The sequence below is a fragment of the Nelumbo lutea genome, chromosome 3 (genome assembly GCF_056320005.1).
Source record: "Nelumbo lutea isolate HS-2025 chromosome 3, American lotus-T2T, whole genome shotgun sequence".
In the NCBI taxonomy this organism is placed as follows: domain Eukaryota; kingdom Viridiplantae; phylum Streptophyta; class Magnoliopsida; order Proteales; family Nelumbonaceae; genus Nelumbo; species Nelumbo lutea.
Genome location: NC_142686.1, coordinates 100750814 through 100822902, shown reverse-complemented (window position 1 = coordinate 100822902; position 72089 = coordinate 100750814). Strand labels below are relative to the sequence as shown.

Here is a 72089-nt window from a genome sequence, read left to right as displayed (position 1 = left end):
TCCAAGGTCCAGAGTAATATTGGAATTTGGTTCGATTCAGGGTTTCAAGCAAACCCACACTGCATGTGCCTCAGGCTTACCCTGGCAGCTGAGACAAGCCACCCCAACCCACTTGGTAGCACATCAGTGTCAGCCTTGGCAGGACAAATCTCTCCAGATCTATCCAACGGCTGTGAAGATTATAAACTAACATGAGTCTCATTAGGGTCTAGTTTAAGGGTATTACACAGAAACACACCAATATAACATGAATCAAATATGTACTTTATTCATTTACAATAAATGTCATAATGTGCATCAAGCTTATTGGAGCTAAAGGCATACACTGCCTAACAAAAACTAGTGGCCAAAGCGATTCCGGTTGTGAATTGGTATTTGAAACATTTATTAAAAATTTCACAAAATATAAAAATGCATCAAAATAGAAAACAAAAATATAAAAAGAAAATAAATTTCCACAATGATAGAAACCGTTCGGTTCATGTTAGCTTTGAGCGAGCGGCCTTCAACTTCTTCTCTCTGAACGTGCTTTCTCCAATCTGAGCATAAGATGGATTCTCACGTGAGGCTTGCAATCGTTGTGTAGGTAATGGGACGAATTGGGGGGTTTTGATGAATTCCTAAATTTTTCTTGTGTTTGTGATTTGGAAACAAGGATTTGTTTTGGAAGGTTATTATTATATCTATGCTCTCTTTAATTGTTAAAAAAAAACAGAGTCAGAGAGGGAGATGGAGAGATTGTTGCTGGAGAGAGAGAGAAAGAACACCTCAGGCTAGAACCGTTGCCGGAGATGAAGGAGAGATTGTTGCTGAAATCATTTGAAAACACTCTCTGTAATATTACCAGAGAGAGACCTCTGTAGTATGCCATCGATTAAAGAAGAGATCACCTATCATTGGTTAAAGAAGAGGTCATCTAAAAACGCTCTCTGGTATACTACCAAAGAGAGAGAGAGAGAGAATGCACAATCATTACCCGAGATAAACCCACCGATATGTTGTTGAAGAGAGAGGGAAAAAGATTAAGTGGACAATTGAACATGTCATTGGGTATTTGAACTATATCCGTTTCGGTCCACTAATTTACTAGACAATCAAATTTTGGACCAGTCCAGTCTGGTGTAAAACTTCGGACCGTCCAAATCGGTCCAACTGGTTACGGTCCAAATGGGGTCTAATCCGAACTCAGTCCATTGACAACCCTACCTACCTTTGTGCCTGATCAATCATATTTGACTCATCCTAGTTTGGAAACAAGGTGTTTGGTATGATACATTTTCCCATGATAGCTTGTGATATTACTAACTGATTCCATACTTCTCTTTGTGCAATACTTTGTTAAAATATACATTTAATATATTATTCCCCAATTGTTTTTTCACCTTTTTTTAAACTGCTAGCAGCTCTATGCAAGGAAGGTAAAGTGTTAAGAAATCGTGGTCCATGGAGTCGTTGGAGGATAATTAAAGGTTAATATCATTATTATCACTAAGATATCAATAGAAGGTACATTTGAGCTTCACCTTGTTTCTGCTAAATTGGTAAAGATCCTTCTTTCTAAAGGCTTTAGGTGGAAGCGGATGATCCAGTAGCTGAATTGGTCACTCGGTATCCCTCAAAATATGGAGGCACGAGATCAAATCCGCATAATTACAGGCTCTTTGTGGTATGGTCGATGGATTTATTTCCTTTTGAGATGCAGTTGATGGGTTACAATAGGAAAAACTATGGTACATCTAATATTTATCAGATTTTCTTATGTCATAAAAAAAAAACAAAAACAAAAAACAAACTCATCATTCTTATTCTTGTTTAAATAGTAAGGTTTATGATGATGTTGTGATATAGAGGCTTTTGTTCATTTGACTTATACAAGTAGTGCCATTGGAGGAGGCAACAGAAAGTGAGATATCAGGTTTATGATTCTAGGTAAGCTGAAGTAAAATTGTTCTAACTCTCCCCTAACCATTTTCAGTTAAGTCTTTCAAAGTTAAGTGGCCTGGGTAGGTTGTTTTCCTCACTTCATCTGATGAATTATAGAAACTAAAGGCCCCCTTGTATGCTCTATAAATGTTTCTCATAGTTTATTGGACTGTTTAAGTAGATCTTGAGATCCCCTAGTGGCCATGGGAGAGCTTAAAATGCTAAATGCTGACTACTGAGCTTTGTTTATGTTCTTGTCGGAAAATGGTAGATGCAAACTACCCAGCTTTGTTTATAGTGCCCAATTTCAGAGCTTAAAATGAGGATCGAATCATGAAGTTTTTTTTTTCAAGTATTCATGCTTGAGTGATGAAGTATATTGGCTATAGGAATGAAAACTTAGATATATATATATATATAATCTTTGAAAGTTTTTTTGCTCAACAATATTACTACTTGCTAAATTATGGAATGTCAATGCCCCTTCTCGTGCAATCAAAACCCATGTGAAATATAACTTCTTGCTAAAATCCAGGGAAGAAATGATTAATTCAGGTTAGCAAGCAGACCAACACCTAATTACTACAAAGATAAAAGACAAGTTCCACACTCAAGGTTTTTCTTTTTTCCACATTGTGAGTCTCACCTTTTGTCACAAAGAGGGTTTCTTAATAAGTGAGAACACTATCCAAACCATATATCAAAATGAGATAGCCTTTTACATGAGTGCCTTAGAAGAAAACTCGATTAATAGCCTCTCAACTCATAATGAGATTCAAACAAAGAAAGCAAAGCCTCAAGAAGGAATTCTAGTTTCATGACTAAATTCATATTTAGTTTGAGCTATCCATTGGCAAACAATTTTGACATCCACATAAGCATGGTACTGGCAACCATTATACTAAAAAATCACCATAGCACATTGTACGCATTATTTCCAACAGCAACTTGAGGCACACACAAAAAAAAAAAAAGAGAGAGGTGAGCATACTTTTTCCTTAGAAAACTCCAACCAACACCCAAAAAACCATCATCATTCCAGCAATTTAAAAGGGCAAACATAAGAATGGTATGACTGGTTTTGAATAGAGATTTCAGAAATAACAAATTTTAAGGACAAATTTCTTAAACTACCCTTATGTTTTATCTAATTGACTAATTCTACACTTACTGTTTACATATTGTCTTAGAGTACCCTTAAGTTTTCTAACAATTGACTAGCTCTACCCCTAGCATTAGTGTTTGTTAATATTCTGTCACAATTCGTGTGCATGTGACATCACGTGACCTATAATTTTTTAAAACCCAATATTACCCTTTTCTTTATACATTTCACAATTCAAAAGACATGTTTCCAGTGATTGCAATTGGGTTGAGTTTGGCACAACATTGTCATCGGCAATGGAGAAGGTGGTGGTGGTGTTGTCATCGTAAGTTACACCACTACTTTCTAGGGGGCCAAGAGGGTGCATCCAAAGGTATTCCTTCACTATGGCTTGAAGTTAAGGTAGATCAATTAACGAAACCCATAGGGAGGTGGTTTTACTACTCACCTTCTTCTTGATAGAGTGACGCAAAGCGGCAGCACTCCCTTTCTTCCGATTTCTCTCTTTTCCCTCTCCCTCTCCCTCTCTATTCCCCCCCCCCTCTCTTCTTTTTCTTCTTCTTCTTCTTCCCCCATCGGTCTCACCTCCCATGTTTTAGTTTGAGACTACATCATTGCCATTGCAACTTTTAGCAGTGGTGGTGGTCTATCACGGTCCATCTGATATCAGGGGAAGTGACAATGCTCAAATCCTTCTTTCGATGATTCCCTCTCCATCTGATATCAAAAACCAAGTCATTACTCATCAAAGTTGTCGCTCTTGGATATGATCGTGTGTGTCATCACCACCATCTCTCCTTTCATTTATGTTGACACTCCATGGCGATCTGGATTACACTGTTGACCTTGTTGGTATCAGCAAATATGGAAACAAACTCCATCGAGCATTGCATCTCATCAACAGCCCATAGTCGTAGGTATCGGTTAGCTTCTTCCTGATCTCCATCAAAAATCATTTGTTCTCTGCCCTCCTTACTAAAGGAATATGATCGTTAAATCAAACTAAATCACCTCATTTGCTTAGGTCATCTAAACAAAAATAAATATATATTTATACACCCAACCCATCTCTTTACTTCGTGTTGTACTCTTCCAAATAGAACTCTCTCTCTCTCAAACAATTAATCGACTATACCTTCATCTCATCGTCACCGCAACAAAAGAGAGAAAGAGAACTTTAGCGAAAATATTTGCAGCTTTTGTTTGTTTGTTTGTTTTTTCTTTTTGATTTTTGTCTTTTTAAGGACTAACTGTAAAAGTTTGTTTATCTTACCTTTTTCTTTCCTTTTCAATTATCAATTTTCTAGCAATGGAATCGCCGGAAAGCGTATCCATAGGATTTGAAGCCACTGGGAAGATAATTCTCCACTAGGATTCAATCATAGCGGAGGGCAGGGAACAAATGATGTTCGGTGGAGATTAGGAAGAAGCTAGCCAATACCTACGGGGCTGTTGATGAGATCCAATGATCTGGAGTCCGTCTCCATATTTGTTGATCCTAACAAGGTCAACGGTGCAATCTAGCGCCATGGCCCACCTTGAAGACTAGTTTCTTAACATATTCATTAGTTGGGTTTTATTTTAAAATTTTGAAGAATAGTATAGGTAAATTTGACTTTTCATTTATTCCATTAACGATAATGTCAATTATCAGAAATAGTAGGGGTACTTTAAGGCAATATGTAAACAGTAAGGATAGAGTTAGTCAATTAGCTAAACCGTAAGGGTAGTTTAAGAAATTTACCAAGATAAAGAAGAAGATGTTGTATTAAATAGACAACAAACTAATGAATTAAGAGAAGAAAATTAAAAAATAAATTAAAAACCTGTTTATAACCAAAATTCACTAAACCTAATTTCTATCGAAAGTATAAACCTATAGCAATCTCTATGAGCGACAGAGACAGGTTAAACCTTTGGTCCAACATATATATATATATATATATATATATATATATATATATATATATATATATATATATATGAAGAAGAAATTAAAAACATCTAATATGAACAAGCACATTATCGCCAAGACATCCAGATACCAATCCAAATATGCAACCAAGAAATGAAGGTATATCAGATTACCTCTTTAAAAACGAAGGCAAACAATGGATTTGAAGAAGATCTCTCTTCTAATGAGGTAGATGACTTGAAAACAGAAAAAAAAAATGAAAATGAGAAACAAAATATCAAAATGGGAACAGATTCGTGGAGATCAACAAAGCTAATCAATCCCTTTTATTGATTTCCAAAGAAACAAAGTGAAAAAAATCTTCAAAGTAAAATAGAAAATGATAGTTCACAACTTAAATAAGTGCCTGGACTTCTAAAACCCTTAATAGATCTCATGGCGTGGTTGGCTTTATTATGTTGACCCCATGTTTGGACCATTAACCTAAACCTAACGCCTTAACTCCCTGAATTATTGCTGAAGAATTTCTCATGCAAAATCAATTATGTTGGACAATTGCTATCATTGTTTACATGAAAAACAATGAAACAAATTTAACAAACTTATCGTCGAGAATGGAGCCACGATAGTGAAGTTATAGGCTCATATTTGAGTATGTTTGTGATGAAAAAGGTTGATATCGAAATAAGAATAAGAATAAGATCTATTTTGACGAGGGAAGCAACATGGAAATGAAAAAAATCAAAATCGAAGGCAGACCTCTATCGAACTTTCAAACTCTAAAAGAGGGCTCAAAACCAGTCTCTTCTCCCTAGAACTCTCAAAGAGGGCTCAAAACCAGTCTCTTCTCTCTCGAACTCTCAAAGAGGGCTCAAAAGAACAGTTTCTTCTCTCTCGAACTATCAAAGAGGGCTTAGAGAAAATAGTCTATATGGATGCAATAAGTATATATGTTTACTTTGACCGATAAATAATGCAAATTTCACCGTATTTTTTGGAAACAAAATTTCCACTAATTTTTTATGCAAAGTTTGGTCTGTAAACATTTTTGCATCGAAATTCAGTGGATTTTTTAACCCTAGTCAAATAAAAGCAAATCTGAACTGGAGTGCAAATTTGCAATGGTTCATATTTGCACTCCAACCAAACACAACCTAAGGGAAAATGAAATTCATTCTCATGTTTAGAAAGTGAGCCATCTTCTCAAAAATGAATGTTTTTGAAATGGACTACTACTTATTACCCTTGTCAGTTCTAAGTTTGTACAATACATCTTTCAAATACCTTGTAATACGTTCTCATAACAAAGCGAGTTGTTGTGAAAAAATAACAAGAAAATATACTGTGAAATTAGGTTACAATTTGGTTCTAGCCTTTAACCATCTACTTCAAGAGGAATTATAAAATGGCACATGATATATGGAATATCAAATTGCCCTTAAGATTCCAAGTGCTCATGTGGAAGGCCTAGTGCAGTTCCTACAAAAGACAACTCAGTATTTCTATCACCAGATGGAACTATTTGTGCAATACGCCAACAAGAAAAAGAATGTTGGAGATATCTATTTTTTGAATGCCCCTTATTCAAGAGCAGCGTGGCTATTAGTTCAAATGGGCATTAATCAGATACTATAGGAGGTAGACATATCTCTACATCAATTTTTTGACACTTACGTATGAATAGAAACTAGGACAATTGGCTAAAGAAGAGAAACAATTCTCCATTTTTGATTATTTATATTGTTTAGACTAATATAAGACTAATGGAATACAATCATTCATGACAAAAAATCATGTCTCTTAATCAACTAATCAATAAAGTAACTTCTCTTTATTACTTTGGACATACGACTTTGCTAGGGAAGAGTGCAAATACAAATACGTAAAGTGCATTATGGTCCATGCACAAACAAAGTTGGTTTAGTTTTGCATTCATAAATTTACTCTCTTACCAATCTACTTTTAGTTTGTAATGGTTGCAAAAACGATGCCAAAATTTAAATATACCTTTTTAACATTGATAAACTTTGAGTGCAAAGTTTATTTTTTACCAAACATACACTCTCATTTTAGATGTAAACATGCATTGAAATTTGTGAAGATGTCACTTTTGGTACATAAATGCATTCTTACCAAAATTCAGCAAGATTGAACCAAAGTGCATATATGCACTAAATCATCATTTGCATTCTTCCTAAACGAAACCTATGGTACAACCTGTAAACCATCCTCCCATTCAATAGACCCTCGCTCTCTTCATAATATCATCAAAGTATATTGTCAACACTCGATTTTTGCTCAGTTCGCCACCTCTACCCCCAATTCAACGTAAACACCCGATTAGACTCATTCGACCTCTCCGAAACACCCAAAAACCTTTAGATCCATCGTTAAACCTGTCTAATACCAAATTGATGCCCCGATCAACCCCTCATTTACACCTCAACCATTAGATCAGACACAACCATCAGACCTACAAGCTCCCAAAACACTTATACATGATATTTGAACTCAAGATTCCTCCATTCACCCGTCCATTAAACAAAGATTCCATTTTGATCCTTCTCACACCCACAACCCATATCCATTTGGAATTGAAATTCCCTTGATCCAAACACATCTAAACCAATCAAACATTTCCAATATCATATAAAACTTCAACAAAAAATGCCTTATTTTACCCTTCAATCCAAAAAGATTCCATTTCAGTCAATCCTACTAGCCCACACATGCAAACATATTCTTTGTGGTCAAACCCATCTCAACCCTCCAATTGTTAGACAGTGTATGCCCTTAGCTCCAATCAGCATGATGTACATTATGAAATTTATTGTAAATGAATAAAGTACATATTTGATTCATGTTATTGTCGTATGTTTCTTGTCATACCCTTAAACTAGACACATATGAGACTCGTGTTAGTTTAGAATATTCACAGCTGTTGATGGATCTGGAGATATTTATCCTGCCAAGGCTGACACTGATGTACCGCCAAGTTGGTTAGGGTGGATTGTCTCAGCTACCAAGGTGAGACATGAGGTACATGCAGTATGAGTTTTCTTGAAACCCTGAACCGGACCAAAATTCCAGTGTTGCCGTGGACCATGGAGATAGATGGGCAAAACTGAAATGTTACACCTGACCCCTAGACTCGATTATAATAATGCACTAGGTGTCGGATTTGGCTGTCTTTGATGTGCCATTTAGTGAGATCTTAGAGGGGGTCAAAACTTGGGTATGTTGGGACAGTCCAAGAGTTCATCTAAGTGGGTGATCAGGGTGACAGGATCAGCCCCTTTGTCGGACAAAGTGAACGATTAGGAAAATGCACTTTCTCTTATGGGAACTGATGTAGCGTGATCCGGCCACTCCAACCTGGCACTCATGTGGCTCCTGAGAGGTACCTAAAATGAGGAGTAAGAAGAAGAATTCCTGGGGGATTTGCCCGGCGGGAACGCTCCGATGATCAAGTCAGTATTCTGTGTAAGAAGCGAAGGGAAGACGAAGGCTAAGAATGCAGATTGCGCAAGTGGTTCAAAGACACCTTGTTCCTTGAGAATAAGCCTCTTTTAACAGAATTCCATTGCATCAGGCCCTTTGACTTCTGATAGGACAGACATAACCGCCACTGTCAGTCTACCATAGCTATTACAGGCAAGGTAGAGGTGGCACACGCGGGGCCGTCGTCGCAGGGTACGTGCCTGTCAGGTGTAAGGCACCTTCTAAAGGTGGCAGGCGTGACGCTGTTCCCAGGTTCGTCGGGTACGGTGGTCGGGCAGGAGATCTTTCGACGATACACCAAACTACCCTTTCGTGAGTTACCCTGTGTTGGGCTATCCCATAGGCGGCGAGCTGCCTGTGGCAAGCTATGCTGAATTGTCTGGCCTGAAGTGTTTTCACCCCAGAGTGTCTAGAGGTGGATCAGTGAGTTCCCGTCGGGGAGTGGCCCGAAGTCCATCGGGAGGAGCTCGGGTATCGAGAAAGGTCAGGGTACCCCGACCCCAGGGCACCCCGAAGTGCCTTAACCCCAAGGAGGAGATGCAGGCAAGACGGCTTCTAGCGAGTAGTTTACCTGCCCAGTTGCCAAGCTCAACTCGGTGAGACCCTCTCCCCAAGTTGCGGTTAAGTCAGCTGCGCTGTCACGCTGAGTCACTGTTTGAGCAAGGTCACGCTCACGTGTACCCGTGCTGCGAGGTCGGGCCAAATCTCCTTCCATCAATTGCCCCCCACTCCATGCACTGGCGGCAATGACCCAACGCAGGGAGGTCATGACGCGTTGGGTGGATTTGACGTCGGTATTTTATGCCGCTTTGCCGTGCGCTCCATATAGCTGGACCGGCCTAGCCCCCGGTTCGATCGAAAAAAGACTCAAGTCGTGTCCAGATCACGCACGGACTTCACGTGACCTGGAATTCGAGGAAGTAAAAAACGCGCTAAACCATTTTTGCCTCGATGAACCCGCAGTTGTGGCTATAAATAGGGGGACCCTTGTCCATTTTCTTCGCCACAAAGCTTTGAACCTCCTTCAACTTCTGGGGTGGTCTCATATCTAAGATGGCCTTAATGCCACACCGATTAACGATGTATCCTAAGAACTTGCCTGAGGTCACACCGAATACACACTTGTTTGGGTTCAGTCTCATATTAAACTTACGCAAAATTTCAAAAACACAATGCAAGTCTTGTATTAATTCATGTGAAAATTGAGTTTTGGCGACCATGTTGTCTACATAGCATTCTACTTTTCTGCTGATTAATGGTGCAAACAACTTATTTACAAGTCTTTGAAAGGTTGCCTCTGCGTTTTTCAACTCGAAGGGCACAACCTTGTAAAAGTTCAGACTGAACTCCGTGATGAAGGCTGTCTTTTTTTCATCCACCGGGTCCATCTTGATTTGGTTATAGCTCGAATAGTCATTCAGGAAACTTAGCAATTCGTGCCCTGAGGTCACGTCCACCAAGCGGTCAATTCTGGGAGCGGGAAGCAGTCTTTTGGGCAGGCCCAGTTTAGGTCGATGTAGTCGACGCACATGCGCCACTTGCCATTGGCCTTCTTCACCAGGGCAGGGTTGGCTACCCAGGTAGGGTAGTGGACTTCTCTTACGAAGTCAGCTGCGAGGAGCTTCTCGACCTCCTCATCGACCGCTTTCCACCACTCCAGGGCTAGGTTGCGTTTCTTCTATCGAACGGGCCTAACTACAGGATCAACATTCAGCTTGTGAGTTATGAGGTCGGGGTCTATACTGGCATCTCTGCCGCGGACCATGCAAAAATATCCAAATTTTGAAGTAAAAAACCTACCAGTTCGGATCGTAGAGGTTCCTGGACGGACGCACCAATCTGAAGCATCCGAGCTGGGTCTACTGCCGAGGTTGGAACTGCAATTGTTTCTTCCGTGGGCGTGGCTCATTCCTCGCCTTGCTCCGTAGGCCGCTCCAATTTGAGGTTGTCAGCCACCATGGTCTTTCCCTTCAGGGCGGCAACATAGCACTTGCAGGACTCGAACTAGTCGCCCCATGCTACCCCCACACCGAAGTCTGTTGGAACTTCATAGCCAAATGATAGGTGGAGACCACCACCCGTAGAACATGGGTGATCGGCCGACCTACTATGGCATTGTATGGGGAGGAGGTCGCGACCACTAGAAAGTTGTGGTTGAATCTGACCACGCAAGGCCATGTGCCGACTTACCCAGGTACTGTTATTTTCCCAAGGGACTGGACTTCTTCTCTGTTGAATCCCACCAAAGGAGTGTCCGTAGGTTTCAAGTCATTTTTGTACAATAGAAGCTGGTTGAACGCAACTTTGAAGAGGATATGTGTCGAGCTACCCAAGTCAAGGAGTACGTGCCTGACCTCGAAATTGTTGATCCTCAGCTTTATCACAAGTGCGTCATCGTGGGGGTAGTGGACCCCTCGCGCATCATCTTCTATGAAGAAAATTGGCTCTTCTGTCCTCGGCCGCTTTGGGGGATTCTACTCCTCCCAGGCGGCCTCATGAACTGATGTCTAAGCTGCTGCTGAAGTGTAACCCACAACGATCGAACCTCCCACTATCATGTGGATGGTCCCCCGAACTGGCCTCTCCTCCAGAGGCTGCCTCTGTGGTTGTTTGGCCGGCCTGCTACTGGACTCGGGAGCATCCTTACCGTGCTCCCCTTGCCGACCAGTTTTATTACTATTGTTATTTTTTTTGTACAAAGTTTCTCAAATATCCGTGACGGATGAGCTCCTCTATCTCGTCGCGAAGGTTTTTACAACTCTCGATACTGTGACCATGATCTTTGTGAAAACTGCAATACATATTCTAATTTCTCTCATTGGGATTCCCCCTCATACGGGGTGGCCACTTCACGTACGGGGCATCCTTAATCACCATTAGGATTCTGGCTCGCTTCACATTCAGTGGGGTGTAATCAGCTCGGTCCGCTACAGGAGCTCGGAACAATTGACCCGGCTTTGCCCCTCGAGCTATATCCTTTTTCTTTCGGCTGTCCTCTTGACTGGATGGCTCTCCTTCCCTCTTTCTTTTTTCGGGCGTGCCCTCGCCCTTTTGGTTGATCTCCTCTTCGGTGTCTATGAACCTGTCCGCGAGCTTCAGAAACTCGGTTATGGTCGCTGGTTGGTTGACGACCATGTGCCATTTGAATTCTTTGTGCATCACGCCTTTCTTAGCTACTGTGAGGCACACGGCGGGGTGTAGGCGTGGTGTCTACATACAAGCATCATTGAACCACTTGATATAGCCCCAAATGGACTCTCCCTCTCTCTGCACTATGCTAAGGAGGCTTTCTTTAGTTCGTGGGCACCGTTTGCTAGTGACGAAGTGGGACGTGAAAGCCTGCGCGAACTGCACCCAACTTCTTATCGATCCAGGTGCCAAGTTTCGGTACCATGTACGGGATACTCCTCTAAAAGTAATGGAGAAGGCCACACACATGCACGACTCACTGGCTCTCACCAGGTGCATCTGTGACTGGAAGGCATCTACGTGATCATTTTGGGTCAAATGACTCATTATACTTGTCAAGAGGGGGGAGTTTGAAGTCTTTAGGCATTGGGACTGCTAGGAGTTCAGAAGATAGGGGGGATGGAACTGAGAGGAGGGGAGCTTTGACTTTGGCCGAGCTTACCTCTTCTTTGCCCCCGATCTCGGGCAAATCGCGGGTGACAGATCGACGAGCTCAGCGGTGGCGTCTCTGCTTCTTGGTGGGCTCGGCGTTTGTGCTGCTCACCTCTGCGCTATCCGGAATGGTTTGTGCCGAAAGTAGCTCGGGCCGTTGGTGATGGCTGCGGACAGAGGGATCCTGCTTGGAGTCTATAGCCAGGATCTCGAACCGGTTCTCAATGAGCGGGGCTTCAAACTTTGACTGCTGAGGTGATGTAGACCTGGCGAGCCGGGGTCCTCTTGACCTGACTGCCCGTGGCGAGGTCGGAGCAGCCGGTCTTTCTTGTCTGTCGCGGGAGGAGGCCTGACTCCTTGGAGTGTTCTATGGGGCCTCTCCTTGGCGAGGTGGGTGCTCCTCCTGACGGCGAGACCTAACTCACTGCGAGACTAGGTGCCGAGGGGGAAGCTACGATTGCTGAGGCTGAGGCTGAGGTTGAGGTAACTGTGGAAACTGCTGCTGATACTGATATTGGGAGACATGATGCAACACATGTTGTTGATAGAGTTGAAATTGTTGCATTTGAGCCTGAATGGCCTGCATGCATTGCATCAAGTCCTCCAGTTGGTTCAGGCTGGCCGCTGGGGGCATGAACGAAGGTTCGGTGAAGGTCACTCTAATTGTAGTAGGGAGCGGCGCGACGACAGGTGCCACTGCAAGAGGCACATTCAAGCTGGGGATTCCGTCCGCTGAAAGGGGGACGGTGAACTGTCCAATGCAGACAATAGGAAGCTAGGGTTGTTCCCCGAAGTTATCCATCTCCATGCTTCGTCCGATGTTGCTAGAGGAAGCCATGAGTGTTGAGTTTCTAGAGAGCAAAGAGACATGAAAGTTTGGAGAAAGGCTTTTTGAAGTGTTTCCCACATACGACGCCAAATGATGTTGTGCGATCCGACCACTCCTACCTGGCACTCACGTGGCTCCTAAGAGGTACTTGAAACGAGGAGGAAGAAGAAGAATTCCTGGGGGATTTGCCTGGCGGGAACGCTCCGACGATCAAGTTAGTATTCTGTGTAAGAAGCGAAGGGAAGACGAAGGCTAAGAGTGCAGATTGCGCAAGTAGTTCAAAAAGACCTTGTTCCTTGAGAATAAACCCCTTATAACAGAATTCTGTTGCATTAGGCCCTCTGACTTCTGACAGGGTAGGCATAACCACCACTGTAAGTCTGCCACAGCCGTTACAAGCAAGGCTGAGGTGGCACGCGCAGGGCCATCGTCGCAGGGTACGTGCCTGTCAGGTGTAAGGCACCTTCTAAAGATGGTAGGCGCGACGCTGTTCCCAGGCTTGTCGGGTACAGTGGTCGGGCAGGAGATCTTTCGGCGGTACGCCAAAGTACCCTTTCGCGAGTTACCCTGTGCCCGGCTATCCCATTGGCGGCGAGCTGCTTGTGGAAAGCTATGCTGAGCTGTCTGGCCTGAAGTGTTTTCACCCCAGGGTGTCTAGAGGTGTGTCGGTGAGTTCCTGTCGGGGAGTGGCCCGAAGTCCATCAAGAGGAGCTCGGGTGTCGAGAAAGGTCAGGGTACCCCAACCTCGGGGCACCCCGAAGTGCCTTAACCCCAGGGAGGAGATGCAGGCAAGACGGCTTCTGGCGAGTAGTTTACTTGCCCAGTTGCCAAGCTCAACTCGGTGAGACCCTCTCCCCGAGTTGCGGTTAAGTCAGCTGCGCTGTCACGCCGAGTCAATGTTTGAGCACGGTCATGCCCATGTGTACCCATGCTGTGAGGTCGGGCCAAATCTCCCTCCATCAGGAACCTAAACTGCCGGTAGTGGATTTCAAATGTGTTTAAAATTTGGTTTTGCAAAATATATTTATATAGAAATATACTTATATTATGTTTTCACAAATTGTTTGCAAATGGTTTTAATTCCTGGGATCCATGTGAGTAGAGAGTGCAACACTGTACCTTGCAGTCGATGGAGAGGTCCTCTCCTGTAGAGAGTGAAACACTGAATCCATGTGGCTAATATGTAGATCAATGTTAGGGTCCCACACCATACAAAGAGAACCAAGCTAGCCAGCATTAAAAGGAAGTGAGCCTAATAGCTTAATGGGCCTAAAGCCTATTTCGAACTGGGTTATTTGGGTTAATTAAATAGGGGCGGATCTGGGTTTAGATCAGCAAATAAGAATAAGAGGATAAATGTTATCCACTTAAAGAGTCCAAATCTAAATAAAGATTTGGATAAGGGAACTCCTAATTTGATTAAGAATAAGTTGATCTTGAACTGCAGATAAAATAAGAGATTATTCTTATCACTTGAATAGTTCATATCCAAATAACGATTTGGATCAAGAGACTCTTAATTAGATTAGGAGATTGTTTTCTAAGGCTATAAATAGAGAGTAGGGCGGATTTGAAAAAGACACACGGACATTACCAAAGACAAATCAGTTTGACTGATTCTGCTTTCAATTCGTTTTCTCCTTGCTCTTGTCGCCCGACCCTGTTTGATCTCCAACTCATGGAAATGATCAAGATTTGATCTTGATATTGTTTCTTGCCAAAAGAAAATTTTCAGAAGCTGTGCTCACTACCCCATTTGATTTTTGCTGAAGAATCACAAGTTTTTGGTGAAGAACTACCTGTTGATCCTACTTCATCCTAAGTTGTGTCATCTTTAGTGGAGGGAAGATTTGATACATTTTTTGGGCATGAACATATGCGTTGGGATGAGCTTTTCGTGTGGATTCCGTATAAGGTATATCCCTCTCTAACTTCATCCTAAGTTGTGTCATCTTTAGTGGAGGGAAGATTTGATACATTTTTTGGGCATGAACATATGCGTTGGGATGAGCTTTTCGTGTGGATTCCGTATAAGGTATATCCCTCTCTAATCTTGGTTTTCAGATTTGGTCTGGTTTAGTTATAAAAACGAAATTTGAAAATGCAGTTTTTTAAATTGGGAATAGGATTCTCGGATGGGAGTAAAGAAATTTTTGAAATTTCGCCCAACCTTCCTACAGGGTTTGGTTATCCATATGATAGATTTCCCATCACTTCACCATTTTTTACCCAAAATCTTATCCATCCATCTAGAACCCCATATCAGATTTTTCCCAAATTACAAAATTGCCCCTCGAATTCCTCCAAATTATGAAATTACTCCCTTCCAATTCGAATGAGGGTCTTCTCTTCTTTCCCTTTCGAACGAAGAAGTAGCGGCACTAGAGCGGCGACAAACCTCCCTCTCTCACTCTCTTAGACTTCTCCTTGTTTTTCTTCTTCATCTTTTTCTTCCAATCCCCCCGAAATCCTCGTTGTCTTTGATCCAGCAAACAAAAGTGATGCAACTTTCCTTTTATTCCCCACTCGATTCTAGCAGAAGCCCAACCTCTACCGGTCCTATTTACTTCCCTCGTTTTCTTTCTTTTCGCTCTACTACCATTCCTATTCCATCCTAATCATCAGTCTTGCTCCTTCCATCTGTGAACTCTGTTGCTCGAACTTGGTAAGATACCGTAGCGCCGATCTGAAAATCCGAGTAAATTGGTTGCTGGACCTTGGGGTTGAAGGTCGTCTTCACACCAGTTGCTATCCCGATCGTAATCCAAGAAAATCCTCACCATTCGAGTGTTAACAATCCATGATCGAAACGGATTAAAAGTCCCTTATAGCATCGTTTCTCAGGCCGAAATCTCGATTCAGGTATGTCTCTGCCCCTCTATGATTTCACTTTTCCCATTTTTTTTTATCTTATGTTATTGTATTCTTCTCGCCTCCTACTGAACAACATTCGATTATCTGCCATCAGAGATGGCAATGAAGTTCTCTATGATTTCACTTTTCCCATTTTTTTTATCTTATGTTATTGTATTCTTCTGGCCTCCTACTGAACAACATTCGATTATCTGCCATCAGAGATGGCAATGAAGTTCCACTGAGCCGATCTCTGTTAAATCCTTGCCGACAATGATGAGAAGAGTTTTTGCATATGTTCGTCCCATTTGTTAACATCATTTGTTTTGCTTGATTAAAGCGTTGTTTCCATTCTCTTCCTGTTCATTTCTATCGCATGTACCCAGTTTGAGATCAACCGAGGACCAGATTTTTCTGTTCAGTTGTTTGATTAATTTTAGGCGTAATATTCCTCTCTAACTGTTTGTCCATTATCGTTTATCAAATCTGCTATGAGAATTTTGCCATGTTTTCTTGCTAGTTGCTAATCTTTAGTTTGGCGTGTTTTTTTATTGTGTTCACTTAGCTTAAATAATGGTCCAAATTGGAAATACATTCTTGTTCAATCTCTAGGATTGCAATGGCTGGGTTGTGGTATGTCAATCAGAAAGTGAAAAGACGGTTGGTGTGAGATTTTCATTCACTATAATTCATCTCAATAAATAGGATATGTACAGTTATGCGGGAAATTCAAATAAACAAAAAAGAAAAAAGAAAAATTAGTAAGATGTGAAGGGATCGATGTAATCCCTCATCTACAATTTAAAACCACGAGTAGTGTACCGTTTGTAGAGGTTGAAACAAGAGTAAAAAAAATATGATTACATAAAAAATGGAGGAAATAATAAGAATCCCTAATAATGAGTTTGATCCCTAAAAGCTTGGTGGTTAGCTCGGGAGATCGGAACATAAGAATAAGCTACCAAAAAAATTTAAAAGAAAAAGAGACAAAGAAATGAAAACAAAAATCTAAGATAAAAAAAGAAAATTATAAAAAAATAATAAATGCATACTATAAACAAATAAATAAACACAGTTCTGTAAAGAAATAAAAATTAAAAAAAAATAAAATAAATAGAAGTTAAAAAAATAAAAATGAAAATGTAAAAAAATAAAATAAAAACAATAAAAAAATGTTGATAAAGTATGTTCTCTTTTGTGATGGTTGTTCTTATGATTTGCTATCTCTATCAATTTGTTTATATAGTTGCTTATTTTGTGTCTATGCTTGTTTGGAACCTCATATGGGCCCCACCTATTAGACCCGAGAGAGAAGTGCCTAATCCCTTCCCTTTCTCATCCAAGTCTTACCTGAACTGGTTTAGTCGGTGCCTTGGCTAATGGAGTCATTATTGAATCAAAATGATTTTGATACTATTCTTGGAGGTCCCATCACCTCCATTTCCTAATTGATGGGTGGTGACTCCATTTTCGGCCCAAGTGGCAAGTGAGCCGTTTTCCCGACACTTACATATATGTAGATAGTTCATTTGATCCTAGATCTAACAAGGCAACTACGGATATCTATACATATACTAAAACAAAACATGCCACATCGACAACCTTCTCCTTGTGTCCCTTACCCCAATTGAGCCTTCTCATTCATCCTCAAAATACTATTCTTAACACTCTCAACTTGCCACCTCAGCACCCCTCCTCTCTAATTTTCTTTCTCATTTGCATTTACATTCTGAATCACTAAAATAATCTAATATCCTAAAATTTCTCTTAAATTATCTATTCCACCTAAAACATACCATAATCTATCTCACATGCCAAATAAACCATCCAATTTTAATAATTCTTTCCCTCCTCAATTTCTCTCTATCTATTTCTCTCCACCTTGCAAATACAAGGATTTAATTTTTTATCAATGTATTAAAATGTTAATGTTTGTTTTTTTTTTTTGAAAACAATTTAAGCTAAAACTTAAAAATTGAAATAATACGAGTAAAAAAACTAAATTTATAGTAAGAGAAAAAAGATAATATAATATGACAACTAATAAAAGTAAAGCAAAAAGCTTAATAATTAATTAAAAATCTTATTATAATTATAAATAATATTTAAAACTTTCCGTTATAAAATCTCTATCTCTCTTTGTGGGATGCTTTGAGCCCCACACATCACTATTCATATTGATGTTGAAATTTTGCAAACACTATAACATGAAGATGGGTCAAGAAAATATAAATTTTTAGTTATACCAAATTAAATAGATTCCGATTGTCTGGTTTGGTTTGCCAAATTTGTTATATACTTTTTTTAGAAAATTCATTAATTTTACTTTTATTTGACATGGTTTTGTTAAAATAGTAATGTAAAAAATATTAAAAATTCACTTATCGACAAAAACTTTCGTGTAGTTGATTAACAAACAAAATATGAAGACAAATTATAAATAGTTTATAGTAAAGAATGCAACCAGATGAAACTCTTTGATTTTGCTTGATGACATGACCAACCTCTAATAATAGTCGAATTCAATGAAGAATGCAACCAGATGAAACTCCTCTCTAAGAAGGCCTTTTTTGTAGTGACTTAATATTTTTGGGAGATCTTGAATCCAATTGTGAAGTATAGAACTAAGAAGTTGTTTTTTTCTTTTTTCTTTTTGTAAAATTCCAAATTAGTACCCTATACTTTGGGCCTAGTGCCACTTTGGTCCCAAAAGTTTAAAATGCAACAATTTAGTACCTGAACTTTCAAAACGTGTCAATCTAGTACCTGCCATTAACCAATCCATTAACAAGCCGTTAAATGGCATTTGAAAAGGCAAAAATGCCCTTTGACTATCATATAATTTTCTTTATCAACCACCCATATGTTGATAAAAAATGAACATTCATAAATCATTGGCTCTTTTATTCAAGAAAGTTTGGGTTAGGCCTCAATGGACATTCTAGTGACCCAAACTTTCTTGAACAGAAGAGCTAAGGATTAGGACTTTTCATTTTTTTGTCAATGTTTGGATGGTTGATAAAGAGAAATAGATAACACTTGAAGGGTCTTTTTGTATTTTCAAATGGCACTTAACAGCTGGTTAATGGCAGATACTTGATTGACATGTTTTAAAAGTTTGGGTACTAAATTGTCACGTTTTAAAGTTTGGGGACCAAAGTGGCACTAAACCCAAAGTACATGGTACTAATTTGAAATTTCCCCCTTTTTTTTTCTCCCTCTTGTATTTGAAGTTTGCGTTTGCTAAAGTTTGTGATTGTTTATAATTCTCAAGTGTTTGTGTGAGTGAATGAGATGTTCTAAAATGTACGTGTAAAAAAAAGCCTCTTTATCCCTAAGCATGGCTGTTTATAGCTTATGATTAGGGCTTTCCACCTCAGCCAGCCTTGCCAAAGTGGGGTGTTCGGTTAACTCCTAAACATGCTCATTATGAAGGAGTTAGTGGTTTTGCTAAAGGGATTATCCTATTGCAATAGGATATAAACCTGATTGGACTTAGTACACTTGGATCCTTGGGTCATGGGTCATGTTTATGTTGATTTGGGCCTTGGGCCCCAAGCCCATATTAATTTAGAAAGCTACTATATAAGTTAGGTCCCCAAACAATTTACATGTTTACATCACTACTTTTTTTTTCCCATAAATTACGTGAAAAGTTCACTACTAATTTTCTAAAACTTTTTTTTTTTCATACTAAAATGGATCGACTTGATTTGATTGTTTCGATATAGGTACGCAATTTTGAAAATAAAAAGAGCAAATAAGAGAAAGTTTCACATAATATATTTAGAAAAGTATCAGAAAAAATATTAACAAATTAATTGATTAACAAAAAATTGATAAAATTTGGGGAATTTCTGGAAATAAATTAGAAGATAACAAAAAAAATTAGAAACTTGTTTTTTAATTAAACAATAAATAAGAGAAAATTTCACTAAATATAACAGAAAATTCTAACATGTTAAAAGTAATATTTATTGAGAAAATATAAAAAGTTAGGAAGTAACAAAAAATACATTAGTAACTTACTTTACATGGCTAACTTATTAATTAAAACAAATAAAATAACTTACTCTAAAATGAGTAAAATTAATTTTATATGTTAACAAAATTAAATAATTAATAGAAATTAACATAATTAAAAACAATATACAATTGATGCAAATTAATAAAAACATAATTTAATTAAAATCAATAAAAATATTATTTTTTAATTTAACTTAATAAAAAGGTAACTCCCCCTCTTTCTAATCCCTTGTAGATTTTTGTTTTTTGATTTATTAAATATTACATAACCTAATAATAATGCTAGGATGTACAGAGTTTAACTTAGCCCGAGTAGAAATGTAATAAACTCATCTCTAAATGTCACGCATCACATTTAAAAGTAATAAAATTAATAAAATAGTAAAAATCAATCGACACTTTGATTTAATCAAATCCAATGATTCAGTATATAAATTCGATCCAATATCCACTATGCAATGCATATATTAGAATTCAATTCATTTATGTATTTGGATATCCAAATTTACTTCAAACTCAATAAAAACCTGCACAAAATTATATCTCAAGCAATATTCAAATTGGATCTGATTAATAAACAGATAACATTTTCAAATATGACCCGTTGATGGCTAGATGGTAAGTTTGGAAACGAGGTAGGATCGGAATCGGGTCAAACCGCCCCATTAACTTACATACATTGATCTTGTTCATGTACCGTATTACATACGTTGCAAGGAAAGCAGCCTCCTCTTTTTCATCTATGCTATGAGCTAAAACCCTACATCGGAAAACCTCAGACGCATGGGAACCGGGGTCCCAACCGCCAAAAGTAGCGTCGCCATTTGACACGCCGGGGAGCCTTGAAAATTCGTCGGAAATCCAACCACCGCTAGAGAATCTCATTGCAAGGTCGGTACTAGGTTAACTTGTTCCACTTCTAATAATTCTGATTCTAATAACGAGAAGCAAGTGCATTCAATTTTAAACTTTTATCTTAATTATTCATTGGTTTTAGGGTTTAAGTGGCAATGGCGGTCATATCTGGTAGTCAAGAGCAGCCTCACAAGTCCCATCGATCTCGTCAGTCGGGTGCCTCCGCCAAGAAAAAGGAAAAAGCGGATAAGAAGAAGCGGGACATCACTGAGGAGAAGAAACAGAATCCTAAGGTTCGCCCCTCCCTTCAGTCGAATATGTTTCAGAGTTTCAGTAGCTGTTAGTAATTTGCTTTTACGGTTTGATTTTATTCATTATTTATTTTATTTATTGTTTTTTTTTTGGTTATAGGCATTTGCGTTCAACTCATCTGTAAAGGCCAAGCGATTGCAAGCGCGTGCTGTAGAGAAAGAGCAGCGCAGACTTCATATCCCGACTATTGATCGTTCGACTGGAGAACCAGCTCCATATGTAGTTGTCGTACATGGGCCCCCAAAGGTATTATCCACTGCTTTCCAATTGCTCTTGAGCTATCACTTCGAGTATCTTTGAGAACTAACCGGGGGTACTATCCGATGAAAATCCAAAATTTGCATCTGGGTCAATCTGAAACATGAGTGACATGTTTGCTGAAGTAGTTTAAACATGCTTGGTTGCAGGTGGGGAAGTCTCTTTTGATAAAGTCTCTTGTAAAGCATTATACAAAGCAAAACTTACCTGAGGTTCGAGGCCCAATTGCAATTGTGTCAGGTTTACATTTTGCCTTTGTTCTCAAGTAAAGTACTGAAAGTGATGTTGTTGTTAAGCTTTAATTTGTGGAGGTCAATCAATAGTTTCAAAGTGGTTACGGAGTATGCTGCCATATAAACATGTTTCTGATTGGCTCAATTTGGCTTCTGCTTGCGATGAACTTAATTGTTGGCATCAGGTAAGCAAAGGCGGCTACAGTTTGTGGAGTGCCCCAATGATATTACTGGGATGATTGATGCGGCAAAATTTGCTGATCTGGCGCTCCTACTTATTGATGGAAGTTATGGGTTTGAAATGGTAAGGCATAAAACTGAGATTTGAACTGAAAATTCTTATACATATAGGTGTTATAGCTTTTGGTTTTCACTACTGCAGATGGATTTTGTCATTAAGAATTCTATTATTATTATTATTATTATTATTATTATATATATATATATATATTTTTTTTTTTTTTACACCAGAAGACCTGGGAGTTGGCAAGCCTGAAAGAAAAAGATTGGGAACTTGGCTTCTATGATTTAGTTTGAAGTTATATTTTCTAGTGCTATATCTTTTTATGTTATTATAAGTAATAAGATAATTGTTCAAAAAAGAATAAGATGTTGATGCATAAATGGTACAAGTGATACCAAGCAAACAAAGACTAGTTATACCAAATTATCAAGTATTACAAATTTAGAATTCATGTCAAAATTTTATCCCAAGAATGAGGTTCTTTAGTCACATATGCACAGATGTGCCAGAGGGATGAGTCCCCTTAAGTATTGTGTTGGTGTCTACATGTGTTTTACATGGTAACAGCCAAGCAAAGTTTTCAGAAGGCAAAATTGGTAATTATGGCAAGGGAATCTGCTTTATCCTTTTTGTTTGTTCTCGTCGCAGATGTTTTAAGCAACTAGATTTGGCCTGTTAACAGGTCATGGAATAGGGAGGGATAGAGTGGTTGTTTCATGCCTGCAGTTTACAGATATAAGCATTACTTGTTTTCAGCATACGAAGTTGGGAACAAGGAATAAGCCATGTCCATCTCTAAATAAGGAGGGGACATCTTCCTTGTCTTGAGAGAGACATGAATTTTATTAGGTTCTTATTACCCAAGCCATAGCGCACAAATGGAATGTAGATGTTGTATGTTCGAATTATACCTTTACAGGATTGGAGTGAAGAACTGATGTATGTGTAGCTTGCTATTAACATCTGTTAATGTTAATAAATTCATATTGTTGCTGCTGATGATAGAGGTGTGGGGACTACTACATTCACATTGGAAGCGCCGATGCCATTTACCTAGGATTCAACATTCCTTCCTATGTTTCTAGCTCATTTGGATGTTGATGGACCTATGAGTCTGTCCTCAAATAATAAAATCAATAAACAAATATCCAAACATGTTTCTAGTGCGCAGCCAAGCACATTTTGAGTTTTCCCCTTATTCATGATTCAATCATTTCTTTCTTCTCACATGGTTCTCTACATTATCTTTTTCCCTTTTTCTTTTAGGGGAACTAAGCCATCTGAAAAAAAATGATGAGAGATATACTGGAGGGGAGGGCCATTATTGAGCATTGAAAAGAGAAAAAAGGTGGCCCAATATCTTTGAATATTAACAGAAGGGAATAATGATGTTTTGATCATGGGAGCACAAGGAAGTTCTTTGATTGATAGATCTGAGAATAAGGAACAGACAACAGAGGGAGAATATCAAAGAGCTATCCAAGTTTTGAAAATTTTTTCCAGAATTTGGGGGTGGTGGTTATTTGGGGTTGGTTTTCATAAGAGGGTGAAGAAAATTAAGAGGGCTGATTAGAGGAGATTTGTGACGGGTTTTAATCAAGTCAATAAAGAAGCTGAGTTTGTGGATAAACATTTGAGTGGTTCCAATTTGGAGTCCAGTGTTCATCAGTAGGATGTCCCAGTTACATGTTGGTTGGATTCTAGTTTTAATGCTAATTGGTGGCAAATATTTTGGGTGGGGGGGTTGGAGTCTTTTGTTTTCTGAGGTGGGGAAGGTTGGATCTCTGTTATTAAGTAGGGTGGTTCCTTATTACCTTCTTTTGTACTTTTTTTTAATAATTGTTTCTTTTTATTATAAAAGATCCCTGAATATTAGCACATGGGAACAGGTGCAAATGAAAACCAAGAAACTATTGATCTTTACAGAAAAAGAAATAATAAACTATTCATGAATCAATGCACATATTATTGAGCATTGATATTCAATTGTAGTATATATCCATATGCATACCTTGTTGGTTTGTTCTTTACAAGTTGGTTTCACTGCTTTTGCAGGAGACTTTTGAATTCCTTAATATTTTGCAAGTCCATGGATTCCCAAAAGTTATGGGAGTTCTTACACATCTAGATAAGTTTAAGGATGTAAAAAAACTGAAGAATACTAAGCAACGCCTCAAGCATCGGTTCTGGACTGAAATATATGATGGAGCTAAGCTATTCTATTTATCTGGCCTTATTCATGGGAAGTAAGTCTTAATGAGTTCATTTTTGCAACACGTAATCCTTGTATTGCTTGAAAATGAATATTATCTCCAACTCTTTTTTTGACAATTTGTTTGCAAAGAGAAAATACAGCAATTCTTCATCTAACTGGTTTCTTATTCTCCTACTAACTGAATAGGTATCCGAAACGAGAAATTCACAACCTTGCGAGATTCATCTCAGTCATGAAATTTCATCCTTTATCGTGGAGGGCTTCACATCCTTATGTATTGGTAGATCGTTTTGAAGATGTTACCCCTCCAGAAAGGGTGCACATGAACAAAAAATGTGATAGAAATGTAACATTATATGGTTACTTGAGAGGTTGTAATATGAAGAAAGGCGCCAAGGTACATACTTTTAAATCTCTATAGTTTGAGTTTTCTTTTTGGGATCAGTCTACAGCTAGAGTTTTCTTGTTTTAAATTTGTAAAAATTGAGAATTTAAGATATTAGAGAGGGTATATGGAGCGCTATCATCATTTGTCACAATGTTTATTACACCTTATATCTTTGGATAAAGGATTTATTGTTTTTTTAACAATATTCTGTTGCAACTTGGATGCTTTAATAGCCTCTTGTTAAAGGAGTCTACTTTTTTGTTATAATTAATCTTTTTTTTTTGTTTTCCTACATAAGTTTTGGATTCTTATCCCCTCTCTATTGGTAGAACATTGTTGCTGATAAAGAACCTCTTGGTAGAATTCTGGGTCAATTGTAAACCATCTTGATCAGTGATCTGTTTAGTGAATTTAGAAATCTAGTGATAAAGGTCTTGTGCAAATAATTAATTATGTATATCTGCTTCAATTTCGAAACAAACTGGTGTGTACTCACTTTTATTAGCACAATTGGATGCAACAAATTAAAAAAGAATAAAGCTAGACTTGTAAATAATTGAACACTTGGATAGCACTGATCTAATGTTTTAAAAGGTGGACATGAGTTAAGGCACGAGGATGTTTCATTATGTGAAGCGAAGCCTGGAAGTGTGAGAAAAAAGCATGGTATAATGCACAAAAGGACTATATCCTTATATAATAGTTTTCAAGGTGCCAAGGCGAGGCTAGGCAACAGGGGGCACTTTGTCGCCTAGTCGCTTAGGCAGTGGATTTTATGACTAAAAATCGAAAGTTAGGGTAATTTCCTGAGTTCCTAGCACGCAGCAACCATCTTTCACTAGTAATTGTCTATAATTTTCATAAAAATGTATAGACTTCATTTAAAACATAGAAAATGAACATATTCATGAAATTTCAGAAAATAGGGGGCTGAACCCTATTTTTGTCCTAGGAAAAGAAGAAAAGAAAGGATGAAAGAAGAAAAATAGTCAATATGTGGTGATTGGACAAAATTTTGAGTTCTTTCTTGCCTATCAGTTCAGGTTTTGAAGTCTTCGAGAGTTCAAGACAGCATACATATTGATTGAACCCTAACAAATAAGAAAATAAAGAAAAGAAATTAGCATTTTAAGTCGCAAACTGAGTAATTTAGTTTAACAATATTTGTTTTATTATTATAATCTCAAAAAAATTAAAAATATAAAGGTATATTATAATTTTTTTGAGAACAGGTAAAGTAAATATCAAAACATGTACAACAAGAAGACATGTATTATAATATAAAAGTATATTATAATGCTTGTTGTGTTATAATATGCAAGTATATTATAGTATCACTTAAAAGAGGGGAATGTGGTGTTGGTGCACAATGAGGAGGGGGAAACCCCGATGGAAAAAGGTAGGGGAGAAGAGGGTGGAGATTGAGAAGCTGGTGGAGAGACACGTGGTTAGGAAAGCAATAGAGCAATTTAAAAGAAGCAGAAGGGAAGAAATGAATAAGAAAAATACAATTCGGAGGAACGAGAGGAGTGGGATGAAGGAGAAGAGATGGAAAATGATTGGGTTGAAGAAGATTAAAGAGGTTAGTGGAAGAATCTTGCAGGGGAATTTAAGAGGGATTGACAAAAAGAGGCTGATTTCCCAGACTGCTAGGAGGTTTTTGAAATGGTACAAGAGTAATGTTAATAAGGATTTGAGGAATCTATGAAGTCAAGGAGTCGAAGTTGGTTCTTCTAGTTCGGCTGTAGTAAATTTGCAATAGTTTGGGCCTTGTTTTTGTTTGTGGTATTTCATCCAGTGGGAGTAGATCTAGGATAAGATGGTGGAGGTGGTGGGGTTGCAAATCCATGAGTTGGGGTCTTGAATTATATTTCTTATTGTTCTGTTTCTGTTTATAGGTGTATTTTTTAATTTTATTAATGAGTTTTCTTTTTTACTTATCAAAAAAAGAAAAAGAAAATGAGGCATCCGTGAGTGCCTTGTTGCCTTGACAACTATGTATGTATAAATGGATTGATCATGAGTTGGAGTCTTGAATTATATTTCTTATTGTTCTGTTTCTTTTTATAGGTGTTGCCTTAACACCTATCATTGATGTATTTTTTTAATTTTATTAATGAGTTTTCTTTTTTACTTATCAAAAACAAAAAAGAAAGTGAGGCAACCCTCCATGAGTGCCTTGTCACCTTGACAAATATGTATGTATAAATGGATTGATCATCATATAGACAAAGGTTAATCTTAAAAAAATAATTGTGTTCTTAACTTCTTACAAATCCTACTATTATAGAGCTTTTAGTGTAAATCAAAACTTCAAATAGGTGTAAGCCCAAGTACTTGAACAAATCATAAACAGACACCCATGAAACTAGGCATTTTTCTTTAACTGGGTGTTTTGATGGCAACCCTACTGTAATTAATTTGTGCAGCAAAGATGCATCAGAATTCAGAAAGTTAATGCGTGCTTCTTATACTTTGAGGAGTGATCCCAAGGAAATTTCCTTGAGCCTTGCCTTGAGGCAAGCCCACTGATGCCTTTTAAAACACTGTGCCAGAAAAAAAGCAACAATGGGAGACTGAAGTTCTAATTCACTTTTGTACTTGATGCATGGCTTCCACCACTTTTTTTTGGTGAGGTTATTGAAATTGTAGGATGTTGTTTTGTATTGGGTTCACTCTTATCACTGCTTATGTTATCACAATCTACTAGACCATTATTAATTTACTAGTCTTTTCCTCTTTAAAAAACTAGTTTTTCATCTAGAAATGTGAATGTTTTTACAAATGGGTGAATATACAAACTCAATTGTGGTTTCTGCAGGTGCATATTGCTGGTGTAGGTGATTGCAGCCTAGCTGGTGTGACATGCTTGGCTGATCCTTGTCCTTTACCATCAGCTGCTAAAAAAAAGGGACTACGTGAGAAAGAGAAACTTTTCTATGCACCTATGTCTGGGCTTGGGGATCTTCTATATGATAAGGATGCTGTCTACATTAACATTAACGATCACCTGGTTCAGTTTTCCAATGTTGATGAAAATGGAGTGGCACGAAAGGGTATTCATATTTTCCTAATATTTGCATTTTTTATATTTTTTCCTGATTGCATGAAAGGTAGTTACTTAGTTTTCTTTGCCTTATTTCTTTTACCTGATTCCCTGATTCAGTATTAAAATTAGAAAACCATCTGTGTGATGTTAAATGTAGTTGCTTTGGTTACCAGTCATTGTGAATAGAAATGGAATTATTACTGAATTTATCTTCTTGGAGTAAGCACAGAGTTGATTCATTTTAATTGCAAGTTGATCATCTTCTTTCATCTTGTTCTGCTAAGATGGTTGTGTGCTTTTCTTTTTTTGATCAGAAAAGATGGTTGTGTGCTTTTATTATCAGGAAAGGAACGTGATGTAGGTGAAGTTTTGGTGAAATCGCTTCAGAAAACAAAATACTCGATCGATGAAAAGCTAGAAAACAGCTTCATTTCTCTTTTCAGTAGGAAACCTCCTACATCAGATGGTGGCAATGTAAGAGATGCTCCTCTGGAGGGGCGTGATGAGGCCATGGAGCATATGGCTGGATCACAGTCGTCAGAAGAAAGTGAATCTGGAGAAGAAAATGAAGCCAATTGGATTAATGAAGAAAATAATGCTGGAGGTCAGGATAGTTCTGAATCTTCAGAGCAAGATGAAACTAGCAAAAGAGAGCCAGTTATGGATAGTGAAGATGATTCTGATGGAGAAAGTGATAATGCATGGGAAGAAAATGGAGACGAAGAACATCGGAAATATTTAAAATCTGATTTAAAAGAACAAATTGAGTTTCACAATGGAAGGATAAGGAGAAAAGCTGTCTCGGAAAGTGGCAATGATCAAAGTGATGACAAGGTAATAATGTGCTTTCCTTTATTACACATATTTTTTTCCCTTTTTAATAAATTATCATATATACTAGATGATTGCCATAGTGCATTTTCACCTTTTTATCCCATCTGAAGAATTCCACTTGAACTCCTTGGTTGCTGTGTTTATTTCACTGTGTGTGCATATTGCCAAGTGTCTCTAGACTCTCTACTAGTGCATTTGCTTCTATTCTTTTTATATGCTTCTTACATAAATTGGTTTGGTATGGCCAGATGTTGATACACAAAAACAATTAGTGGAATACATATAAGAGCAAAGGACCTTGAGTGGTATTTGGATCTTTGCAAATGATGCTAGTCTCTTGACTCTCTCTGGGCATAGTGAAATTTCATTGCCTCTTATTTTCCTCAGTTTGTGGTACCGCATGAATGTATCATTCATTGTTTCCTGAACCACATGGTTCCTTGATGGAACTTCTTTGTTACTTTTATTTGTTTTGCAAAAGTGATTGCTAGTCATTTCACTAAAAAAACCTTTTCATATTATGCCAATGTCAATTTAGCCACATTTTCTTTGAAAGTCATGGTATCATTTAGGCCCAAGTACTTTCCTCTCTTTCTCTCTCTTGGGGTGGTTTTTAGGGTGGAGGAACAAGTAGACATAATATTTGATATTTCGATCATTTTGACTTGTAAATCCTGAAACTAAGATAATAAAGTAGGCATCTGATAATGCAAATTTTTTTGACCATATGAATCTATATATGTTCCAATCAACTTCTTGATACTCAAGCTACAATGCAAATCAAAACATATTCCTATTAGACTCTTACATTCTCAGCTTGATAATACCATAGAATAGGTTTAAATTTTGGTTATGCTCTTGAAGGTTTTGTTTGTTACATCAAGCATCAGTATAGTTGTGACATATACTCATATTTTGAATTTTACTTCATTTTAGGATTCTGATGACGAGGATGAAGATGATACAGATAGTCAATCATCTGCAGAATCGGACTTTTTGGAGGAAGGCAAAGAAGATGACATTTCAGGAGGTAGGATTTCTGACAAATTGTGAATATTTTGTTTGTTGAAACTTACATGTTCTGGTGCTAAGAAACATTCATTATCTTTTCCTGGAGTGTTGGTCGGTCCTCTTTTTTGTTAGATTTGGTTCATTCTCATAAGGCCCTTGTATTTCTTCTTTGCTTCTGTCTTAATGCTATTATAGATGATGAGATGGGAAATGCTTCAAAGTGGAAAGAGTCATTGATGGAACGAACTGTATTGAGACAGACTACTAATCTTATGCAACTTGTGTATGGTAAATCTACATTGAAGTCAACAACCTCTGTTGCTGAGGAACGGGGTGATGGTGAGGATGAATTAAGCGAGGATGATGACTTCTTTAAGCCAAAAGGAGAAGGCAAAAAGGTACTTGCTAAGATGCTCATGCCACATTTTACTTCTCTTACCTAAATAGGAACACATATTTGATAAGCCAGATGGTGCATTTTTAATTTTTGAGGGCCCTTCAACTAATGAGTTCATGTTTAGACTTTCTGACTAAGCCAGATGTTTTGTGCCATATTTTTATTGTTGTTAATATGCATTGCAGAAACTTAGTGAAGAATTGGATGGTGATAATGTCAATGTGGAGGATTGTTCCAAACTCACAAATCATACAAAACTCAAAAAATGGAAAGACCAAGAGCTTATCGAAAGCATTCGTGATCGTTTTGTCACTGGAGATTGGTCAAAAGCTGCTCGCAGAGGTCAGGATTCAGATGCTAACGGTGAAAATGATAATGATGATGATGCTGTTTATGGTGAGTTTGAAGATTTGGAAACGGGAGAGAAGTTTGAATGCCATGATACAATGCAAAAAGAAGATGATGTGGAAATTGAGGATCGGAGACTTAAAAAGCTTGCACTTCGTGCAAAATTTGATGCTGAATATCCTTTTCCTTGTAGCAATTTCTTCATTATTAGTTTCTCTCTGTCATTGTTTAGGATTTAATTAAAAACTGAGCTTATGATAAACTGTCATTGTGAGGCCAAGTTGCTCTGTTGTTTTTCACTGTATATGGAAATTTCATCCTTCTGTTTTTTTTTTATTTTTTTAACTTTTTACGATAAATGCCTTCAAAGATTGCCTCACCTTAACTTTAGTTTACATATGATGGATCTGGGCAATCAGATGAAGAAAACGATGAAAATAATGAGACCAAGTTCCACCGAAATCAAGACAAGGATGGTGGATATTTTGACAAGGTAAAGCTGCTAACTATTTGAACAGGTGCATTTATTTTAACACAAGAGATTAACAATGGGTCATATTTTGCAGTTGAAAGAGGAGATTGAACTTCAGAAACAAATGAATATGGCTGAACTTAATGATCTTGATGAGGCTACTCGATTGGATATAGAGGGTTTTAGGACAGGGACTTATCTGAGGTTAGAGATTCATGATGTTCCTTATGAGATGGTTGAACATTTTGATCCCTGCCATCCTATTCTGGTTGGAGGCATAGGTCTTGGGGAGGAAAGTGTTGGATGTATGCAGGTTAGGCCCTACAAATATCTTGTCTTTTCTTCTGATTTTTTTTTTGTATTACTATTTGACACGAATTTACTTAACCATAGTATTGCAATGTGCTATTTATTTTTTATCACTGTTTATTTATTTTATCTTAATTCAATGTGCTATTTATTGTGCATGCATGAAGATCTGGATTAATTACTTTATTATGCTTCTTAATTTGAACTATGAACATGAAATTATAAAACCATAAACCAGAATTAAGATGGTTTATAGGGACAAGCAACCATAGAAGATCAAGATAATATGCTTGATCAGTAATAGAATTACAACGAATTGATGAAATAAAGTTTAAGATGTTTTGCTGCTACTAGCATCTGAAGTTACGTGGAGTGCTTTTAAAATCAATATGCATCCATACCAGTGTGATAATCCTTATGCTAAAGAAATTTTTAAATTTTTTGCTAGGATGTTTGACCTCTTTCTTCTCAGTGGGATGATTTTCATGCTACATGATTATATCCAAGAAATAAAATTTTCTTTATCTGATAAAAACATCGTTATATCCAAGAGAGATCTTCTAATGGTTGGACTCCATGTAATATGATTCCAAAGCATAGGCTAATAGTGATATCCCTAGGATTGGGGTGAAAAATCTTAAGACATATCTCACATAATGCTAATTTTCCTGAAACAATAATGTAAATTCTAGAACTCAGGAGGATTTTCTACAATATTGCTAGAACTCAGGAGGAACTAATTTCGATAACAGTTGGAAAGCTAATCTCTTGGGTGTTGGCAACTAAAGGGATTCAGGCCTCCCAATTGGGGGCTAGACTGAATTCCAATAACTTTTGGCATTTGTAATCTGGGTGGTGTAGTGATTGTACCCCGTCAAGGTTTTTCCTTGGGGGGATCTCTTTGTAATTTATTTTGGTATTAATAAAATTTACCTTACCTTTTCTAAAAAAAAGTTAATTCTGTTAATTTTCTGCAAAGTATATCTCACATAATGTTACAATGCCACACTATTCTTCCAAAATTTAGGTCTAGTTAGTATCTACTCTAAAATAAGAAAATCCTACAAATAGTTGGCAGGCTTTCATAATTCATTTCCAATTCTTCCATCTCTGCCCAAGCCCTTTGATCAAAAGAACTTCTTAATTTGATTGTAGATTACAAACTTGCTGGTCACCAAGATGCCATTCTAAAATCCATCTGCCTTATACAAAAGACATCTGAGCTAGCAACTGGACCTACCAATTTTATGCTGGGGAGAGCACTTTTTTCAATGGGCTATCGTTCAAAAAGATTTTTTGGGCTTGGGCTTTTCCTCTCTAGTAGATTATAGGCTTCAAATTCTTTTGGTGATTCCTTTTCTTTTGTATCAAGATGAATTCCATTCTTGTTCTGTTGACCTTTGGCTGCTTGCTTTATCCTGCCTGTATGCTGCTTTGAGGAAAGCTTTTCCTAGTAGTAAAATTATTTCCATCTTCCAAAAAATTAGCAAACATCTGCAACAATCTGTCTTCTCTCTTAGCTCAGATTTTCTTTTCTTTTCTTTTTTTTTTGTGATTGCTAATTGTGTGTAGAATAATCGATTACAGTACAAAGCATGCCAATAATCCTTTCATAATAGAAGTGATAGGCTAGTTTCAGCTGCCCCGTTTTCAAAAGAAAAGTCAAAAAGCAAATTAATTGACAACATTACCATTAAGATAACACATTGGGTTAAAGTCAATGATTTTTTTAAGGAGTTTTCGGTTGATGATATAATCATCGCTGGAGCAGAAGAGCGGGTACCTTTGACACAACAAAGAATTAAGCTAAACTTTGCTGTGGGGAAGTGTTTCATGGTTGCATTGATACTTGTGTTAAGCTTCAAAGAAAAAGGCCAAATTGGTGTTTGTCCCCCAACTGGTGCAGCTTGTGCAAGCTTCATGGTGAGACTGCTTTTCATCTTTTAGTCTCCTGTCCTTTGTTGGCTTTATATGGGAGTGTTTGCCTCACTTTTTGGTTGTAGGTGGCTCTCTCCTGTTAACTTGGAAGGGCTATTTTCCCCTTATGTTTGCAGGTGTGCTACTAAAAGAGGTAGATTGATGTGGAAATGTACAAGGGCAGCAGTTGTTTGGACAGTTTGGGAGGAAAGAACCTCTAGAATCTTTGGGGAAAAGGAAAGAACTAAAGACGCATTGATTGAGGCCATAATCCTTTGAGTGTCTCATTGGGTTAAGACCTTGAGCTTGTTCTCAGGTTTTCAGATTGATGATTTCTTCAGAGCTTGGGGGATTATAGTTGCTTTATCTTCTAGAAGACAAGTTGAAACAGTGGTCTGGTCTCCTCTGCCCCTTGAGCTTTGATGGTAGCAGTGTGGGCAATCCATGCCCTGTAGACCAGACCACTCCTGTCAGAGATGAGGAAGGCAACTTTTGTGAATTGTTCTTGGGTCCAGCTGGGCATAATGATGTGGCATCTACAGAATTCTTAGCTGATGTATTTGGGCTTGTGAAAGCTAAGGATTTGGGCCTGGAAAGGATAATTTATTGAAGGTGTCTCCAAACAGTTGTGGACTGGTTAAGGAAAGGGGAAGGAGTCTCTTGGCACCTAAGGAATGGCCTAGGAGATTCAAAAGGCTCTCCAGATATGCTGATTCAAATTAATTGGGTTAGAAGATTGGCAACAGTTTGGCATATAGTTTAGCTAAACAAGGGTACAAAGACAGTCTATGTTTTGCCCCTTATTACTATTACAGATTACAACATTGCCCAAAATAGAGTGGATCTGTCCACTCCCTGTTTTGCGAGGACATCTGCCAGCCCATTTGCTGTTCTTTTACCCATCCAAAACTAGTGTTACAACTTTTTGCAAGGTAGTCAATTTCCCCGAAGGCAAATTTAAATTTCCGAGGAGCTGAAATAATTTGTTGTGCCCAAGAAATAACCAACAAGGAATCTCCCTCCACTTAAAGCTCTCTAACACTCATCTGTGTTGCCAGTTTAAGTTGTAAGAGAGCCATTGTGTCAGCCTTAACCGAGTCGCCAAATCCAATTGGCCTAGAGAATAAGACCACAACTGCACCTTGATGGTTTTTGAAAACTCCCCCTATACCCGCCCTCCCCGGATTACCAAAGGAGCTCCCGTCAAAGTTTAATTTCAGTTTGTTTGGCTTTGGAGGTTTCCATTCCATTATTACTACTTTGTGTATATCTGTTTGTACCACTTCAGTCCATTTCCATAATAAGTCATTTGTGGAAACATCTCTGAAAAGCTCCATTGTTTTAGCCCAATGTGCAGATTCAATCCTTATGGATTCAATCACTTCCTCCATTGATTTACTCTCATGGAAGATTCTTTGGTTTCTTTCTTCCCAGATGGTCCAAACCAGGGCTGGTCTTGTGATTTTCCATAGATATCTTCACCTTTTTTTTGTTGCCTCAAGAAATTGGAGTTGAATAGGCTAACAACATCCTGAGGGGGTACCCATTTGCAACCAAAACGAGAGCAGTAGTCCCAATTACAAGTTACAAACGAATAGGAAAGTAGTAAATGAGGAAGGGTCTTACCACTGGCTTTGCAAAGGAGACACACATGAGGAGAGAGGCAATTATTTGGCCTTCTTTTTTGTAGCATGTCACATGTGTTAATCTTCCCGAGGAAAGTTTCCCAACATAGAGCTTACACTTTAGGAGGTATTGGTTTGCACCAAATTTCTCTCACCGGGAGATTTACCCCTACAGGCTTTGAACTAATTAGAAGGTTAAAGAAAGAAGCATAGGATAAGTGACCATTAGAGGCGGGGTACCAAACTCTCCCATCCAAGAGATTTTGATCCAAGAAAACCTTTTCCAAGAGAGAGTAGGAGGATAAGGGATTAACACTCATTGTCCCTCAACCCCCTTTTGAACCCAAAATCCCAATTTAAACCACATGATGAAGGCCTACTGAACCTAGAGATTGGTTTGTTCTTGAGGTTTGTTAGAGAGTATAGTGTTGGGAATTGTAGTTTGAGTGGTAGGTCCCCAAGCCAAAGGTCTTCCCAAAATAAGACTTTGTTCCCACATCCCACATCATAATGGATAGAATTTAAGAAAGTAGGTGGTACCTAAAAGATTGCCTTCCAAGGGGAAATTGTAGAAGTGTGAGGTGCCAGTTTTGCATCCCAGCCATTTTTCGCAACACCATGAATGCTTTCAATGATCTTGTGCCACAATCTGTCTTCCTCTAAGGAAATCTCCATAACCACTATCCTAAGAGATCTGTATTCCTCTTAATCAGGTTTCCAATTCCCAGGCCTCCTTGCTCCTTTGGATTGCACACATGTTCCCACTTCACCAAATGATCTTTCTTTTCATCTCCTAGCTCCTACAAAAAATCCCTCATCAACTTTTCTAATTGCTTTGCGATTTTCACCAGGATTCCAAAGGTGGAAAGGTAATAGGTGGGTAAATTTGCTAAGGTGGATTTGATCAACATAATTCTTCTCCCTAAAGAGATAATTTTTCTTCCAAGAGGTTAATTTTTTAGCAAGCCTTTCCACTATTGGTTTCCAGAAACTCCTTGCTCTAGGGTTTCCTCCCAACAACATACCTGGGTACTCTAGGAGCCTAGGTCTCACCTTCACAACCTAGGGTTTCAGCCAAAGTGACATGTACTCCTCTCCTAAATTTATCCCAGTTACACAACTTTTCCCCTAATCGATTTTCAGGCTTGGTAATCTTTGGAATCGGTCAACTAAGGCTTTCAAATTTCTTGTATTGAGCTCTCTACAACATTCAGAGAAATGATTATGTCATCAACAAATTGTAGATGCGTCACAACAACCTCATTTCTTCCAATTCTCCACCCTTTGAATTGGATTTCGAGATCAGACTTAGCATCAATTTACTCGAAACCTTTGTAATGAGAGTGAACAAGAAAGGGGAAAGAGGATATCCTTGCCTTAAACCCCTTTTAGTTGGGAAGAAGTCCTTTACCACACCATTGATTAGAATTGAGAAGTGTGCTGAGCTAGTACAACCATTGATCCACTTCCTCCATCTTTCTCCCAGACCTATTTTTCCACCATAACATAGGCCTTTTCCAGATCCAATTTGCAAATTAAGCCTACCTCTTCGTATCTTTTCTTTTTGCTACACACTCATTGGCCACTAGAATTTGGTTAATTATTTGCCTGCCTTCCTCAAAAGTCTCCTTGATTTTAGGAGGTTACTAGAGGCAACATAGTTTTAAATCTTCCCGCCAACACTTTATCTATAGACTTGTATAGGCTACCAACAAGACTTGTGTGCCTGTAGTCCTTTGGTGTTTTGGCTTATTTCTTCTTAGGCACTAGTGCTAGGAAGGTGGCATTTACTCCCGGTGAGACTTTCCACTTATGATAGAATTCCACAAAGATCTCTAATAAGTCATCTTTTATAATTTCCCAGCAATCCTGATAAAAAGCCATTAAGAGACCATCGGGTCCTGATGCTTTGGAGCTTTCCATTGAAAACATTATTTCATGTATCTCTTCTGCACCGAAGCTTTTTTCTAGAATTGCAGCCGGGGCTTCTGGTAGCAAGTGTTTTAAAAGCTCAAGGTGCAGGGACCAATTTGCGCTTGAGGCGCAAGGTGCAAGGTGAGGCATGCACCTTTTTGAAGAAAGGCTTAAAAATACAAAAAAAAAAGCCAGAAACTTCAAAAATTGCCAAAAATAAAAATATAAAAATAATATTAATAAAAAATATAAACTTAAATTTTAAAAAAACCTATTATCTAAAATTAAAATACATAAGCATAACATGTAAAGCATATTCAAATGAGATTCACAACTGAGCCCAAAACAATTCTTCCCTATTTACCCCTTTAGCTAACACATCTGACAAAGTATTTACTGATCTCCCCACCCACTGTACAACGACCAACATATTCCTTGTCAACCAACTAAATTTCTTCATTTCATTCTTGTAACGCCACATAGCCTCTTCAGGATTTTTCAACCAACCCACCACCACTTTGGAATCCCCCTCGATTGTTAGGAGTTGTACCCCCAGCTGGTTTGCAAATTGCACCCCTTGCACAACAGCTAAAAGTTTTGCCTTGATGGAGTCCCCAATTCCCAAGGGACCTGAGTAGAGCAACAAAATCTCTCCCTTCTCATTTCTCAAAGCACCCCCCATTCCGGATAATCCTGGATTATCCATGCTACTTCCATCAAAGTTCAACTTTAGTGAGCCTTCGGATGAAGGAGACTAGCTTGTAATTGATTTGTCCTTAGAGATGAACACCTTGCTACTGCTGACCAATTTCTCCAAAGGTCATTAAAGGAGAATTGATGAAAGATTTCCAAGGTCTTCAACCAAGGTATTGCCCTATTTAACACACAATCTTTTAATTCCTAACTGCTCCTTTCCTTTTCTTGAAAAATTATAATATTCCTTTCTTCTCAAAGAGTCCAAATCAAGGTAGCACGAGCACATCTCCACATAATTCTCCCTATTGTTGTAGGCCAATAAAAGGTAGAATGGTTGAAGAGCATGTGAACTTCTACTGGTAGACTCCAACTACTCCCAAACAACGAAAGTAGCCAAGCCCAAAGTTCTGCAGAAAAGGGACAAGATATTAATAGGTGGTAACATTCCTCATCGTGAGCTCTACAGAGGATACACCAATTAGGAGAAATACAAAGGAAAGGTCTTCTCTTTTGTAGGTTATTTAGAGTGTTTACTTTCCCATGGAATACTTCCCAACAAAACACCATCATTTTTTGGGGAACTGGCCTGCACCAAATTTCTTTTGACGGAAAGGGTTTGTGAGTAGAAAGTTGAGAGATGGGCTTGAAGAAAGAAGCACAAGCGAAGGTTCCTAAGTCCTCTACGAAACCCAAAATCCCAAGTAGGATCTAAGGGTGTTCCCGAAGGTGAGACAAATTTTGAGACCACCTCTTTTTTGTGCAAAGAAACAAAAAATAGCGAAGGGAACAGATCCTTTAAAGGTGTGTCTCCTATTCAAATATCCTCCCAAAAATGAACAGTGTTGCCAGAACAAACTTCATACCTGATAAAATTGAGGAATTGAGGAAGGGTGTTGTGAATGGCCTTCCAAGGTGCTGCTAGGTTAGCTGCCTTGATACACCAGCATCCTATCCATTCTCTGGCCTCCCATGAATACTTCCCACCACCTCATGCCACAATCTCTCTCTTTCCAATGGCCATCGCCACAACCATTTCCCTAATAGAGCTTGATTTTTTCTAGTTACCCTCACAAGTCCCAAACCCCCTCTTCTTTACTTCTGCACACAATTTCCCAATTAACCAAGCGATCCTTTTTTCTTGTCTCGGATCCCATAAGAAATCTCTCATCAACTTCTCCAGTTTCCTAGCTTCCTTAACTGGTATCCTAAAAACAGACAAAAAATAGGTAGGTAAGTTGGCCAAGGTAGCTCTTATTAGGGTAATTCTCCCTCGTAAAGAAACATAATTCCTCTTCCATGAGGCTAATCTCTTCTCAAACTTTTCTATGACTAGGGTCCAAAATCTACTCTCCCTAGTATTTGCCCCTAAAGGAAGCCCTAAATATGATATAGGCCAAACAGAGTTGGAACACACAAGACACTTCGCAATAGCCTCGACCTCCCCTACCTCCAAATTTATACCCGCTATGCATCTCTTTTCCAAATTTATCTCAAATTAGAAATACTTTCAAATCCTTTGGTTAGCTCCTTTAGGTTTGCTACCTTTTCGCTAAAACCTCTTTCACAAAAGATCATTAGGTCATCTGCAAACTGAAGGTGGGTGACAGGGACTTGGTGTCTCCCTATTCTCCAACCCCTAAATGGCATCTTCACTGTTAGCCTTAGTAATGATCCTACTAATCACATCAACTACTAAGGTAAAAAGGAAGGGTGAGAGTGGATCCCCTTGCTTGACATCCCTGCAAACTGGAAAAAGGTCCCTCACCATACCATTTACCAGAATAGAGTAGTGACAAGTACTAATACACCCAAAAATCCAACTACACCACTTGTCCCCAAATCCACAGTTTCGCATAACCTCTAATAGAAACTTCCAGTCAACCAAATATAGGCATTTTCAAGATCCAATTTACAAATGAAACCTCTCTTACTAGACCTTTTCATTTCCTCCACACACTCATTTGCAATTAAGATCTGATTTGTTATTTGTCGCCCTTGAATGAAAGCCCCCTGGGTTTCACTAATGATAGAAGGGAGGATTGTTTTGATCCTCAACGAGAGCACTTTAGCCAGAATTTTATAGATGCTTGTCACCAAACTAATAGGCCTATAATCTTTTGGGCGGTTGGCATCATTCTTCTTAGGTATCAAGCTGCCTTTGGGTGGTTGTCACTAGGCTAATAGGCCTACTAATCCAACTACACCACTTGTCACCTACCTCTCTTTTTTTCCTCAATTGCATTACTTCAAGTAGCTAATGTAATGTAAAACATATACATTCTTGATTCTACAAGCTGCCTTTGAGCTATGCCCCTCGAGTCAAGCCCAAACAAGTCCATGTTAGGGTCTTAAATTCTTAATTCTCATATAAAAAATAATGATTTTATAATTTTAATTGCTTTCTAAAAAGTTATTTTATTAGGATGAATGAATGAAAAATATTAGCAAATAGGGGTTCTCGGAGCTTGTTTGGGCTTGCCTCGAGGGGCGTTACATGGGGGTCCAGGGGCGGAGCCCCTGACCCAGCTGCTATGTTAAAATAAAAAGCAAAAAAGAGTCAAATTTTCAAAAGGTGCATGCCTGGGCTGAAGCGCAATGAAAGAGTTGCGCCTAGGACCTAGGTGAGGCTAGTGTGCCTTTTAAATCACTGCTGGTAGCCTAATCCAGTCTAACTTCTCCAATTCCGAACTTCTCTCTCCTAAGGGCAAAGGTGGCAAAGATTGATTTGAAATGCTCTAAGAAGGTTTGTGTTATTTCCTCCTCTGAAGTTACCACCCCGCCTTTAACTTCTGTACTAGAGATCAAGTTCTTCCTTCTCCTTCCATTTGCTAGAGAGTGAAAGTATTTTGTATTGCCATCTCCTTCCACAAGCCATTTGCACCTTGATTTCTGTCTTCAAGAGATTTCCTTCTTTCCTCAGAATATCCTTTAATTCCACTTTTAGAATTTTTTTGATCAATAACCACATATCATTAATTAATCACAAAAATATTACAAGGATGAAGATAAACTTTCTTTATCTTCTAGCTGGAGCTTGAGCTCCCAAGAACAAAAACAGAAATTTACACTTGTGCCCAAAACATTAACTCCCTCTCAACTCCTTGCTTAGCTAACCCATCAACAAAGGAGTTAGCTGACCTTTTCACCTAGCAGATCTTAATTTCCATCTCTTGAACAAGCCATCTAAATTTCCTCCTCTCATTATTGTACATCCATAAACTGCTATTTTCTTTGTTTAGCCACCCTACCACCACATCTGAGTCCCCTTCAATGATGAGTTTTCTAATATTCATCTCCTTAGCTCTTTGGGCTCCTTCTAGAACTGCAAAAATCTCAGCCTTGAGAGAATCACCCACACCAATTGGGCCTGAAAACAAGGCTAAAACCAGTCCATTCTCATCTCTAAGCACACCTCCAATCCCTGATTGTCCTGGATTCCCTTGACTACTCCCATCAAAGTTAAGTTTTAAAAAACTAGCCGGTGGGGGGGGGGTCCAACACCCACTCATTGTTTTGGGCTGGGTGCAGTTAGCAATCTCAATAAATCATCCATTGTGAAGTCTGTATACAGCTCTGAAGATTTCAGCCATTGTATTGCCCTTATATGGATCAAATCTCTCAATTCTTCACTATCCCTCTCTTCTTCAAAGAAGATCCTGGAATTTCTTTCCTCCCACAAAGCCCAACATACAACAACCCTCAAACATCTCCACATGGTTCTTCCCCTTTTCAATCGGCACCTGAAGAAGGAAGGGGAAAAAGGCTTTGCAAATTTGTTGGGAGGATTCCAACTACCCCCAAAGAGGGATAATGCCCACACCCAAATGGACAATAGCAAACTGGCAATTTACCAATAGATGAAAACTAGTTTCACCATCCGCTTTACATAGAACACACTAGTTAGGGGATAAACAAGTCTTGGGCCTCTTCTTTTGGAGCAAGTCACCAGTATTGATTCTTTCTCGAAAAGCTCCCCAGCAAAAACCACCAACTCTAGGGGGGATTGGTCTACACCAAACCTTAGTGATCGGGAAGGGAGGGGGAATAGGGCTAGGGGGCTGACTTAGAACTTTGAAAAAAGAGGCACAAGAAAAGGTGCCAGAGGGGGTGGGGGTCCATATTCTAGAATCCAACTTCGTAGGGTCCAAGAAAACATTATCAAGGAGACCAAGGAGGCTCAAGATACTATTCAAGTTTGTATCTTTCACAGCCCTTCTCAAGCCCAGATTCCACCCAAACCCAGAAGATGAGGAAGAAGGGGTAATGAAAGAAGAAACCGACTCATTCTTAAAATCAGAAAGGGCATACAAGGAAGGAAACAAATCCATAAGAGGGGCATTCCCCACCTAGATTTGTTTCCATAATTTTATGGAATTGCCCATGTTCAAATCATATCTGATGAGAGGAGAGAAAGTTGGAAGCTGATCGTGAATGGCTTTCCAAGGTGACACACTTGTGGTCCTAGCTCGAATTCCGACATCCCATCCATTTTGCTCCATGCCATGTATGCTTACCACTATTTTAGCCCATAGTCTTTCCTTTTCTATTGGGAGTCTCCACAACCATTTTCCCAAAAGAGTCATGTTTCTTTGCCTGATGTTCCCAATCCCCAAGTCACCCAGATTTTTGCTTCTGCACACCACCTCCCAGCTCACCCTATGATCCCTCTTCTCCTCCCCTCGGTTCCCAAAGGAAATCTCTCATCATTTTCTCCAATCTATTTTGTTGGGATTTTGAACACTGAAAGGAAATAGATGGGTAAATTATCTAAGGTTGCCTTGATTAGTGTAATCCTTCCACAAAGGGAAAGGTAATTCTTCTTCCAAGAGGCAAGTCTCTTTTCAAAATTTTCCACCATCGGATTTTAGAAACTCTCTATCTTTGGTTTAACACCCAAAGGCATCCCTAAGTAGGTTAATGGCCATCCTGAAACTTCACAACTCAATAATTCTGCGCTTTCCCTGATCTCACCCTCCTCCAAATTCACACCCACTATACAACTTTTCTCAAGATTCACCTTTAGGTTGGACATTTGTTCAAAAGTTGTATCACCAACTTCATGCTCCTGATGTACCTTAGATTCCCACCTTCACAGAACAAGATTGTGTCATCTACAAATTGTAAGTGGGTAAGGGGGGTTTCCTCCCTCCATATTCTCTAGCCTCTTAATAGGTCCCTCGAATTTTCTCTATGAATCAATCTCCCTAGAACATCAGCAACCAGAGTGAAAAGGAAAGGAGATAGTGGGTCCCCTTGTCTTATTCCCCTTACAGCTGGAAAGAAGCCCACCATTGTCCCATTCGCTAGCACAGAATAGTGATAGTTTTGAATCATTTATCAAAAAAATAAAAATAAATAATGATAGTTCCGAATGCATACCATGTTCCATTTACACCACCTAGGCGCAAACCCAAATTTGGACATAACTTTTATCAAGAATACAAACCACTCCCTTTTTTCCGTTCTTCCTAAAATTCTCCACACTTTCATTGGCAATCAAGATTTGATCAGTAATTTGTCTTCCCCTCACAAAAGCTCCTTGATTTGGAGAGATTATTGTTGGCAATGCTTCCTTCATTCTCAAAGACAAAACCTTTGTTAGGATCTTATACAAGCTATTCACCAAACTGATTGGCCTAAAGTTCTTTGGGTGGGATGCATCTTTCTTTTTTGGGACCAATGCTAAAAAAGTAGAGTTTAGACCCGGATTAAACACACCTCTTCTATAAAATTCCTCAAACACTAGCAAAAGATCGTCTTTCACAACATCCCAACAGTCTTGATAGAAAGCCATTGTAAAACCATCTGGGCTTGGAGCTTTTGTTCTATCCATAGAAAACACAGCCTCCTTGATCTCTTCCAGCTCAAGCCTTTTTTTCAATCTCTGCCTATTGTCCTCCTCTATATCTGGTCAATCCAAGCCTTCTAGCCACGCCCCCTACTTAATGGCCTTCTAGCCACTTTTAGATTCCATCTCTCTGATCTGTCCTCCACACTAAACTCTCTTAGGCCTTCCTTTTTTTCTAGTCCCTCAATCGTTTTTTCACTTCTTTCTTTTGATTCTTCAAGTCTCCCAAATTCTTCCCTACTCCATTCTTTGATTTTTCCTTTTAGTCTCTTCATTTTCAACATGAAACTCACCCCTTTGTTGCTCACATTGATATCACCTTCCTCCGACCACTCTTTTATTTTCCCTTTAAAGGTCTAGGATTCTTATCATCCATTGGTTTGCTTGATTATTCATTTTTTAATGGATGGCTTGTAATAAATTATGACAATGCTTCATGGGCTAAAACACATATTAAAGTCTCTTTGATGCAGGAGACAGAGAGTCAGTGTTTTAATTTTCTATTTTAATGTATTTTTGGACAATAGAGATATTTTGGTCATTTTATCATGTCTATTAGGTTTAGCCTCTTAGCATTTCAAGTATTGTGGTTATACGAACAGGGTTTATATGCTCGACTAGGTAGAATTTCATTGGGAGAGGGGTTTGGTTCGGTTAGTGTACGTTAAGGGTAGAATCTTGTCACTTGTCTTTTGTATTCTCCTTTTCCTATCTTTTTCTGAACCTTTTTATTTTATTATGAAATTGTTGATTACTATTCCTGATAAAAATCTTCTACTTCACTATTATATTGGTTCTTTATTGAGATGGTTCTGCTTCTTCTTGTCCAGGTCAGATTAAAGCGGCATAGATGGCACAAGAAAGTATTGAAAACTAGAGATCCAATCATTGTTTCAATTGGTTGGAGGCGTTACCAGACTACACCTATTTATGCTATTGAAGACAAGAATGGGCGGCATCGTATGCTCAAATACACTCCTGAACATATGCACTGCCTTGCAATGTTTTGGGGTCCTCTGGCACCTCCTAACACTGGAATAGTTGCTGTCCAGAATGTTTCGAACAATCAAGTCAGTTTTCTACCTGAATGGCTTATTTGGTGTAATTATTAATCATCATCATCATTATCATCACTCTAAGCCTTGTCCCAACTATATGGGGTTGGCTACATGAATCCTGGTTTACCATTCCACTAGGTAAAAGACAATCAGGATCCATGATCATGAGAGTTTGGCTAAAGTTTTTTGTTGTTATAATTGTTACCATTAGAAGAAAAGCACATGCAATACAATGACCTACAATTATAATTTAATGTTTAAAATTTAATTTCTACTATTAATATTTACTCATATTTTCCTGTTTTCATGTCTTTAAAGCTTGGTTAAAATGAGGAAAAGAGAAAAAAATGAAATCTTCAAGAATTTCTCTTACAATGAAATATTTAAAACAATTTGATTTGATGCTGTTGTAGATATTACTCTTATCATTCTTTGTTTCCCACACCTGACATTTCTATAGATAATGTAAATCTAATGCTGTTCAATCTAAAGGTTTTTGTAGTATTGTCATTCCTTTTCCAAACTATCTATTCTGGGCATAGTTGTCAAGGCGACAAGGCGTCCTTTGAGGCTCGCCTTGCCTAATCGCTAACCAGTTTTGTACTATGTATTATAAAATACTTTTTTATTGTTTATTTTTTGACATTATAATTATAAAATAGGCACTATTAAACTAAAATATTCATTTCATGTGTTTATATACTAATTTCTTTTTATTATTTTCTTATTTGTTAGGGTTAATCATATAAACATTGATAAATGCTGTATTGAACCCCCAAAGACTTTAAAACCTGAACCAATAAGTAAGGAAGAACTTAAAATTTTGTCTAATCAACACATTTTCTACTATTACGCCCGCCTAGGCGACAAGGCATCCCCCTGTCGCCTAGCCTCGCCTTGGCACCTTGAAAACTATGATTCTGATAAGCCCAGCATCAATATTTTATTATTTTGACATGAGGTGGGACATTAAAGTGCTTGAATAAATGTAGGAGAGGGGGAATAGATTCTTTATATGGTTGTTCTTGTTTAAGTCCAAGTGGTGTTGTGTGTTCCATGAGTTGGTTTTGTGGGTATCAAACCCTTTTATGTTCTAATATTTTGATATTTAAATGGTAAGTCTAGTGACTCCAGTCAAACTTCCATGTTGCTTGGTTGCTGTCTTAGGTGTGGACTTACCTCCGTTTCTTTCATTTCTAATTAAATTAGTGGAATAAATAAAATATGATTTTTGTTGTTTTTCTGCTATTGACAAAAATGGAGGGAACATTTAAGGTCAGGTTTTATAAGGCATTACTACAAGTCTACAACCACAGGTGATATCCAGCATACACTTTTTGTTTTGAAAACAATAAGGAAAAGTTTTGCCCAAATAAAAGAAGGTACAGAATTAAGTGGTAAGGGACCAGCCAAAAGAGGGATACTGACAACCTCAACCCAGCCTTTCCCACCCATCCTATATGCCAAATACCCTAAGATAAGACAAAAGTCCACTTTAAAAGCCCTATCATAATACCTCATTGTTCACTTTGGAATTCTCCTTTTTCCAAACACCCTAAGATAAGATAAAATCTAGTTCAAGTATCCTATTATAATACCTCAATGTTATCTTCGGAATTCTCCTTTTTCCACATCAAAATCAACAACATCAGTGAGTTTTCTCCATAACCACAACCTCTCTACCAGAAACATATCCATACCCTATCGTGAATTTAAAGCATCAAATAACATCAAAATTCTTTTACACCCTGGAATAAAGAAACTCAAATTCCTAAGTTATAGTGTGCTACAGTTTTTGTTCAAATGATCATCCAGATTCTTAAAACTTCCTCTTTCTTTTAGCTTCAAGAACAGCTTTCTTGCAAAATCTTCACCTTCCATAAAGAATAATGACAAACTTTTACAAACTTAAACCTCTTTATTGGTTATCCTACTTATACCCCCTTTTTTCCAGTCTGAACATATACATCAATTAAAAGATCACCATTAGCATCTTAAGCATCATTGTTTTCAAGGCGCCAAGGTGAGGCTAGGTGATAGGGGGTGCCTTGTTGCCTAGTCGCCTAGGTGATGGATTTTTTTTTGAAGTAAAAAATGTATATCCTAGGGTAGTTCCCTAGGTTCAATAACTGTATTTCCTTGATAATTACCCATAGTTTTCATAAGAAAAGTATAAACTTTATGTTAAAATTATAGAAAAACATCATATTCATGAGAAGAAAAAGAAGAATGAAACGAAAATTCCAAAAATATAGCAGCTGAACCCCTATTTTTGTTATAGAAGAAGATTTGGAAGAAAATGTGTTGATTAGACAATTTTAAGTTCTTCCTTATTGGTTCAGGTTTTGTAGTCTTTGAAGTGTCAATACAGCATTTGGCAATGTCTTTATTGATTAAACCCTAACAAATAAGAAAATAAAAGAAATTAGTATATAAACACACAAAATGAAGACTTTAGTTTAATAATGTCTATTTTATAATTATAATCTCCAAGGGTGCCTTGTCGCTTAGGCATCGCCTCCAAATGTGGACATATTTTTTATCACCATACCCATATCTAAATCTTCCCAGTTCTCACAAAGTGGTCAAATTCTATAGCTGGTTATGCCTACATTATCCCTGCCTGACTTTTACTATTCTACAAATCACCCTATTATAATTCAGTTGCATGTCAAATTTACAAGAGTTTGGTCTTATTGGGTAGATCACTTGATAACCTATCTAATGACACCAGAATCATGTAACGTGGAAAAGCTTTACCCCTTAAAATGTAGGTTGATGGAAAAGTAATCTGATTGCATATTCACCCTATAAAAAAAACTTTATTGTATGGCTAAAAAAACTAATTTGACCCTTTAAAACATCCTATTTCCTAAGACAACAACAACTAGAAATAATTCCAAGAAACTTCAATTGATCCAAAAGTTATGAAATTGCCATTTATAGATATACCAAAGTAAAGCTTGCCATGTCAGCAGTCCTCTCCTTGCTCCGTTACCCAAACCGAGCAATTCTAGAGGGGGTGCAAGATTCTCTCTAGAAGCACTAGGAGTTGCCACCTAACATGGCTTATCTCCTTTTTTTCTCTCCTTTTTATTAGAAAACTAACTATCCCGCACTTTCTCCTAAATCATCTCTACCTCTCCCTAATTCCTATTTATCTCCTAAATTATCTCTAATTCCTGTTTATCCTCCCTTCTACTTTTCATCTATATCTATCTAAAGAAAAGTTTCTGCAGATCAATAACTTTTGTTGTTAGTTATTTATTGTGGTCCCCACTGCTGCTGTTAGTTAGTTTTATATTTGTTGTTAGGTTGTTGTTAAGATGCTGTTAGCAAAGCTAGTTTATTAGTTATTTTATTATTTGCCTATGTTAGCAGTAGGGACTTAAATGTAATTATCATCTTTTAATGTTATTATAAAGAATAGATGAGTGGGGCGGCAGATATAGCCAGTCACTCTTTCTCCCATCTTTCTCTCCTCTCTTCTTTCTTCCTATTCTTCTTCTGTCTTTGCCAGTTTTCTTTCTTTTAAATCTGCATCTGGAATTGGACTGATCACAGTCCAGAATTGTCTACTTGGTATCAAAGCAAGATCTAGGGCTTCTCATGTGAGTCTAATCCTGCCGACCACATGAGAATTTCCTAAGGCTGGAAGTTTAGAAAGATCATTCCTTTTGGCTGATTCTTGGAGGTTACCAGAAGTTTTTAGCAGCTGTCCAAGGGTTGGAGAGTGTTCTTGGTGATCAGGAAGAATCAAAGAAGGTTAAAGGGATCAAGATTGAAGGTGGCGATCAGAATTTTTTGGGTAAGTTTTCATCTCTTCTTGAGACCGACAGCAGTTAGAGATAAGTTGGACTTTTCTAGAAGGGGCAGCTGAGCTTCCTTTATTTTCTCAGTTTTTTTAGGGTTTATTCTTAACCCTACGACCAGTTTTGATTGTGAACCTTATTTGGAGGGTGCGGCTGAAAAAAAAAATTGAGTTTGAACCTTTTTGGAGGGTGCGACTGAGAATTGTTGAGATATAATGCCAAAATCAAGGTTTTCAGATCAGATAATGCCAAAGTATTTTGCAAAACCCTTGACCTCATATTTCCTTGACAATGGGGTTATTCATTTGAGCACTCGTCTCCGCACACCTCAACAAAATAGGGTTGCCGAGAGAAAGAATAGGCATATATTGGAGGTAGCTAGAAGCATTATGCTAAACTCCAATGTTCTTATACGCTTCTAAGGGGATGTCATCCATACAACCGTGTACCTCATCAACAAGGTTCCTTCTCGGGTCTTAGACATGAAAGTTCCATTCAGCCTCCTGTGTCCTGATAAAGACTTATTCACTATTCCTCTTAAAATCTTTGGATGTACTTGCTTTGTTCAGATTCTTGGACCTCATCGTTCTAAATTTGACCCTAAAGCTTCCAAATGCATATTTCTTGGGTATGCACAAAATCAAAAGGGATATTGCTGCTATGAACCTATGTCTGGGAAACGGTTTGTTTCTATGGATGTGACCTTCTTTGAGGATGTTCCTTATTATCACAGAGTTTCTTCTCAGGGGGAGAGTACTGAGATGGGTTGAGAGTGTTTCATAGAAGGTGGAGATAGGTTTATCTTGGTCCTCAATAGTCTAAGCCAGCTCCAGTTTCCTCTGTGGCTCCAGATCCAAGTACCATAGCCCCTCACATCCTACTTCAGATGAGATGTCTCCTACTACTGAGCCTTCACCTCTTTTGGATGATCTTGATCTTCCAATTGCTATCAGGAAAGGGAAACACCGTTGCACTTCATCTACAACACATTGTATTTCTCATATCTGACTTATGATCATTTGTCCCCATCTTATAAGTCCTTTTTAGCATCTATCTTTACCACTCCCATTCCTAGGACGGTGCAAGAAGCCTTGTCAATACCAGAATGGAAAGTTGCCATGAAGGTAGAAATTGATGCTCTTCTCAAAAATAATACATGGGAATTGGTTGATCAACCGAAAGGGAAGAAACCAGTTGGGTGTAGATGGGTGTTTACGGTGAAACGTAATGTTGATGGTTCTATTGAGACGTATAAGGTCAGATTAGTTGCAAAAGGGTTTACACAGACTTATGGTATAGACTACTTGGAGACCTTTGCACCAGTAGTCAAGATGAACACTATCAGAGTGTTATTGTCCATTGCAACAAATTTCTCTTGGCCATTGTTCCAAATGGATGTTAAAATTGCCTTCCTCAATGGTGATCTGCAAGAGGAGATTTACATGGAGTTGCCTCTCAGATTCTACAGTATAGAAGCAGGGAAGAAGATCTGTCGGTTGAATAAAGCCTTATATGGACTGAAATAGTCACCAAGAGTGACTGAAATGGTCACTCTTGGAAAATTCGGTTATGCCCAAGCCCAATCAGATCACACCCTTTTCATTAAGAAGTTAGGCTCTTGCTTGACTTGTTGTATATGTGGATGATATTGTGGTGACAGGTCGTGATACCCATGAGATTGAATCCCTTAAACTACTTCACAAAGAATTTAAAGTCAAAGACTTGGGAGAATTACGTTATTTCTTGAGTATTGTAGTAGCTTGGTCCAAACATGGAATTTTTGTCTCTCAAAGGAAGTATGTTCTTGACCTTCTAGAGGAAACTGGAAAGCTAGGGGTTAAACCAGCTGACATACCAATTGAACTGAACCACAAGGTTAGAGCTGAAGGTGGAAAGCCTCTTGAAGACAAGGCTATGTTTCAGAGGTTGGTAGTAAAATTGCTTATCTGTGCCTCACCCGACTAGACATTTCTTGTGCAGTCAGTTTAGTTAGCCAGTACATGCATTCTCCCACAACCACTCACCTTCATAGTTGTCAAGGCGACGCCTAGGTGACTAGGTGGTTTTCAAACTTTGCCTCGTCCAGACGCCATGCAAAGTTTGCATCAGGCGCACTCCCAGTCAGTTAGGCGCACGCCTTCACTAGATGTAAGACACATTAATACATCTTTTAATACTATAATCCTTTAATATTTTATATTGTTTTTTACTTTTCTTTTGCTCCAAATAGTTTTTATTGGTTAGTTTTTGTTATTACAATAGAACCTATCACACATTATCACTCTTTTTATTAGAAGAAGAGTGCTGTCTTTTTAGGGTTTTATTTTCATGGCAGAACTAAATAGAAGAGGGAGAGCTGTTTGGTCAGGTATGTTTCAAACACAGGCCAACTCTAACTGTTGCTGCAATGCTGCATAATCAACAAAAAGTCTAAACAACATTGAATATGCCAGGTAGTTAAATGAATCATCTTCTTCTCAGTTTTCAGTCCGCCTATTCTTCATCCTACCCTCTTCGTTTTCAGCCTTTTTGTCTTCCTTTCTGTTGGTTCTTTCTTTTTTTGGTCTTTTCTATACGTTCTTTGCATGGTATTTTTTTGGAATTAAACAAGGGCTCCGCCCCCTTCGTTTCTTCTTCATTTTCCTGCAAATTTTTCACCCTTTTACCTACACTTTTGTCCTCCTCGATGGTAACCTGGAACAGGGGTTCCGCCCCCTTTTCTTCTTTATTTTTTAGAGTTTCTTCATTGTTTTTTCCTCTTCACTGGTGATCTGAAACAAGGGCTCGGCCCCCTTCTTTTCATTTTCTTAGTGTTTCCCTAGTTTTTCTTGGTCTAAAACAGCAGTGGAGCCTCTTGTTCTTTTTCTTTTTTTTTTTTTTTTTCGGTCTAAAACAGGGTTCTGCTTTCCTGTTTTCTCCTCAAGTTCTTTTTCTTTTCTTGGTCAAGGGGCTATGCCCTCTTACTATTTTTTTATTTCATCGCCTAGGCGAGGCCTAGGTGCCCGACTTGGTGCCTGGGCACCCCTTGGTCGCCTAGCCTCACCTTGGCGCCTTGAAAACCATGCTCACCTTCTTGCAGTTGAGAGGATCCTTGCTTACCTGAAGAGATGCCCAGACAGTGGCATGCTCTTCAAAAATAATGGTCACATGAAGATAGGAGTATACACTGATGTCGATCGGACTGGGTGTATTGGTGACAGGAGGCCTACTTCTGTGTATTGTGCCTTTGTAGGGGGCAACCTTGTTTCTTGGAGGAGTAAGAAACAAAGTGTTGTAGCTCGTTCCAGTGTTGAAGCAGAATACAGATCTATGGCACATGGTATGGCTGAAGTATTATGGTTGAAGTCCTTGTTTGAGGAACTGCGAATTACTTATGAGAAACCCTTGATGCTATTTTGTGATAATCAGGCTGCTATTAACATTGCTCATAATCCAGTACAGTATGATAGAACTAAACATATTGAGGCGGATCCATATATTGCCTCCGATATGCAGCTTGCTGATCTCTTCACCAAGGCAGTCACAAAAGCTAATTTGGAAACAGATTTATGCAAGTTGGGAATGATAAACATCTATTCCCATCTTGAGGGGGAGTGTAGAGATGCAGAGCAATAAGTTTTGTTAGTTATTTATTGTGTCCCCACTGCTGCTGTTAGTTTTATATTTGTTGTTAGGATGCTGTTAGCAAAGTTAGTTTATTAGCTATTTTGTTATTTGCCTATGTAAGCTGTAGGGACTTAAATGCAATCATCATCTTTTAATGTTATTATAAATAGATGAATGGGGCGGCAGATATAGCCAATCACTCTTTCTCCCATCTTTCTCTCCTCTCTTCTTTCTTCCTCTTTCTTCTTCTTCTCTCTTCACCAGTTTTCTTTCTTTTAAATCTGCATCAAGAATTGGACTGATCACAGTCAAAAAATTGTCTTCTGTTTCAATTAAAAAAATTAACAATTATTTAAATATTATAATGAAATTATGTTAATAACTTTAAAATAATTATTAAAAGCACAAAAAATAATTATAATAGGTTTAATAATATTCATATTATTAATAATTTTATATTTTTATGAAATTCATTGTTAAATTATGTAATAACAATATAAATTATGATTTTATGGATTATTCAATTTAATAACTAAATAGTATTTTAAAAACATAAATAAAGAATACTTAAATAGAAAAATATTACAAATGTAGGGGAACCATAATCAGCCAAGTCATTTGACAAGGCTGTATGTGGTTTGTTCTTCCTACATAGTATATTAGTATTCCAGATATCACTTTGTAGGGACTGCAATCAGCTCTTCTGACAAGGCTGTAGGCAGTTTATTCTTCCTACATAAACTTTATTTTGGACTGCAATCAGCCAATTCATTGACAAGGCTGTAGGCAATTTAATCTACCTATATATTATTCCATCTGTACATTATTTTTTATTTTTTTTGTTAAGGAGCAGACTTTTTTTGTCTTTGTAGAGGAGAAGGCGGAAAATTTTTTGTCCTATGGTGGAGAAGAGTAATAATGGTGCAAGAGAATCAGCACATTTTGGAGAGAAGTCCTCACCTACATATTATTCCATTTATGATTTAGAACTCGTTTCATGATCTGCACTGGTTCCTCTTCCCCCTGGTCTCTCCTTCAGTCCTTCCTACTTTTTGCCCTCTCTTCCTCTCTTTTCAGTCTCTTTTTTTTTTTTCTTTTCCTTCTTCCTTCTCCACACCACTCTGGGGTGTTACGTAACCAAGCACACTTCTATTAGAACTAACGTGGCCTTCTACTTGAAGAAGGGTCACACCTGAATGCTGGTTAAAATGTGGTCTTTTATATACTTAAATAGAGACACTTATGTGGGTAAGTTGTTACAACAATTGGCTTCTAATATTGTATCCATTAAGGTGTCCTGATTATGCTTTAAAAACCAGGTCTGTTGAAATAAGCCCATTGTTTAGTAAGGACTAAGGACACACCAGGTTGTCTTCTATGACACATCAACCAAGTAAAGCAGGTCGACCAGCAAAAACAAGGGTCAATTTCTCAATGAGGAATATGATCGTTAGAATTTAATTATCATGACCATTTTATGGTCCTATTTCTCAATGCCATGTTAAAATTCTGTTAGCACTACGTGACATTTGTTTGCTAAATGGTTAAGTGGAGTGCATTTGGTTTGCCAGGCAGCTTTTAGGATCACAGCAACTGCAGTTGTACTAGAGTTCAACCATGCAGCACAGATAGTGAAAAAGATTAAGCTGGTTGGTTACCCATGTAAGATCTTTAAGAAGACAGCATTTATCAAGGACATGTTTACATCAGATCTAGAAATTGCTAGGTTTGAAGGTGCAGCGGTTCGTACTGTAAGTGGGATCCGTGGACAAGTTAAGAAGGTAAAAATGCTAAAAATCTGGCAACAACACATTTTCTTTTGCCCTGTCATTCTTTTAGGCTGCATTATCCAAGATATATGCTTCTCACTAAGTATAGATTTATATAATTCATCTGCATCCATATCAGGGGCCATTGCTTGGTGCAATGGTAAAATCTTGGGCAAAAAAGTGTGAAAATGCATGTTCAAGTCTGAGAGCAGACACTTTGTGCCAAAAATAACGCCAAAGGTTAGGTCTGTATCCAGTCCACTGCTAAGATTCCAGATAGCTGGGACCAACATTGGGTGATGATGGGCTGATGGCATGTTTTACATGCATCTATATCTATATTATAGTTATTTTGTTGCAATACTCTATTAAATTGAGCAGAATTGCGGTATTTTCTGTGTGCATTTTGGGAAGTCTCTTTAACCACATAGGTGCAAATACATGATATAGATGTGGTAAGGACTTCTTGTGCCAAGAAAATGCAGGCTTTTTCTATTATTCATTTGGAAGTCCATCTTTTTGTTATTGTTACTACTAATAAAATGATATTCAATCTTATGATTATTGAGCAGGCTGCAAAAGATGAGCCTGGTAACAAACCCAAAAAGAAAGGAGGGCAGCCTAGAGAAGGGATTGCCAGATGCACGTTTGAAGACCGGATTCTTATGAGTGATATTGTTTTCTTGCGTGCATGGACTCAAGTAGAAGTTTCGCGCTTCTTCAATCCATTGACTACTGCCCTGCAGCCTCGTGACAAGACCTGGCAAGGCATGAAAACAGTTGCTGAGCTGAGAAGAGAACACAATCTTCCTATTCCTGTCAACAAGGACTCGCTCTACAAGGTTGGTAATTTTAGACCTGAAGATGTATTTGTTCCCGAGTATTTTTTTTTCCCTTTTCTCTGCAATTTCAGAATTTTCTTTTGTTTCCCTTGATTGACAGCCAATTGAAAGGAAGCCAAGGAAGTTCAATCCGTTGGTGATTCCAAAATCTCTACGAGCATCTCTGCCTTTTGCTTCAAAGCCCAAGGACATACCTAGTCGAAAGCGTCCATCACTTGAAAGCCGAAGGGCTGTGGTAATGGAGCCTCATGAGCGCAAAGTACATGCTCTTGTTCAACACCTTCAGTTGATCAGAAATGAGAAGGTAATGTATCTCTGGAACTTATCTGGGAGCAACACCCAAACTGCATTTCTATAGGCTGTTGTTCTGTAACACATCCAAATTACTCAATCTAGGTCATAATTGGGTTAGAGTGTCAATTCACTGTGAGACTTGAACCTTATTTATTTCTAGCTTTTCCAGGTTTTCTTTTTGACAGTTGCTTAGATCGCCTTTTACATTTTTAATTAGTGAATGTGTTGGTTATAATGTCATTACCCAATGTTGTTCGTGGCTATCATCATCTAAGCCTTGTTCCAACTATATGGGAGCAGTTACATGAGTCTTGTTTTGTCATTTTCAGTGCCATATCCATTGTTAAAATTAAAACATTTCTTGTATTATTTCCACCCAAGTCCTATGGGTGTCGACTTAAACCTTGCGCTGGTGATGTTGTCATGGAAGATTTTACCATCGGACCACACATTTCAGATGGAAAAACCTGGCGAACCATCACTGTTCTTATCTCTTGTCAATATATTGAATCGTTTTGATAACAAAAATCTAATTAATTGGGCTTCTGATTCTGACTCTACTCCGATGGTGTGTGACCTTTGGCAGATGAAAAAGAGAAAACTCAAGGAACAGGAGAGGAGGAAGGCTCATGAAGCCGAGAAGGCCCAGAATGAGCAGCTGTCCAAGAAGAGGCAAAGAGAAGAGCGACGAGAGAGGTATCGGGAAGAAGCAAAGCTGAAGAAGAGAACCCGAAGAAGTCTGGAAGAATAATGCTGCTGCACATTCCGCTGATTAAGAAACACTGTTCTTTTGGGTTCAAGCCTTTGCATCTTTGCCCCTTCCCGGCCACAGGCAAATCAGGTGCTTGGTGTCATGCCCAACTCCACAATTCTCGCTGTTGTGCAGGGCCTACTCTCTGTAATCACAATCCATGCATGCTCGGGTTTGAGTTCTGATTCAAGCAGAAACGATACTTGGTTGCGTTCCAACGGGAGATATATATCATGATTTATTTCATGGAGGATTAACTACTAACAAAGACTAATTTTATGCTACGAACCAACATGTTACATACAAACGTTGCCCGCCAGGAGGATGATGTATTCATATATACATTGAAAAGTTTTGGTTTGATGTATTCATGATTCTAATCGTCAATATATAACTAGCATACTAGCACTGTAGGTAAGCCCTATTTTCTTCTATTTTCACAAGCTTTAGCCTTAATGCAGAGCTGTCTTCAAAGTTCAGACAGGTGTTCGGCCAAGGGTTCAACTCAGTTCAGCGATACTCGCTGATGGGAATTGGTTCAGGTGTCAAGGCTTTAAACATGTTCATCTGTGGGAAGCAAGGTTCGATCAATGTGTCGAGTCGATACTCTTGATATGAAGAGTTGTGTATGAAGAGTTTCGACCAGTAGGGCCCGTGCGATGTATGGGCTGTGTTAATATGGAATTCTATTATTTAACTTAAAATTAATTTTTGTTAATGTAATTACTTTATGTTCTTAAATTATTAATTAATCTTAAAGGTAATCAATGTTTAAATTTTATAAATGTAGATTTTACCAAAATGAGAACCTTATTATCTTATAAAATTCAAATTAATAAAGTTAAATTTTAATGCTTTTCTACCATTCTATGCCTTTTATGTTTCTGCGTCTGCTTTAAGGAATTGAGGATGTGATATGTTGAAGTTCCAAAAAGAGAGTTACAACACCAATGGATAATCATGTGATTTAAATATCAATATGATACAGGCATATCAATTCAATACCATGTGATATGAACCAATACGTGTGAGCTTGTTTATTAAAAATTAAAGACAATAGGGTGACTTAAACCTGAGTCTCCTTAAATTGTACATGTAACTCAAATAAATATCATATTTATGTTCATCAATTTTAATTAAAAATTGTAAAGAACAATATTCAAAATTGATATTTTATAAACCAATGGAATAAATAATCTATTAAATCTACATTAAAATCAAAAGATGATTTTAATCACTAGAAATTTATGCAAATAACATATTAATAATAAAATAATTATTTTAATACTTAAAATTAATATATATATATATATATATATTACATTATTAATTAATTAATATTTTAATCTACATTACATTAAATAACAACATATTAAATATTTACAAAAATAAAAAATGTTTAGAGAATATTTGAGAGTATAATACTAAATAGAATCTTTCAACTTTACTAATCAACATTTATACCAAAAAATGATTTTTAATTTTAGAAAAAACTATAGAAACAAAACTATCAATAATGTAATAATTATATTAGTGATTAAAAATTTTCATATTATATCTTAGAAATTTTAACAGATCTGATATACTTTAAATTGAAATTATATTTTTTTTATAAATTATTAATTGATATTTTAGTTTACATTTGAGAATTTAATATTTAGTTGACTTTTTTGTTAATGTTAAAAATAAAAAATAGTAAAATAGAAATTATTTTATAAAATAATTAAAATATAATATGTGCACATGTTATGTGTCTTGGGCTCTTGATTTATGCATTATCAATAAAATTGTGTGATATTTATGCATCTTGATGTCTTGATTGTAATATATTTTATCATATATACCATTAAAATGTACATTTCCTTTGGATTTATACATTATTTGTGACTATTTGATTTTTAATTTAATTTTATTAACATATTTATGAAATTTATATGTTTTTCTCCAGCGTATTTAAGCGTTTCCGTTTTTTACATCCGTATCCATGCGTTTTCAAAGCATATTCGTATTCGTATCTATATCCAAGTTGTCTGATACGATACTCAATACCGATACTTTGATCCTTGTATGTGATTAGACCTTTTATTCTAAAAATCTATCCTTAATTTTTTATTGCGAAGGCTTTTATGATTCTTTTCCAATTGAAATAATTGATTTAAGTTAGTTATTTTAATAATTGATATCTCAAATCTTTCAAATTTTCTAAGGCTCTGTTTGGCTCATAGTTGGAATTGGAATGGTCTATTCCCCCACTTATTTGGACCAATGTTTTCAATTTGATGTTGAATCATTCCCCCATTTGGTAAAAAATATTGACTTGATAAAAAATCATCTAACCTAGGTAGTTCAACCATTGACTCATTCAACTTGGTCATGGGCTCACGAGTTACACATTCAATGTATGTGCAAACTTTTGGATGCTATAAGTTTGCACTCTGATGTTTGATTGCAATTTTTAACATAAAATAAAAATTGCAATGTATGAACAATTTTGGGCTTTAGATTGCAATTTTAGCTTTTTTCTTACAAATAAAAAATTAAAAATTTAATAAAAAATATAAATTAAAAATAAAATTCGCATTCGACTGGATGGTTGACCTGGATGGCCGAACCATTGGCCTACGACTTGGAGGCAAAAGCGGTTCGGTCTTAGGCCTCTAGGTCAGTTTTTAAAACGTTAGCTTGGATTAGACATGAAATGGTATAGAAATTGACTGGAATGGAATTCACATTCGCAAGGGAGGAATAAATGGTCATTCCCTCGTGGGAAATGCCATTTTACTAGGAATGGGAACTGGATTTCATTTTCACCCAATTTTTAAATGAAGTGGGGATTGAATTTTCGGCCCTCCGATTAGGCCAAAGATCAAAGTTTAGGTTCTTTAATTTTTCGGGCTGGGCTCGGGCCCAATCTGTACAAGACTCTAAGTATGGCCCACAAGCATTCGAATCTGGATGAATCGCTGAAACATTACAATCCCTCCTAACATGTCAATCGTGAAAACTTTTGACATGCTCTCCTCGATCAAAAAAGCATATTACATATATCAATATTTTAAACCATGCAGCATAAAAAATGCGATATTCAATGCTCTCCTCGAGCTAATAGAGCTGAATAAATGGTTTTATAACTCCACTTCACCAACTCTTGCACTCTTGACCGAGGAACTCATAGTTGGCTTCCCTTAAGTCAGACTCATAAAATAAGTAATAGATCTGCGGCATGTCGAGTCGTGAATAATTGGATTAAAAAAAAACCGTCTTTGATACTCTCTCTTTTACTCATAACTCAATTTGACTTTCACTTTGATATTTCTGAGTTATTTAAGGTGAAAATTATGAGGTGGATGGATATGCAATCTTTTTTATTGGAAACGGTTTACGATTTTTGCGACCAAGTTTTGGTCAAACCAAAATAATGTGACCCGACTTAACAGTCAGGCTTGTTAATGATGTGTTTATGTAATCATATCAGATTTCGATTTGATTCAATCCAATCTAAATATGATTATATTATAATATTTATTGATTTTAATATATATATATATATATATATAAATATTATATATTTATATTTAAAATTATAAAAAATGTAATTTTATATCTGATATTATATATGAACTTTGTATATATAATAAATTCAATATGTTATATTTACATTAATTTATTATATATAGAAGTTGAGAAGTAATTAACTTTTAATTTTTTTAATACAAAAATTAAAACATAATTTGATTCAAACCTATTGGGATTCGAATTCAAATCCAAAGCCTTCAAAACTAATCAGATTCAGATGTATGTTTTTAAATAGAATCAAATTCGTATTGTTGAACTAGATTCGGTTATGATTACAACCCGATTATCAACCTACAACCTATTCGTTTTTCGCTTCGCCAACTTCTCAAGCAGAATTGTGATTTGATCCTCACAAAGCACACCTCACACTGATTCACAGGCACATTCCACCATGTATTGGTTACATCTTGCATGAATAATAATAATACACAAGTACAAGAGATGTTCCCAATGTGCAATTAAAGTGTGTTGTAAGGTCGGTTTGAAGTGCACTCTGTGAGGAGCAAATGTGGACTCGCCCGAGTGGCCCAACCCAACAGTTATGATTTGGCTTAGAGCCTTAGATAGTCTTAGTCAATATTAACCAACTCAACCATAGCCAGTAGTTAGCACTAAATTGGACCTGTCACATGCCATCATACGGTCCTAATTCTTTTTGACAATATACACCAGTATCACACTGTCACTCGATCTTTTTGGATAAATTACAAAGACCCTCTTGTACTATGGGGTTAGTGGCAAAGACCCCGTACTTTAATTTGTGGCAAAGATCCCCCTAAATTTTAGATGTTAGAAAAAAGACAATAGTGAATGTCTAGAGTTTTTAAGCCTGTTTAGACTCTATAGTTCTCAAAATTCATGGCTCAACATGGGAAAATTTCAGATTAGTACCCTATACTTTAGGGGCAGTCTCAGTTTAATACCTAAAATTCAAAATGTGTCACTTCAGTACCTAGACTTTCAAAAACTGTCAGTTTAGTCCAAAATCATTAACTGACTTTGAGTGACTTGTAAAAGAACAAAAATGCCCTTCAAGTGTCATCTAATTTTATTTATCTACCACTCTCACATAAAACCATTGTAAAAAGGTTCCACCGGAGGATAATTGCTCACCTCTCTCACCATGGTTCTCTCACAATGACCTCCACTTGAATGCCATGGTTCTCAAGCCAAAGGACATTGAGGGACGCGACAAAGGTCATATGTGTTTTCTCCCTGTAAGTCAGTCAAGGTGTTTCCGATTTGAACGTCAATCCCTATGAGTGAATAAAACATAATGGACTGAATTAATCTGTAATCTAAAACATGCAGATCTGAACCAATATATTCAACTCTGGTAATCACCTTTGATTGGCCAACTTAATTAAACAAAAGAAATCAGTTTAGTATATACCTCTAGATGCCATGACCACTGTAGTTGTTGTCCTCGTAATTCGATGTGTATTCAATTCAGCCTTTGACCCTCCAAACAAAGTCCAAATGACTGCATGTTGTCTTCTTATTCAAACCAATGTAGTCGTATTCAACAGTAGTCTCTCACCAATACGATGATCAGTGTTGCGAGGACAGAACTATTCCGTTGAGCCAGAAAACCAATCTCTCCCCGTGTTCTATCTATCTCAGTCAATCAGTGCTAAGCATTCTAATGGAGCTTGAAAATGAGATCAGTAGTAAGATATTTAATACCATACGCCCAGGGAAGAGGGGTCCTCTCTATTTTTGTCTTACTAGCCAGCCACAATCCGGGTCCTACCCTAATGGGTATTTTCTAACAATCTCCCACTTGGCCCCAATGGTGGCCACAAAATATATTTAGCTTGATCAAGGCTAATAATGTGTAAGTGTATGCATTGAACCAAATCACTTAGGTAATTGCTAGCATAATGCAAATCATGGCGGTTCCCCCTAAATATCAAAGTTTCATTCCATGTATTATATCATTATGCATCACAACCTTCAATATATGGACCCTGGTGTGTTTTGATCCATAGTCTGTTATTACAAATATGTGCACAAGATGACAGGCTACATGACATTTGTTGACAAAGGAGGCATCGGCATGTGTCATCGAATTAAATGGTTTTCATTCAACGAGCGAACAATACTCATGTTTTTCATATGGTTTTGATAAATCATAGGGGATAACCCCTTAGTCATGGGGTCTGCGAACATATTGTAAATTCTGATATGTTGGATGTTTACCTTACCTTCTTGTATTCTGTCCCTCACTACCAAGTACTTCAAATCTATGTAGTTGTTTTGGCTACTGCTCTTGTTATTTTTGGAAAAAAATACAACTACTGCATTGTTGCAGTAAAGTTGTATTGGTTTATCTACATAATCCAATACTAGAGCACCTAGACTGATAATAAAGTTTTTCAGCCATATTGCATGTGTCGTAGCATCATGACACCCAATAAACTCCGCCTCCATTGTGGAGGAATCTCTTAATTTCTGTTTGCTGCTCTTCTAGCAAGTAGAAATATATACCCTGATGTGGACTTTCTAGTGTCTGGGCAACTAGTATAATCCGACTCGGTGAACCCACACAGATTCAGTTTGTACCCTCTTCTATATGTGAGAACATATTGTTTAGTTCCCTATAAATATCTGAGCACTTTCTTCGCATCTCTCCAATGTTCCCTACCTGTGTTACTTTGAAACCTACTCAATACTCTCACTGCAAATGCAATGTCAGGTCTTGTGCAAACCTGTGCATACATCAAGCTACAAATTGCTGATTCATAAGGAACATTATTCATATCCTCTTTCTCATATTCAGTTTGAGGACAACTTTTGCTGCTAAGTTTATCTCCTTTATGAATGGGAACTATACTTGTTGCACAATTTTCCATTCCAAACCTTTTTAAGACCCTTTGGGATAATCCTAGAACCTTACGGGCTCTATCTCTTTGGATCTCAATTCCTAGAACATAGGAGGGTTCTCCCATGTCCTTTATGTCGAATTTCTGCTTTAGAAACTCTTTGGTTTGGTATAATAGGCCCATATCTCTGTTAGCTAACAAGATATCATCGACATACAACACTAGCATGATGAAACTACTCCTACTAACCTTGAGGTATACACATTGATCCACAGCATTTTCCTTATATCCAAAGGACGTGATAATACTGTGAAAGTTGTAGTACCATTGGCGGGAGGCCTATTTCAACCCATAGATGGCCTTCTTCAATTTGCAAACCATATGTTCCCTACCTTTAGTTGCAAACCCTTCGGGTTGCTCCATGTACATTTCCTCTTCTAGATCACCATTTAGAAATGTTGTTTTCACATCCATCTGATGTAGTTCCATATCATAATGAGCTACCAAAGCCATGATTATTTTGAATGAGTCTTTCTTAGAAACAAAAGAGAATGTTTCATTGTAGTCAACTCCCTTCTCTGTATTGTACCCTTTGGCCACGAGTCTAGCTTTGTACCTTTCAACTTCAACAGTAGGTGTCCTTTTAATCTTAAATATCCATTTGCATGGAATTGTCCAACCACCTATTAGTAGTGGTACTAAGTCCGAGACACTATTAGTGACCATAGAGTCTATTTCACTCTTCATGGCCTCAAGCCTGGATGCAGAATTACGACCGTCCGTGGCTTCTTTGAATGTCAGTGGGTCCATAAAAGGACCCATATTAAACTCAGTCTCCTGAAGATATACATAGTCAGAAGATGTGGTGCTTCTTATTCTAGTTGATCTCCTAAGAAGTGTAGGTACTTCTGTGCTCTTTACAAGAGGCGATATTTGCTCCGTAGGTTCCACTGGATGAGCAATAGTCACATATACCTCAGTGGTTTGTTCTACCGATGGTTGTTCTTCTTGTACTACAGTAAAATTTGTAGGTAGAACAACATTGAGATGTTTATCAACATTTTGGACTTCCTTCAACTCAATGTTTTTATTATGTTCATTCCCACTCTCCAAGAGATTCTCTATGAATTTTGCATTTCTTGCCTCTACAATTATTGTTGAATTATTCGGACAGTAGAACCTAAAACCTTTGAATCTTTCAACATACCCAATAAAATGTCCGTTGATGCTCCTAGGATTCAGCTTTCCTAATTATGGGTTGTATACCCTTACTTTAGCTCTGCAACCCCAAACATGTACGTGATTTAAACTGGGATTCTTTCCAACCCATAACTCGAATGGAGTTTTTGGTACTGATTTGGTCGATACCCTGTTAAATATGTACACTACGGTTTTCAGAACTTCTCCCAATAAGCTTATGGGCAAGACGAAGTCACTCATCATGCTCCTTACCATGTCCATAAGAGTTTTGTTTCTCCTTTCAACTACACCATTTTGATCCGGCGATCCAGGCATGGTGTATTGCACGACTATACCTTGTCCCAAGTGAGTATGTCTCCCATAATACTCTCCTCCTCTATCAGACCGTATCAATTTTATTATGTCCCCAGTCTACTTGTCTACTTCTAACTTGAAGATCTTGAAAATTTGTAAGGCTTCAAACTTCTCATGAAGTAGATAAATATACATATACCTTGAGTAGTCATCAATAAATGTTATGAAGTACCTTTGACCACTCAGGCAGGGAGTTGGGAGTGGTCCACATATGTCTGTGTGAATCAAAGCTAATCTTGCTTCACTCATTGTGGCTTTGTTTCCCTTCTTATTGATTTATTTTCCTTTGATACAATCAACACATGTAGGGAAATTCTCAAGGCTCATGCATTGCAGAATTTCGTCATTCATGAGCCTCTTAAGGCGATCAATTGAAATGTGACCAAGCCTTCTATACCACAGGAATAAAGAGTTCTTTGTCATTGAACTCCTTTTTGTTCCAACTATATAGGACATTAATCTGTCCAAATCTGATGAACAGTCCAATTTGTATAAATTATCAACCATATTACCAAAGCCAGGTAATCTAGATGAATAAAATATTTCTAACTTTGAATTAAAGAAATTAAGTCTACAATCATCAAGTACTAATTTAGAAATGAAAATTAAACTCCTGGAGAATCCAGAGGCATAAACCACATTATTCAAAACTAATTTGTAACTAGTACTCAAAATTATTTCAAAATCTCCTATGGTCTCCACAACTACTTCATTCAGTTTTGGCTTCCTTGTTCTTCACAGTCCCTGTGTGGTGTTAACAATATGGGTTGTTGTACCCGAATCAATCCACCATGAATCAAAGCAGGACTTAACAAAATTAGATTCACGAACCAAGGAAATATTAGTACCTGACTCTTTCCCCTTTAGACCCTTCTTCTTTTCCAGCCAGCTTTTGAACCTTGTGCAGTCACTTCTGAAATGACCATTCTTTTTAGAAAAGAAGCAAGTAGGCTTGCCTTTTGGTTTTCCTTTAGTATTTTTATTCCCCTTGTTCTTTTGTGCGGGATCTTTCCTCTTCTTCTCACTTTTCATGACAAGATTAGCAGTTTCCAACCTCTTTTGTCTAAGCCTTTCCTCCTCTTGTATACACATAGTCAGGAGCCTACTAAAGCTCCAGGGTTCCTTCTGAGTATTGTATGACACCTTAAATGGTCCATACTCAAATGGCAAGGAGGTAAGGATGAAGGTGACCAAAAAGGGACCTGTGACAGTCACACCAAAGCTATTGAGCTTGTTGCTTATGTCCTTCATTTCCAGAATATGGTCTCTAATAGATTTCGAATTAGCTAATCTCATGTTAGCTAGTTTATTCAATGGTGTCTATGAAACCATTTTCTCTAAGGCAACAAAATGTTCTTCAATGTTTGCGAGATATTCAGCCACAGTATCTTTCTCGGGAATAACACCTCTTATCCTTTTGTTTATGCGAGCTTTGATGATGGATTTGCAAATTCAGTTGGATTTTTCCCAATTATGTAAGTGTTCCTTTTCTTCCTAAGATGCACCGTTAATAAATACGGGTTTTGTCTTTTCCCGCATGGATAAATCTAGGTCTTTGCATCTTAGAATTATATAAAGCATTTTTCTCCATTCTCCCTAATTATCTCCATCCAACATGGCAATTGCAATAATGTCGATGGCATCGAGATTCGTTGCAAATTTAAATCAAATTTATAGAATCAGGATTTCACCACATAAGCAATTGAGTTTTACCTTGGGGCATTCAACCCAGTTGCTGGTTTAAGTGAGTATGTATCATTTGAGATTGCTATCCCACACCTTTGGGCATTAAGGATTTAGGAATCTTCAAATGAGATGATTCACATTCACGACATTAAATCTTAATTGCTCACCTTTGGGCCTAAGCAATTCTGATTTAACACAACAAATAAATTCCAGCCTCCTAGAATTACCAATGGGTTGCTTTGGCTAGGCTCATTTAACAAACAAATTCGCTAGGGCACAACTAATTCAAATCCAGTTTGTTGACGTGGTCAATATTTACAAAATATCAATTGTAGTGGTCCTAAATGAATTCGTTGAATAATTCATTCAGTTTTGTTAAGAACCGGACCACTATGCAGTTTGCACTAATAAGGCTACATTCAACCGGTTTGGTTTGACCCAAATCGGCTTAGGTCATTGACCTCATTAACAAGTTGGCAGTTGTTAGCTATGCAAGAAAAAACCTATAACGGGCCTGAACTGAAACCCACTATGCATAGCATAAAAAAACGCAATTATCAGCCCAACAAATTACAACTTTGGTCTTTCTAGGTTTTCCATTTTGATGACATGGTTATCCTAAAATTTTTGCTGCTTATAGCATTGATTAACAGTATGTGGGGTTCAATAAATTATTCCTTTTCCAAATTAAATAATGAAAACTGAGCATGTGGTGAGATATATCGGCCCACAAGGCGATGATCAACTATGGATTAAAACATTTCCTATCCATAGCTCATCTATTGCTCGTTAATCACCCATGTACTGGTTAGGTTGTGACTTCTAAACACATGGTTCTGTGATAACCTGCGACCAGGTTGTGACCATTACTAGTCTGCAAACAACACTGTAACACAGAAGTCCTCTATTTCCAAATTAATGGAGCATTTCAAAGTTGAATTGGATTTTTCAAATCCCTTAATCAAGGAAGATGTTCAAGTCCTAACACCCACACAATGAGCTCTAATTTAGGTGTTTGGATTTGGACCAATCAATTTGGAACGTGGCCAATATGATGGGCCACAATCCGAGTCGTACCCTGATGGGTATTTTCTAACACTCCCTTCCCATCAACCACCTTGGACAAAAGTTTCTTTTCGAGGGCGTGTTGGATTCTGATCGGTCCCATGTAATCCATGGCATCCTCTTATGCTCGGAAAATGTGAATTCATTGCACTTAACACCCGATGAGTGCATCTTAATAAAAGATGACATCGTTTCTTTGCCGAACCCATTCTGGCCTTCTGGGCATACCTAGGTATAAGAGCAAACCAAGAAACCAAATCTGCTTCTGGAATTTCGTCAATGAAGTTGTGATTTAGATCCGGAATTTTGTCAATTAGGTTGCGAGTGTAACAAAAAATTTGGCATTTTGAATATAAATTGATGCGGTGTCTTCCAAAAAACCAGATATAAGAGCAAAGCAAGAAACCAAATCCGGCTTAGAATTTCATCAATTTGGTTGCGAGCTTCACAAAAATCTGACATTTTCAATATAAATTGATCAAATGATTGCGAAAGTGTGGTCTCTCCTGAAAACCCAGGTTTGGTTACGTGGGTGTGAATTTGCATTATTTGATTGAGAGACTTAGAGGAATTGCATTCTAATAAGAGTTTAGGGAGATTTGATGTTTCTCAATCAAGCTTAAAATTGGTTGGATTTTTCTCCTTGGTTTGGATAAATTTAGCAGCATAAACAAGTTGAATACATGGAGGGAAGGATTTTAATAGCTGATAGAAATGCTGGTGCAGAACTTTTTGGAGGGTATAGAGCCACCAAATCTTCATCATCCATAGGTTGGGATTGTTTGTCTTCCCATCGTGTGTGTCCATCATCACTATCTTACTCTGATTCCCTAAATACAACCATCACTCAGTTTCATTTCTAGTGTTCCTTTAAATCTTAATTTCTTATGTTAACCAATTTAGATGATACCAAAGGCATGAACGACCAAACCAGAATAGAGCTCACCTTCTGCATCTCTACCCCTCTCCCTCTATTTCAGATCACTCCACTTGCCAACAAAACTGTTCTTCATCAAATCATCAAACATCCAATGGATCTTGGAACCGTAAAACATTGAGTTAGTTGAGGGAGGCGGAAAAATGTCTATTCTAGTTTAGTCTTAAAGTAGAAAACAATGAATGAATAGTGGTTTTTAAGGGTAGTTTTGATATTTTAAAAAGTTTTAAATAGCACATGTCATCGTGTGTGTAGCGACACGTTTTGAAGTTCGGGTATTAACTTGACACTACCCCCAAACTTTAGGGTACTGAACTAAAATTTTCCTTTTTTTTTTTAATTAACTCACTAGATGTTTTTCCTTTTCCAATGATGAGTGTCCCTCTTTTATTTAACTTGCCGAGCTTTCTTCCTTTTCCGTTGATGATCATGAGTATGATAATAGAAGTATTTTCCGATAAGGAGAAATGGAGATATTTTTAGGTTGGTTAGGTTTTAAGAGAAAATGGGCAAAAAAAAAAAGTAGAAAAAGTTTAATGTGATATTTTGGAGGTCATATCTGTGCCCTACAAGGAGGCACCCCACAACATCCCATAGCACATCTCCGCCGTGTATTGGGAACATCTTCCAATGATGTACCAGAATCGGTGATGTCATCATTGGGAGATGTTCCCAATACACAGCGGGGATGTGTTGTGGGACGTTGTGGGGTGCCCCCTTGTGGGCGCAGATCTAAACTCGATATTTTGGTAATTTAACACCTTTCGCCGTTGACCTAATGGTCCAGGGGTATTTTTCGCAATGTAAAATTTCATGGGTCTTTTTCACAAATTAAAATATAGGAATTTCCTATGGCGGGGTTTAATTTACCGTTTCAATTTATTGTTTTCTTCTCCGAAGGTACATCTTATTCCTCCTCTTTCGCTAGATGGAATCTTCTTACTGTAGCTACAAGAAGATTTCATTTCAATTGTATGAGGCAAACGTTCCATCGATTCTCTCGCTCCCTCTTTTGTGAAAAAAGAAAATGAAACAAATGTGTCATTCAAAAACTTCATTTATTTCAAACTTCACAATATAGTCACAAATGGCAATTTGAATTTTATGGGCATCTTGGTTGATTCATGAACAATTGGTATACTAAACCCAACCGTTTGTTTGGTAAATAGAGCTTGCTAAAAAATAGGAAGTTTCATTAAAGTCCCGTTTGGTGCATTTTTGTGTGCAAGCTGTTGGGCTTTTTAAAAGTTTGATAGCCCGTGTTTTGGTCTTTTTTCATTTGGTTGGAAAAAGATTTAGCTGTTGAAAGTCACAATCCAAAAAAGACATGAAAAGCCCATTTGGAGCTATTTTTGGGAAATTCCAAATGGAGCTATTTGCCTTTTTCTTCAATTCATTTTTGCATGAAAAGACACATAGGCAGACACGCCTTAACCAAACAGTCTTCAAGTCGTTAAGATCTTGATGCAAAAGCTTACATTGTCTTTTGACTGTCAAAGTTTCTAGAAGATCTTTTAAAAAAGGCTTGTCAAACGGCCCCTAAATTGTCTGAAGCAAAATATTTATATTTATTTTCTTAGCTTAATTATATTTATTTTTCCTATGCATTTCCCTCTTTTGTGAAAAAAATGAAACAAACATGTCATTCAAAAACTTTATTTATTTCAAAATGCACAATATAGTCACAAACGATAATTTGAATTTTATGGGACTTCTCGGTTAATTCATGAACATTGGGTATACTAAACCCAAATGATTGGTAAATAGAACTTGCTAAAAAAATGAGAATTTTCATCAAGACCTCGTTTGACACATCTTTTTGTGTGGGCTGTCGGCTTTTTAAAAGCCATGTACCTTGCGTTTTGGTCTTTTCCCGTTTGGTTGGAAAAAGATCTAGTTGCCAAAAAGCCGCAGTCCCAAAAAGATGCAAAAAGATCATTTTGGGTTATTTTTGGGAAACTCCAAATGGAGTTTTTCACTTTTTTTGAAGAAGTACGGGCAAGCCCAATGCAAATTTCTGAATCCCATTGCAAATCTATAAACATTCGAAATGTCGAATACCCACATTCTATGCACCAATGCTTGCCCATGAATTGGCATCAATTCAGAGCTGATACCTACCCCAACAATACTTTGGGCCTACAAATTCTAACCCTGGGTTGAACCATCATTCTCCCTTTTTTCCAACTCATCTTTGCATAGAAAAACACGCAAACAGATGCGCCGTAACCAAACGGTCTTCAAGTTGTTAAGTTCTTGATGCAAAAGCTCAATCATCTTTTGATTATTAGAGCTTCCAAAAAGATCTTTCAAAAATGACTTGCCAAACAGCCCTAAGTTGTTTGAAGCAAAATATTTGTGTTTACTTTCTTAACTTAGTTATATTTATTTTCCTATGCATGTTTTCACTTGAAAATGATTTCTTTATTTGCTTGCCTTTGATTAACATCATATAATATTCAATGTTTGTAATTGATTGGAACCCAAGAGTATATAAAAGCAATATTTCAGTGGCAATTGGAACAATAATAGGAACAATGGATCAATAATATTTTTGCTTTGTTGGTTCCTTTTTTAGCAACTTTAATATCACAATTTCATGGATTCATTTATAACTCAACTCAATTACTTTTTCAAAGTGAATGGACTTCATTGGTTTCAAGCTTATTGGTGTCTAATTTGATAGTGATAATATTAGATACCAAATTTATTTTTCTTTGTTATATATATTTATATCACCTTTTTTTTCTTGTGGATGTTGTCCTTTTTAATATTCTGAAGTAACCTAGGTATGGATTTTTTATTCTTTGAATTTAGGAAAAATCCCCTCCATTACTTGGTTAGCCAAGAATTAAAGTTTCAACTCTATCGTTAATATGAGTATTATAGGGGCTCTAATTTTTTATGGAACTTGTGACTTTATGTTCAGCTCAATCTTAGTTCTTATGATGATGACATCCTTGGTATTTCGTTACAATTTGTAATGCATTTAGTTGAGAAGCAACCCCTCTTCTAGGTTTCACCTTTAATAATATTCTCCTAAGTCCTAACTTGTTATAAAAAAATAGTTAACTCTCTGAAATCAATTTTTATTCGAAAAAATTTGTTGCATTGGATGTGATTTTGACGGGTTGTTGAAGCCCTCAAAATTAATGCTAGTCACACCCTATAATAAATTTGTAGTAATAGTGGTACCAAGTCGAATCCCACAGGGAGCTAGTAATTTCTCAGTCGAATGCACAATTTAAAGAGTGGGAAATTCGAAGATTAAATTTCTAAAATAACAATCAACGCAAAATAGCAAATGACAATTAACAAGGAAAATTCAGTGTTACCGAATCCTAATCCAAGGGTTCGGATTGAGTCAATTGGTCATCGATCATAGGTAAACTTCAACAGTCTTGCAGTTCAAGTCTTTAACCTTAGGATTTATTAGGATAGCCATAATAAACATCTTGCTTTCCTTAATTAGTTGACCAAACTCAGCATTCGATCAACACTTATCATTAATCGACTGGGTACGATAGCATTCCATATCAATTAATGATAGCAATAACCTTTGTGAAAACAATTAAACCAAAATAACAATAATTGAGATAATTGCAATTATCAAATCTTGTTCTGTTGATTCCCCGTAGGTTAAAACATGCCAATACATTGGTCAAAGGCTGTCACGAACAATTGACCCCAAAAGATAATAACATAATTGCTACTTATACCACTATTCATGACAATTACGGATCATCGAACCATGGATATCAGTAGAAAGATCAACATTAATTAATTTGTCAGACTAATTAGCATTAACATTAACATCCATAAGAACATGCACGAGAATCAATGAATACTTGAATTAAAAGCAATAATTTAAATTAAACACAAAACCTCACGATGACACAATTGAATCGAAAATCCCCCTTGAATCAGAAAAGAAAAGCTTAGCCGCTCATGGTTGTCAAATCCTTCTTGCTCTGCTTCTCAGATGGATGGACTGATCTTCTAAATTGATTGAGTTCTTGATTGATTGCCTAAAGTTGGTCCCCCCCCCCCCCCCTTTATATAGCTTTAGGAGGAGGGGATCTCTCCAACTCCTCTTAGGAGATCATCATCAAAAATTGAAAGTCCTAATAAGTTTTGGTCTAATCCTATCCTATATCTTATCTAGTAATCTTAATTTTCTTATCCTTCTATAATTACATTTGAAATTTAAATCTGAAGGGACTCTTTATTCTTGAATTCAAGTGGGGTTTCTTTAATAAATTGGGCTGCTACAAGGCTTTTATGCGAATTGGGCTTCAGCTGTGAACTGGGCTTTACTACGAATTTTCTTTGACTTCGGGCCCAATTTTGACCTTGATGCAGACCGAATCTATCAAAACCCAAAATATAAAAGTTTTAGAATTATTCCTTATATTTCCAATGCATCTTGAATCATTCCAATTAGAGTCCCGATATGAGAGTTATGCCCAGATTACTGAACGGTGCCAAAACTATGCAAAATCATCCGATTAGCCTTGTTTTCCTCCCGATGCCTTCTTGTTTGCCCTAAATCGAAATACAAGAGTAATGAGTCCAATTAAATGCTAATTTAATGTAAAAGAATGAATATTTGAGATAAAAATATGATAATTTTTATTCCCATCAATTTTATTTATAAAAGTATAATAATCTTGATATCTCATAAGAAGTTCAATATTAAGTCAACAGTTGTTTGGTACAACACCCAAATGTATTGTGATTACCTAGGCTTTTTGGATATTTATTGTCTACAAGACCAAATAGCAAGGTAGGATAAATATAAACATCTAAATGACAACACTTAATGATTATTCCTAATACCCCTTTTTCCCACCCACTTCCGGCTAATTTGCTTTTACATAAAAGTGATACTTAGGCCTCTTAATCCTTGTGTATGTGTTTACATTTAAGTAGGGGGATTATTCAAAATCTTGTCATATTTATGAAAATTAGGTATAAGTGGTTATTAAATCATTTATTGATTTTACTTTGTAGATTATTTTATAATTAACATACAATTAGGGGTGTTCACATTAAATGTCAAACTGACCAAACCGGCCCGACCCAACCCGAGTTGGATGGTTTTTTAAAACCACCGGTAAGTTTCGGTTTGTATGAAAAAATACATTGACAACTCAGTTCAGTTTCGGTTATCATACAAACCGAACCAAACTGATCCTATATGTTTAACTGCTTAAATAATTATTAATTAATCCATACCCTATATGTTAAAGGTTGATATATTATATTTGTGTTTGTTTGAACTTTGAAAAAAAAATGGTTATTTATGATAAAAACTAAAAACGTAAAACCAACACAAGTATAATACAATAGTATAATATTTAATTCAGTTTTATATAAATTTAAATATATATTGAAAAAAAAATCATTTTTGCATAAAAAAGCTAATCATTAAACATATATTTCGATTTTGCATAAAAAATGAAAAGAAATAAGCTTAAATATTAATAGATATTTAGAAATAGATATTTTTGTTTAATATATATATATATACATACATAATTGACTAAACCGATAAACCGACCCAAACTGACCCTTCATGTTTGGGTTGGTTTTGCTTCAGGGTTGGTCAGTTTC

At 37.3% G+C, this 72089-nt stretch overlaps 1 protein-coding gene across 3 annotated transcripts; it reads left to right on the top strand.

The window, feature by feature from the left end:
- Positions 1–15227: 15227 nt before the first annotated feature.
- Positions 15228–55248, top strand: LOC148867173 (P-loop containing nucleoside triphosphate hydrolases superfamily protein). 3 transcript variants are annotated; one of them, XM_088980578.1, is made up of 20 exons: positions 15228–15756; positions 20553–20664; positions 20771–20921; positions 21040–21186; positions 21348–21438; positions 21617–21735; positions 23731–23921; positions 24077–24287; positions 27100–27334; positions 27671–28161; positions 29098–29191; positions 29368–29570; positions 29755–30096; positions 30318–30410; positions 30484–30702; positions 43529–43768; positions 52746–52955; positions 53516–53785; positions 53886–54089; positions 54666–55248. In XM_088980578.1, exons 3-20 carry the CDS (start codon positions 20784–20786, stop codon positions 54828–54830), a joined length of 3663 nt encoding a protein of 1220 aa, XP_088836704.1. In that variant the 5' UTR covers positions 15228–15756; positions 20553–20664; positions 20771–20783; the 3' UTR covers positions 54831–55248. The 3 variants fall into 3 exon arrangements, with proteins under 3 accessions (XP_088836704.1, XP_088836702.1, XP_088836703.1); XM_088980576.1 differs by having other exon boundaries at positions 20491–20664; XM_088980577.1 differs by having other exon boundaries at positions 15234–15756; positions 20355–20664.
- Positions 55249–72089: the final 16841 nt, after the last annotated feature.

What these genes read in the sequence shown, in the direction of transcription:
- LOC148867173 (XM_088980578.1), top strand. Translation starts at nt 20,784, where the DNA reads ATGGCGGTCATATCTGGTAGTCAAGAGCAGCCTCACAAGTCCCATCGA. An exon ending in CCCAATTGCAATTGTGTCAG is followed by an intron (nt 21,439 to 21,616) that starts GTTTACATTTTG and finishes TGTTGGCATCAG; the next exon opens with GTAAGCAAAGGCGGCTACAG. An exon ending in AAAGTGTTGGATGTATGCAG is followed by an intron (nt 30,703 to 43,528) that starts GTTAGGCCCTAC and finishes CTTCTTGTCCAG; the next exon opens with GTCAGATTAAAGCGGCATAG.